The 70,000-nt window shown below is 36.1% G+C and overlaps 4 protein-coding genes across 11 annotated transcripts in view; 3 read left to right on the forward strand and 1 right to left on the reverse strand.

Annotated features, from left to right (window-relative positions):
- The window catches only part of tnca (tenascin Ca), a 61,075-nt gene extending 51,595 nt beyond the window's left edge, over window positions 1-9,480 (forward strand). For all 6 annotated transcript variants that reach the window (XM_082171036.1, XM_082171039.1, XM_082171040.1 and 3 more), the window contains 8 exons: window positions 1-126; window positions 952-1,082; window positions 1,717-1,849; window positions 4,144-4,295; window positions 5,552-5,648; window positions 5,738-5,899; window positions 6,356-6,519; window positions 8,696-9,480. The exon at window positions 1-126 is cut by the window's left edge and continues 18 nt beyond it. In XM_082171036.1, the coding sequence (XP_082027162.1) occupies window positions 1-126; window positions 952-1,082; window positions 1,717-1,849; window positions 4,144-4,295; window positions 5,552-5,648; window positions 5,738-5,899; window positions 6,356-6,519; window positions 8,696-8,806 (1,076 nt within the window). In that variant the 3' untranslated portion in view covers window positions 8,807-9,480. The remainder of the gene's footprint in view (window positions 127-951; window positions 1,083-1,716; window positions 1,850-4,143; window positions 4,296-5,551; window positions 5,649-5,737; window positions 5,900-6,355; window positions 6,520-8,695) is intronic.
- Window positions 9,481-11,133: 1,653 nt separating this feature from the next.
- On the reverse strand, window positions 11,134-22,062 carry LOC309498970 (TNF receptor-associated factor 2). The gene is made up of 11 exons (XM_082169968.1): window positions 21,894-22,062; window positions 20,330-20,540; window positions 19,471-19,549; window positions 19,268-19,366; window positions 18,984-19,145; window positions 18,827-18,901; window positions 18,640-18,714; window positions 16,725-17,246; window positions 15,485-15,662; window positions 15,192-15,340; window positions 11,134-13,343 (listed from the first exon to the last, which is right to left on the reverse strand). The coding sequence occupies exons 2-11, from the start codon at window positions 20,515-20,517 to the stop codon at window positions 13,125-13,127; spliced, it is 1,746 nt and encodes a 581-aa protein (XP_082026094.1). The 5' UTR covers window positions 20,518-20,540; window positions 21,894-22,062; the 3' UTR covers window positions 11,134-13,124.
- Window positions 22,063-23,072: 1,010 nt separating this feature from the next.
- Window positions 23,073-57,766, forward strand: rabl6a (RAB, member RAS oncogene family-like 6a). 3 transcript variants are annotated; one of them, XM_082171088.1, is made up of 16 exons: window positions 23,073-23,229; window positions 24,634-25,076; window positions 27,091-27,225; window positions 27,428-27,475; window positions 31,314-31,366; window positions 31,968-32,059; window positions 33,458-33,598; window positions 36,363-36,468; window positions 39,547-39,650; window positions 41,752-42,119; window positions 46,768-46,930; window positions 47,615-47,818; window positions 48,685-48,895; window positions 49,436-49,622; window positions 52,980-53,038; window positions 54,649-57,766. In XM_082171088.1, exons 2-16 carry the CDS (start codon window positions 24,947-24,949, stop codon window positions 54,859-54,861), a joined length of 2,214 nt encoding a protein of 737 aa, XP_082027214.1. In that variant the 5' UTR covers window positions 23,073-23,229; window positions 24,634-24,946; the 3' UTR covers window positions 54,862-57,766. The 3 variants fall into 3 exon arrangements, with proteins under 3 accessions (XP_082027214.1, XP_082027212.1, XP_082027213.1); XM_082171086.1 differs by having other exon boundaries at window positions 27,428-27,474; window positions 31,310-31,366; XM_082171087.1 differs by lacking the exon at window positions 23,073-23,229 and adding an exon at window positions 23,253-23,571 and having other exon boundaries at window positions 27,428-27,474; window positions 31,310-31,366.
- Window positions 57,767-65,217: 7,451 nt separating this feature from the next.
- The window catches only part of ajm1 (apical junction component 1 homolog), a 37,116-nt gene continuing 32,333 nt past the window's right edge, over window positions 65,218-70,000 (forward strand). Inside the window, exons 1-2 of the mRNA XM_082171061.1 lie at window positions 65,218-65,454; window positions 65,659-65,793. The gene's annotated coding sequence lies outside the window, so the exon portion shown is untranslated. The remainder of the gene's footprint in view (window positions 65,455-65,658; window positions 65,794-70,000) is intronic.

The following is a 70,000-nucleotide window of genomic DNA, read 5'->3' on the forward strand; positions in this document are numbered from 1 at the left end:
AGGTTTCTGGCAACACGGTGGAGTTTGAGATGACTTCACTGGCTCCAACAACTGAATACACAGTCAATGTTTATGCCATAAGAAACCAAGAGAAAAGTGCTCCAGCGACCACAGACTTCACAACAGGTGAGATGCAGTCACAGTCAACCATTACTAGTGCTGTAGCGCCCCCTATAGGCCACACGAGATACAGCTTCACTGCTTTACTGAAGAGTTAAAATGGGAAATTCCCATAAAACAATGAGGATTTACATATAAAATCATAGTGAAATTCTGTTATGCATGTGCAGTGTTTTGCATATATATATATATATATATATGCAAAACACATCATTATTAATATTAAATATTTAAGATTAAAATATAAAAATATTATGAGCCCTGATCGAAAAAGTAAACCATTTAATGTATCACAAAAATAATTATTTACAAAATTACAATTATTTTAATAATAATAGTAGTACTATTAAAAAGCAGCTTTAACACAACTTCTTTTTTTTTAAGAAATGTCCTATACATTTCTCATACGTGTTCTGATTGAGAATAATAAACATTTAATGTATCACAAAAAATAATTTACAAAATAATAATAATAAATATTAAAAGCAGCTATAAAATAGCTTTTAAGAAATTAAGAAAGATTTGTTACAAAATAAAACAATAAAAATAATAATAATAATGGAAAAAAACAATTTGTTTTGTTTTTTACAGATTGTGTGTTTTGCCTAGCATTTGGTAATCAATACAAAAAGTACCTAATGTACCTACATGGATAATATTCTGAAAAATTGTTCACTTCCAACAAAATAACTCACTTCAACACTTTTTGTTCTGTTTTGTCAAAACAACAATTCTGTATATAAAAATGTATTCTCCCATAATGCATCAGTGATAGAAGTTTTGGAATTTTACTGTCATTTTATTTCTCTGTTCTGGTTGTGTGTTATGTAGATATGGATGCTTCGCGTGATCTGGTTGCCAGTAATATTCAGACAGACAGCGCTGTGCTCTCCTGGAAGCCCCCCCGAGCAGCCATCAGCGGCTACATACTGACCTTTCAAACGTCTGACGGGGATGTCAGGGTCAGGCATTTCTCACATACTAGAAACTTTCAAAGGCCAGATCACCTTATTTTACAAGCTACATTCTGTGAATGTGTGAGACTTCTGATTCATTAGCCACAATAACTAGAAGATTCACAAATGCAGTAAACGGTAAAACTATTTGATTTATGATCTGTTCATGATTATAATATTACATTAAGATAATCTAATATAAAGCAGCATACTGTCATAATGACTGTTTTTATACAGAAGTGAATTAAACCGGAAGCCTTGTATTTAAAATACTATATAGAATTTATGCAGCTTTTTTTGTCTAAATTATTAGTCAGTCCAGTATAAATAATATGTTGCATGCATTAGTAATTTATCTGGTGGCAGGCAACATTTTAAACATCTGGAGAGTGTTGTTTATTGTGCAGATTATAGAATTATATTTCTGGACATGATTAGACATCAGTAATAATTAATACATTTTATAACGCGCCTTTCTTATACTCAAAGCTGCTATTGCACATTACAAAAACAAGCGAAGTAATACATCAAATATGATGCATAATAGCAATAGTTATTCAATATTAAAAGGTTTTGCTAAAAATATGTGTTTTTTTTTTACTGATATTCAGAGTATAACTGATGTATGTTGTTAACACAGGAATTGAGACTAGACCCATCTGTCACCTCACACGATCTGTCGGAGCTGAGAAGCAGCACAGAATACACCGTCAGACTGCAGGCCGTCGCTGAGGACAAGAGGAGCAACGTGATCAGCACTGTCTTCACCAGTGGTCAGTCACTTTACCACACACACACACCGCTGGGTTTTATGTAGCACAAATTATATTAGCTATATTACTATTGCTCAAACTATAGGGCGTTTTCACACCTGTCTCACTGAACCTGGCATGTTTTATCACTTAGTTTAGTTACATCGGGCCACAGTCCAGATCAGAATTGAAAACGAACTCTGGACCCAACAAATCAAGCTGTCTCATAATTCATAAGTGGAAATGCGTTGCGTTAAAATCGTTGTCTGATTCTGTGGGTGAGCAGAGCACATTATTTATTGCATTTGGAAACTAAAGAGTGCCTCCTCATCTTAAAAAGCTAACTTGCCAATCCATCTTGATTGCATAAACACATTTTGGTATGCTTTGAAATGTTGCCGTGTGAAATCAAGCCAAACCTAACTTGGAACTTAGTTGGGTAAACTAGAACGTAGAATGGAAAATACAACAAATACTATATATACATATATATATAGCAATAGAAAAAATCCACAAGAGCATTTCTATGAATTTCCAGAAGAGGAAAAAATATTGAGAGATTGATTACAGTGTCAGAAGAGAGAAAATGTCAGATTTGGTGCCACTCCCTCTGATGTCTGACGACCATTTTCACAAAATGATGTTTTTATTAACAAAGTTCGGGAGGAGCACGTTCAGATAATTAACACAAGTGGACAGCACTCAGCAATCAATGGTAAGAGGTATATATACACTCAGCAGTCTCACCTCAATCCATTGACAGTTTTGCAGCATCCCTCCACCACCCCTTCTCCACACTTCTAGTCCTAACCACTTACATACGGGGGGAGTACTCTGGGTTCAGGCCGAACTCCGAGCTCGGAGCCCTCCCCCCGGACAGCCAAATACGCATTAAACTTTACCCCCTCTAATTGTATATAAGTGTGAACTCGTGAATTCAAGTTTTTGTAGTTTGTACAGAGACGATAAGGGTACTGTTTTCAAAAACGGCCAAAACGCATAAAAAGTTTTCAGTTTTTAGTTGAAAACGGTGTCGTGTAAACAGCCCCTCAGAAACACTCACACAGCAGCGTTAACTAGTTCTCTGTAATTTAAAGGGATAGTTCACTTTGAAATACATTTTTGGTATGTTTTAGCTTACCTCAAGGGCATCAAAGATGTAGGTGTCTTTTTTTCCGCAGTAGTTTCAATTGTGATATTTTTAGGTCAAACCGTTCTTGTCTGTCAGTCATATAATGCAGGTCTATGGTCACGGTCTCAAAGAGCATGCACAGAGTCCAAATTAAACAATTCTCCATCGTAAGTACACGTTGATGGCCTAAGACACGAAACGAGCGGTTTGTGTGAGAAAACGAACAGTATTTATATCGTTTTTACCTCTTGAACACAGCCATGTCTAAGTGATCTGATTTGACGTGTACGCAGACTGGTGCATAGATATATACACTAGATGTCGCCTTAAAGACATTCGTTCCAATGAACTGCCGTAGACAAGGCGACATCTAGTGTGTATATATCTATGCACCAGTCTGCGTACACGTCAGATCAGATCACTCGGACATGTCTGCGTATAAGAGGTAAAAACGATATAAATACTGTTCGTTTTCTCACACAAACCGCTCGTTTCGTGTCTTAGGCCATCAATGTGTACTTACGATGGGGAATTGTTTAATTTAGACTCTGTGCATGCTCTTTGAGACCGTGACCATAGACCTGCATTATATGACTGACTGACAAGAACGGTTTGACCTAAAAATATCAAAATTGAAACTACTGCGGAAAAAAAGACACCTACATCTTGGATGCCCTTGAGGTAAGCTAAAACATACCAAAAATGTATTTCAAAGTGAACTATCCCTTTAATGCCAAGATACTATATCAAAGTATAGTGTTATAAATCTACTTAACATTTTTCTTTTATGAAAATATAAAAAACTAATGTTAATAACTGTAGGAACGTGTCATCACAGTCTGTGAAAACAATTGCAATTTCTGTTTCATGCCATCCTTAAGCCTTAGTATGAGCAATTTTATTAGTGAGACTTACCTTAGCAAACACAAAATGATTGCAGTCAGGTGTCATTTTTATGCATAAAGTTCTTTAAAAATAAATCCATGTTTTCCTTGTGGCTTATATCAAACAGTCTTGACTGAGGGAAAATGCAAACCTTCATCTACAAACCTTTATAAAAGATGTCAGTGATTTTGCATTGTTCTGTTTTTAAGGTGTTGACGCACAGCATTCTGCAGTTTTTGTGATCTATGTTCATTATTAGTGTCTGATTCTTGAATCAAACCTTGTTTTGTGTGTGCAGCTGGTGTGCTCTACAGTAAAGCCAAGGACTGCTCAGAAGCTCTGCTGAACGGAGAGACGTCCTCCGGCCCGTACACGATCTACATAACCGGAGATGAGAAACAACCGGTCCAGGTGTACTGTGACATGACCACCGACGGCGGCGGCTGGATGGTGAGTCAAGATGAGCCTAGTTTTGAGTATGCAACTTACCAACTATGAATTTAAAGCTGCCGTCGGCAAGATTTTTTTGATCATAGTCACTGAAACCGACACCATCCTCCGACAGAACAACATAAATCAGCCGGTTTTAGAAAAAAACCCACACTTCTACCTCCACCTGGAGCCTGTTATGACGGAATGTGAATCAATCAAATTAACTTAAATAACTTTATTCAAGAACTGCTATAAAGCCCAAACAATCTGTTACTTTTAAACTATCCTTGTATCTCTGTAAAGCCGCTTTGAAACAATCTACATTGTTAAAAGCGCTATATAAATGAAGATGACTTGACTTGTTATTTCTTTAGCTTCTGGTCCAACAGCTATGGATAACCTAAACATTTACGGATGCCTCAGACCAGGAGTAACATTGGAATAAAACAGCAGATTGATTAATTTCATCAATAAACTTTTTTTTTTTACCTGACAGACTTCAGTCCTTTAGACATAGAGTATATGGAAATGTTGACACTTATAAAAGAGAGCATTTAGCGGCTCTTCAACATAAACCAGACATAAACAGCGCGTCTTGTGCGGTCTGTGTCGAACATTTATTAATAAATAAATGTAATTTCTTATCTTTTTTTTATCAGTATTTATTTATTAATTCTTATTAACTTCAAATACAGTTTCTGAATGTTATTTACATGTACAAATCCCTTATCCATGATAAAGTAGTATCTAATTTAAATGGAAACATACTTTTACCATTAGTTTCGTAAGGCAAAAGAAGTTAGAATCAAGGATAAACTGAAATTCACTAATTTCAACACAACTTCTGTTCATGTATTTGAAGGCTGCTATTGGATTTTTGAGGGTAAACGTAATTTTATGTGACTAAGCTTTACTTTGTTTATTAGTTACATTCTGCATTAAAGGGATAGTTCACCCAAAAATGATTCCATAATAATTTACTCTCAAGTCATCCTAGGTGTTTATGACTTTCCTCTTTCAGCCAAACACAATCGGAGTTATATAATCCTGGCTCTTTCCAAGCTTTATAATGGGAGTGAATGGTACTTTAGATTTTGAAGCCTAAAAAAGTGCATCCATCCATCATAAAAGTAATCCATACGGCTCAAGGGGGTTAATAAGGGCCTTCTGAAACGATGCGGTTTTGTATGAAAAATATCCATATTTATAACTTCATAAACTATAATCACTGGCTGTAAAAAAAAAAAAAACTGTAACATCTCCATTATCCACAGGTGTTCCTACGGCGTCAGAGCGGCAAGGTCGATTTCTACAGGAACTGGAGGAATTACTCTGCAGGATTCGGTGACACGAACGATGAGTTTTGGCTCGGTGGGACTCCGTTTGACAGGCCAATGTCATTATAACATTAAAATCTACTCTACATTCACTGACAAAGATTGTGCATCGTTGTCTTTCAGGACTGTTGAATCTTCACAAAATCACAACAGCTGGTCAGTATGAGATGCGTGTGGACCTGCGTGATGGACCAGAGACTGTGTTTGCCGTTTACGATAAATTTTACATCTCAGACCGTAGTTCTCGCTACAAGATCCAGATTGGAGCATACAGTGGTACCGCAGGTGAATTAGATTTAACATTTACACTTATATTTATGCATTTGGAAGACGCTTTTATCCAAAGCGACGCAATTTTGCATCCCACTGTGCTGTTTACCATTGATCTTCAGTGTAACTTGCTGGACGTCTTTGACTTGCTTCTTCTGCTTGACGTGACATTCTTCAAATAAGTTCAAATAAGTGCAACTTTAAAAAAAAAGTCTCTAGACCTGTAATGTGTCTTGCATTTTTAATGCAAAACATGTCTTGTGTGAAGGGCCCCTTAAAGTGTATTCAAGGTATTACTTGTACATATTATCATGCAAATATGAAGATCATAATAAAGATAATTTCACCCTTGAATACATGCATACTTAATGTTACTACTTTCTTAGGTGATTTCTAATATTTCATACCCAATGATTGCAAAGGTTTTGTAATATTAAGCTTGTAATGTTGTGTCTTTGTGTCTCTCTTAAGGCGATTCCTTGTCATATCACCAGAACAGACCCTTCTCCACGTATGACAATGACAATGACATTGCCGTCACCAACTGCGCCCTCTCCTACAAGGGAGCGTTTTGGTATAAAAACTGCCATCGAGTGAATCTGATGGGGAAATATGGAGACAACAGTCACAGCAAAGTAAGGAACACATTGAGTAATATTCTCCACTCATAGACAAAAGTAAAGAATGGTTTTGGCCAATTACATTTTACATCGAAATTATTTTTACTGGCTGTTTTAAATAAAAGTTAAGTAACAGAAACATGATCCGAATTATCTCAGTGAAATGGCGCAAAATATATTAGTAACACTTTACAGCAAGATCCTGTTAATTAAAGGAGTAGTTCACTTCCTAGGTGTATCTGACTTTCTTCTTTCAGACGAATACAATCGAAGTTATATAAAAAAATGTCATGGCTCTTCCAAGTTTTATAATGGGAGTGAATGGTACTTTAGATTTTGATGCCTAAAAAAGTGCATCCATCCACCATAAACGAACTCCAAACTGCTTTGGGGGGTTAATAAAGTCCTTCTGAAGCAAAACCACGAGTTTGTGTAAGAAAAATATCCATATTTAATATGTTACAAGGTTAAATTCTAGCTTCCGGTCAAACGGCCATACGCAGTCTACTTGCCCCTAATGAGCAACTTACAAAATTGATGACGTCGGAAGTAGCATAGTGCGTCATGGTGTAGTGTAAATATCAGCAGTACGTTGCATTACTCGCATAAGTTGCGCTTTACACTTAAGTGGAATCCGTATGTTTGTTTGGCCAGACGCTAGTTATTAAAATTTGAATATTTTTCTTACACAAACTCATCGTTTTGCTTGTGAAGGCCTTTATTAACCCCCTGGAGCCGTGTGGAGTTCATTTACGATGGATGGATGCACGTTTTTTGAGCTTCAATTTGTTGGTTGCAATCCACTGCCATTATAAAACTTGGAAGAACCAGGACATTTTTTAATATAACTCTGATTGTATTGTCTGAAAGAAGAAAGTCATATACACCTAGGCTGGCTTGAGGGTGTGTAAATCATGGGCTAATTTTCATTTGAAGGTGAACTACTCCTTTAATGCATTAAAGGTCTAGTTCTGTCATGAGTATTAGTAGGGGCGAGTCCATTCTTGCTCTGCAGGAGCAGCGTAACAGATCTAGTCTGCCAAGGCCAAATACATTAACATTGACATATTCAATTACATGCTAAAATTATTCCAAGAGTTGTCATGATTGACTTACAACAGTGAGCGATAGATTTGTTACAGTATTTAATTATCTTTGTTTTTATTAGTTAATAAAAATACAACTGTTCATTGTTGGGTCATGTTTGCTCAGGTCCATTATTTCAATAATTTATTAGTACATTTTGAAATCAACTAAGAATAATAAATGCTTTAGAAATATTTTTCATTGTTTTTCCATGTTAACTAATGTAGTTACCTATAATAAATGGAACCTTATTGTGAGGTGTTACCTATTAATTGGGGGCTCGTCCGGGTGCTTGAACTCGAGGCGCAAACCTTACGTGGTCAACCAGTTCCTATACCACCTTCCTCTACTGATCCTCGATGAGTCTAAATCTGACTTCAATATAGGCAAGTACGTCAAGTTGGTACCACCTTTTTGTGAAGCAGAAGGAGACTCTTATTTTATTGCTTTAGAGCGTGTCGCCTTTAAATTGAATTGGCCAAAGGACATGTGGACTTAAGTGTAACATGGTTGGGAAAGCACAGGTGTGTGTGGCTTTGCCAATTGAGGAGTCATTGGACTATGACACTGTGAGAACAGCAGTTTAAGAGCATACAAATTGGTGCCAGAGGCGTATCGTCAAAAATTCTGAGTGTGTTCAAAGCAAGCCAAACAAACTTATGTCGAGTTCGCCAGAGAAAAAAAAAACGCTTTTTTGCCAGTAAGACTACCACTTATGAGGAGTTGCAAGAGTCAGTCTTGCTGGAAGATTTAAACATTTGCATGCTGGAAAGTGTTGTAGTTTATTTAAATGAACAAAAAGTGTTAAATGTGGCGGTAGGCTACTTGCAGACGAACTTGCACTTCCCCACCGAACCGTCTTTCCCTGAAGTCGTCAAACAAAAACCCCTTAGCTACAGAGTCTATGGTTTGAGGAGGATAGATATGCATCCCGATGACTAGTGGTCTGAATAACTTTGTAATTTGTAAAAATTGGGTATTTTTTAACTGAAATATTCCATTAGTTAAAAGTATAACCCCACCCACACTTAGTGCTTAACACCCCTACATATTAAACTTTAAAATGTTTTGTAATTACATTTATTTCACCTATTTTAATTCACAGGGTATCAACTGGTTCCACTGGAAAGGCCACGAGCATTCGATTCCATTTGCGGAGATGAAGATCCGGCCAGTAAATTTCAGAAACTTGGAAGGCAGACGGAAAAGATCATAAGACTTCAAATGTCCCTCTTTCTCTTTTCTCCAAAAACCCACACAGTCAAAAGCACGATACAACCCCTGATACAAACTTTGTCTTTCGCCTCAACGTTATTTGGATGCCACAGAATAATGTTTCGTCAATCCTTTTTATATGTTATAAAAGGCTGCATGATTATTGGGGAGTTTTACATGAACTTGACACGTGATATTTGAAAGTGACACCTTCACTGTACAAAATCTTCCTATAACAAATCTAAAACAGATATATAAGAATGCTACTATGAGATTAAGTCTCCACTATTATAATGATTAATGGAGTTAGCTTTATTAGCTCAGTTTTCAAGACCAGCAATGTCATTCCCTCGACTGAATCATTACCACTCAGGTCTGACATAGCCAGGATGGTGCAAATAAGTGTGTTCATTTTTTAAAACTAAATAAAAGTAAGCAAATATTAATGTGATTTTTTTTTTTTTGACAAGTTTGTATAAGCCAGTTTGCTTTTTGATTGATTATTGATGATTTGTTTTGTTTTAAATTTATTTTTATAATGTATTTCCCCCCATAGAGTCCTAAATGTCTATAATCCCTCAATGCAGAACTGTCGATTCAACTGTATCTCTTCTCCTTGAATGTCTAAAATTGATCTTCACCAAAATAGGAAATAAAAATATAATTTGTAAGGTTGGAATTGATATGTTGTCAATTTTCCTATAACTATCCCAAAGATACATTACCCCCAAAAAGTAGATCCTTCAAGACAAGTCCTGTAGGTTGCAAGGTGGATCAAACTTGTTAGTCCAGCACATCTCACAGATGCTCAATCAGATTGAGATCTGGGGAATTTGGAGGCCGGGGTAACATCACCATGTTGAACCCTTCATCATGTTCCTCAAACCATTCCATGCATTATCCTGCTAAAAGAGGCCACTTCCACCAGGAAGCACCATTGTCATGAAGGGGTGTACCTGGTTTGCAGTGTTTAGGTCAGTGGCACGTGTCAAATTTACGTGCACATGAATGGGTTTCCCAGTAGAACATTTTCCAGAGCATCACACTCCCTCCACTGGCTTGTAATCATCCCACAGTGATCCTGGCACCATCACTTCCCCAGGTAAACGGCACACATGTCCACGGCCGTCCATGTGATGTAAAAGAAAACAGGACTCATTGGACCAGGCGACCTTCTTCCAGTGCTCCAAGTTCCAGTTCTGACGCTCGCATGCCTATTGTAGGCGCTTTCAATGGTGGACAAGGGTCATCATAGGCACTATGCAGCCCCATACGCAAGAGAGTGGGATGCATTATGTGTTTTGACACATTCCTCCCATATCCAACAACATTTTCTGTGAAGTGTGGAAGTGTGTTACTGGGCAGAGGGCTGGTGCCGAAGTGCCACTGTAGACCTTTAGTCGGTTCGGACCAGACGGGATAGCCTTTGTTGCCCTCGTGCATCAATGTCACCGGTTTGTGGTTTGTTCCTCCTCGGACACTGTTGGTGAATTTTCACCACTGCTGACCGGGATCAACCCACAAGCCTTGTCGTTTCAGAGATTCTCTGACCCAGTCGCCTTGCCATAATTTGGTCCTTGACCAACCATATTCCTGCCCATTTCTCCTGCAACCAACCTGTTGATTATGAGAACTGAGTGTCCCTTTGCCATCTAAAGCTGCATTTCCACCGAAATTACCAGGAACAATTTGTCCCAGGAACTTTTTTTCCCCAGACCTGTTGCTTTCTGCGCTTCCACCGTGGTCTAAAGTACCGTGAAGATTAGGCAAATTAATCCGGTGATGTAGTACTGCACGCACCGCAACAGATTTTTTAAAATGGAGGTTGAAATGAGTCAAACCATCAAAATGCGGCATGAACTGAACCAATCAGCATGTTCAGCGCCCAAGTCCGACCCCTGAAAGTTCTTGAACCTTGAAAAAGTACTACCTCGTGAGCAGGGACTTTCTGAGGGGGAAATTTTAACCCGAAACTTCATGGTTCCTGCGGTCGAAACACACCGAGTACCACCCCAAAGTCGCTAGTTTCATGGGGAAAGTTGCTGTAAACACTGTAAAAGTGCTGGAAACACAGCTTAATCTACCCAGACCTTAATATGTGGCCTTGATAGGAGATGATCAACGATATTCACTTCACCTAAGACTGGTCAAAATGTTTAGGCACATATATATTGTTAATCATTTTGAATGCATTTCTAAGACAGCCAGTAATGCTGCTAATTATGCATAATGACCACATGTATGCATTTGTGACTGAGCGTAATACCATGTGACTAAGCAGACCATGATGTTTGGGACTTTAAAATATCAACAACAGCCACAATCAAGGTTTGTGAAATGTGAATGTTTTATGACAGTTTTTGCATCATACATAGAAACATACTAGGATAAAATTAAAAAAGAAATGGGTACAGGAAAAACGTCTTTCGACTCTCTAACAAGTAAATTATTGTGAGCTGTCAGGATGTGGCATTAATTATTGTGGCTAAATTTTTGGTATGCGCAACATTTTCTAAACTTTTTACCTTTAATCTAGCATTTTACAAATTTGGGGGGACATCATTAGCATTGTAATATAGTACAAAAAAAATTGCTAGAAATTTCACTTGTCACAAATTTCAATTTAAAAGGGAAAGGGAAAATAATACAGTTTACATTAAGTTTTTGTTTTTATAAAATTGCACATTTTGAGTTTGACATACATTCAATCAGTTTTCATTAAAGGACATATCATTATCTATTAACTCTAACAGCACTTCACTATGGATATTTGGCACAAATAATGTCACAGAAACACAGTATAACATATCTTTTTTTTTAATGTCTGGTCTTTAATGTCCATCTATTTTGTCCCTTTTAATAAATGCCCTAAAGTTGAGCTTTCTCAGTATTGCAGTTTATATCCTCAGCTTTCAGATATTTCTGTTTGAAGATTGTATCAAGTGATCGGATTCAAGTTATCACAAGGCATCGCATGTACAAATTAATTTGTATTTCTGACAATTTACTAAGAAGAAGTTAAAATTAGTTTTAAACCACCATGACTGCACATGTACAGCTATATAAATAATATGCATTAAATATAATAAAATAGATGTAAACTGTATATACATTTCCTGTATAAAGATCACTCGCTTTGAGAGTTTATGGTTATATATAAAGATACATATCGATTGCTTATATTGTATGAATATATAGATATCTGCTTGTATTTTTAAGAATAGAAGCAGTGTATCGTATAAAATAATCATTATGTTTAATATTTATTTCATTTATCTCTAAAGTATGTCTGCAGTGGTGTCGTCACTCACTGGATGAGAAAACTGTTTGTGATAAATATCATGTGCATTTGCAGATTGAGGCCTCCCATGCACAGAGAAGTTTCAATAGTTGTCATAACTGGTTTAAAATCAGTGGATTCTGGTTAACTCGTAGTCACACCCCCAGTGCCAAATATAAAAGACAATTGTATAGCAAAAGCTTGGTCCTGTGTAAACATCTCAAGAGCTTAAATTTAGCCTAGAAAATACAGAAACTGCCTCGTACGTCCTTTGGCAGTGAGAACAATTTAAAAGGAATAAAATACAAACTTGCACTCCATGAAGCCGGCAAACACTATAAACTCAAGCTCCGATGTACCAAGTAAACTGTATAAATATTCCTATTTACAAAAGTAATAACAAGACTCGTAGTTTCTTAAAAATATACAAAATGCAACGCAATAACTTCAATCTTCGTGTGCACAGGACTCCTGCTCAGGACCATTTCACAGACACCTACGCTAAGATTTAACCTTTAAACTTCAAACTATCTTCCACAGATGTAGCCAAACACCGATTAAATGAAATCCACGATCATGACCCTCACTATACTTATTGTATGACGATTAAAAACCCCTTCACCCTCAAAAACAGTTTAGCTACTTGCCAATGAAAAACAAAAAAGGTGCTGAACACATTTCATAGTCTTCATCATGCAAAATGCTAATCAGCCTGTTTGTTTATTAAATATATCCTCTAATGTGATGATGCATTCAACTACCATTAATAGTTCAATGCATTTTACCATGATGAAAAAAAGCCTGCGCTGTGCTGAAGAACTTAAGTTTTGAATTGTGATCTACACTACGCAACTGGACCGGACTTCACGTTCAATTCCAGTGTTTCACAACCCTTTTGTCCTGTTATAGAGCTCTACTGACCCTTTCTGGAACTACGCAGCAGTGCAACGCTTGTGACGGCTTAACACATGCAGGGAAACGTGTCCAAACAGACGTCATGGAGTAAAGCTCCTGCTGTGGTGAAGCAGCTCCTGAAAACCTAAAGGCCAGTGAGGTCCACGATGGCTTTGATGAAGATGGTGTCGTCCCGTATGTACGAGTTCTTGCCCTCCAGCTTGGACAGCGGACAGAAAAGCGGGCAGCCGCTGGCGATGTTCATCTCGCTTACGGGCCTCTGGAATGAGGAGGAAGTGATGTCGGGACGGAACGCATCAATGATGTGCTCTCTGTTGCTCTGGTCCAGCAGCATCAGTGTGACCTGGAAGAGTGCAGCCAGATTTAGCTCACAGAATACATAGTAATGCTTTTACAGGCACTGTAGTTCAGGCTGTGAAAATATTCATTCATTTTTCAATTTTGTTCATTTTATTTTCCACACCTGCACAGCCATGATTACATCACAGAAAAGAATGATATTAATACTATTTGTAATATTTAAATACATATCAAATAATATATAATACAGAAGACATACATGTGTGTCTTCTGTATTATATATTATTTGATATGTATTTAAATATTACAAATATAATTAACATCATTCTTTTATGTATATGTATATATATATATATATATATATATATATATATATATATAATATCTTATATATAGTCTTCTGTATTATATATACTATTTTATTATATACATATATATATATATATATAAATAGTGTGCATTATTAATATAAAGATAATTTATTATTTATATAATATTAATATTTAAATTCGAATTTATTCACAAAAAAACATTTCTATATTCACCTCAAGTTGTAAAAAAGCTAATATTTTAGTCATCCTTTAATTTTTTGTTATATAAACATACATTAACACACACACACACACACACACACACACACACACACACACACACACATATATATGAAGACTTCAGATGCAAAAGCCTCTAAGTGCCATCTGAAATTTTCTTCTAGAATGATCATTTTTATCTAGCTTGTATGTTTATGTTCAGTTATTTCACTTTAATGGCAATGAAAATGACCTATTAATTGTCATTAAAGTGAAATTACTGAACCTAAATATGCGAGCTTGATAAAAATGCTAATTTTAGAAGAAAATTCAGATGGCACTTAGAGGCTTGTGCATCTGAAGTCTTCATATATATATATATATATATATATATATATATATATATTACAGTTTATTTTTATTTTTATGAATTTTTGTTTATAAACAAAAAAAAAATTTGAAGTATTAACATATATTTCAAGCTTAATTTACCTTGTGTCACCATTATGTTCAGTTATATTCAGTTCATAGACTTTTAGTTTGTTTTCATTCCGCACATGTGTTTCCTTGTCTGTGTTTCCCGCCACTGATCTGTCACCATGGACACTAATCACATTCATCACAGCGGCTAGTGTTTATGTTAATCATCCCTGTGTATTTAAGTTCCTGCCTGTGTTCTGTCTAGTGTCCGGCACACTGTCTCGACTGTTGGTTGTGTTTTGAGTTACTTATTAAACAAACTTGTTACTTTTCAGTGATCTCTGTCTTCCTTGGATCTAATCGTGACACCTTGTTTAGCTGGCAATATGTAATTCTATTTTAAAAAGTATTCTAGGTTATGTTTAATTATATTTGTTATTATTGTTATTATCTTCTTTATTGTATTAAACTTTTATGCAATATTAACATACATTTAAAACCTAATTTCTTCGCAAAAATATATTTTGATAAAAATATTTGGTATTGTTAACATTAGTAATGTATTACTTAACATGAACTAACAATGAGCAATACATTTGTTACAATATTTATTAATCTTTGTTAATGTTAGTTAATAAAAATCCAGCTTTTCATTGTTTGTTTGTTCATGTTAGTTCACAGATCATGAACTAATGTTAACAAATACAACTTTTGATTTTAACAATGTATTGGTAATGTTGAAATTAATAAATGCTGTAGAAGTATTGTTAATTCTTAGTTCATCTTAACTAAAGTAGTTGACAAATGAAACCTTATTGTAAAGTGTTACCAAATATTTCTATGATCACTTTAAGTTTTAAATACCTTTCATGAAAAGTAACAGTATCAGTGGTGCCATAGCATTAGTCTGAAGACACGCAGTGAACAAACTGGTGATGTACCTTCTGGTTGAAGGGCCATTTGAGCAGCGCGTCGTTCATTCCTCTCATGACCACAAAAAACAGCGAGAGGTGAGTTCCACGACCCGTCCCGTCCCCGTTCAGGTAAATGCGCAGGCACATCTTATAGCCGTACTTGCTTGTGTAAAATGCTAAACAGGACAGAGGAGCATGTAAGTCAATATATATATATATATATATATATATATATATATATATATATATATATATATGAAACACTGACTCATTTCTGATGAAATTACTTTATCTATTCTGATTAATATGGGTTTTTTTACCAGGTGAAAACATGGCAGGCGCCCGTCCAGCAATGGCATCTTGTCTCTTCTTAGTAATATCTGATATCCGCCAGATGAAGACGCCATCAAACGTGGTTGCGGACATCTCCCGTAGTCTGCCCTCCATTTCAGCAACAGTCAGGTCTTTAACACCCACCTGCCGTTCCAGCTGACGAACCTATGAGGTGAACAGAGACGGAATGGAGAAATACAGAGGTTAGATGTGGAGCAAACATTTAGATCATTAATGATTCTCACATTGGCAAAGAAAGAGGCCTTTATACTGACAATATTAAGCCTAATGTGTCATATTTGAAATATGAATTATCAACATGATTAAACATTTGAGTTGCACGCAATCTACGTCATGCCTTCTGTTGTATGATTGATAGTTTATACGTTTTTAGCAAGTAAAATGCCTTTTAGTATAATTGTAAAAATGTCCATGTTGTGAAATCTTTACTGATTTAAGTAAACGTAAGAACATAAGAATAACATAAGAATAACTTTTATATTGTTAGAAATATATCAAGATGAACAATTACTCAAGCAACATTGGTTTACTTGATTATTCATACATCATTTATTAGATTTTTTAATTTTTTATGTGAATGTCAAATATGTATGGAATTCCAAAGCTGGCAAAAATAATAAATATATAAATAAATATACAAATAAATGTAAAATAACAAAAATAAATATTATACTTTTATTTCCTTTTTCATGTTTAATTGTATTTTTTCCACATTTATTTATTTCCAGATTTATTAATGTATATATTTATTTATGTCTGAGGTTAAACATGCCCCCCCCCCCCCCCCCATAACCATATAAATAAATATAGAAATAAATAAATGTAAATAAATAAATGTAGAAAAATACAATTATACATAAATAAGGAAATAAAAGTATACATTTTACATTTCTTCGTATATTTATAAATGTATGAATTTATTTATTTATTATTTTGGAAGCTTTGGAATACCATAAACATGATCCATCAGGCTTTTGAGGAACGTTTATTTGTTCATCTATCAATCATCATTGCATTATGTTTTTTCGCTCCCGAACAATTTCCATCTAGAGAGCTTTGATCATAAAACTAGGCATTTAAATATCATCTTATATTATTGGCATATTTAGAGTGACTACTAAGACCCAACTTTTCCATTTCAAAAACAAAAGATTATTATTTCATAAGTCAGGCTTTACAGGGTTAAAGTATTTTTAGGCAGCACACCTTGTTGCTGAGAGCCTCGATCTTGTCCTGATCGAGTCTGTGTTGTCGGTTGCTGGCCTCCATGGTGGTTGCGAAGCGCTCTACTTCTCGATTCAGCACACACACCACATCTTCAAACGTCCCCGCCTTCACCTCCAGGTCCTGGCAGCGGCGGCCCAGATCTGCCACCTTGGTCTTCTCGCTGTGGAGCTGTAGTTCCAGGGCGGCGCCGACCGAGCTGGGCAGAGGCGTGAAGGACGTGGGCAGAGGAGGTGGAGGAGCGACGGCACACGAGGAGGAGGACGAGGAGGAGGACGAAGAGGAGGGAACCCCCTGCACGGGGATGGCGCTCAGCTGACTCACTCTGGCTTCCAGGTCCCGGAGCGCCTGGTGAAGCTCGTGAGCTTTGTGACCCGCCAGCTCCAGGCTTTGTGGCTGCAGGCCCTCCAGACTGACCTTCATGCCCATGATGTAGTGCAGCAGCAGGTTTAGATGTTCGTGAGCACAGGCACGCTCGTGATCGTGGATCTTCTCCTTCTCCACCTCAAAGGGAAATCAACGGGGTTAAACTTCAGCGTCTAACATCCCGTTTATGCTACAGACATGAATTATTCCTCATCGGTTTGCAACGTGCGACTGCATTGTGTGGAGAGTTCTGCACAGCTCACATATTCTTTAGAAAATATAAAGGTTTCAACTTTTTTAGTACTTCAATGTTTTTAGTTGCCAACTTAATTTTTTTAAGTTGAAGCTTTTCATGCAATATTTTATTTTATTTGAGCTTTATTTTAATTAATGAACATTGTTAATAGTTTTAATAATATTATTTTAATTAATATTGATATTAACTTCTTGTTTATTTATCTGTTCTATAATATCAATATCACATTTGCAATATGTTTTCTGGGACAAAAAGCACTCTTGCTTGTGTCTTGTTGCTTCCCTATATCGCTATAAATATAGAAATCAGGAACTCATTATTGGGGCATTTTTACCCTTAACTTAATTTTGGGGAGCATTTTTTATTAATTTTGATGGTACAGCCCCTGGTGTGCGCCAATCAATATCCAAGAAGAATGAAATAATAGACTAATCCCGTTAACTATGCAAGATTAAAACAGTTTAATAAGAGAAAGGTTTGCAGTCCACTTACAATAAACAGTTAAATTCCTTACTGAAGGTTTTCTGATTTAAAATGTATAGATTTCTTTCCGCGCCCCTGATATGAACTCTCCTTCAGCGTTATTTTTAGTATTTATTAATAATTTAAATGACTTGTTATTTTTAGATTTTTAGATTTACGGTAGTTTTAATTTTAGTTAAATTTTTACAAGCTTGAGTCATTTTAATATTATTTTTTAATATTTCTATTTAATTTTAATTTATTTTTTATTTCAGTTTTAGTTCTAGTAATTTTAGTACTTCAACTTTAACTTATTTTATTTCAGTTAGCTGCCAAGACATTTAAGTTTGAAGTTGAAGTTTTTCATCTAATACTTTATTTTAATTAATTATTTATTTATTTTTTATTAATAATAGTCTATTCTCACACATAGCAGATTTAGTTATTACTATTCCATTGCTATTTTCTGAACATTGTATATTTTCTGTATATTTTTCAATAAATTCTGTATTTTTTGCACATATTACATTTTGTGTACATTGTATGTCCATTATGTTGTACAGTACATTGAGGTTTTGGGATAGAGAAAAAGAAAAGGACAGTTCATGACCGTCTTTTTGACTGCGATTGATGATGTTTAGTTTGGAAACTTGTTTTCAGAAGTGCTCTTGAACAAATGCTGAGCAAATGAAGTTACAGTACAAATTTGCAACATTCCCATGAAAAACAGACAGAAACAAAGGCATTGACTGCCATTTCATGAACTCAGTTCTTGGTCTGTTTGAATGCAACGATATCAAAAACTGTACTTACTGACATGTCACAGCCAACCACATGATATCTGCACGGAGTCCTGAATTTGCTGCAGAACTTGATGTGGTCAACATACTAAAAAAGACCGAAAAAGAGAATTGCAAAGAAATGATGTACCATCAAGAAGTCAATAATGAGTGTTACTGAAGAACAATGTGACTTGGATCAATGTTTTTGATCACTACACCTTTTCCCTGGGGATTTTCTTCTTCGCACATCCTTCACAAATCATAGGATATTTGGGGCAGATCTCATCATGGGCCTGTGAAAACATTATTTTGTAACATTGAAATCTTTTTTCACCTCTCAAACACATCACATCTTTTCTCAGACCACTCACTTACCTTGATGTTTTTGAAGTGAAATGGTTCTTTACAGTATTTGCAGTTGAGCGTTCTCTCAGGACACACGCGCTCATTATGACGTTCCTGTTCGTTAAATCTAATGAGCTCCTTGCACAAGGGACAGGACAGAATCATGAACTCACACTTCCCCTCATGGCTCAACTACAACAAAAACAGAGTTACGACAACAAGTTACCAAATGAGAAACTGTGTGCATTTATTTTGTTGTAAAGTGTTGAAAGACTTTGTTATTTAAATAAAGCTAATGTTAATGAACACACAACCTCATAATCTTTAATGCTGCCTTTCCAGGCGCAGCCCTCGTTGATGCACACAGCTGGAAGATTTTCAACTTCTCTTCTGGCAGCATTGTCGGGAAACGCCTGCAGGAAAACACAGGGAATGTGCAATAAATGTCTGGCAGTGAGTCATTTGAAAAATGTTCATAACTCTTGATATTTCACATTAAGCAAAGCATTGTGCTTACGCAGCCTTGTTTGAGAATTGACGTGGGCTCTTCGAAGATGTCCTCCTTGATACAGGCATTACATTTCTGTGGTCCAGATCTAAAACGGCAAAGCGAGACACATTTTGCTAATTTGACATCAGTATTTTTGGCATCGGTTAATTTCTATTTTCAAATATTGCTTGTGAATTCTGAGTAAAAATTGTGTTCAAATGCATTTATACAATTAAACGTATTAAGTCCACTAAATTACTTATCTCAGTTATTGTAATTAATTTCTATAGCTTATGTTGTGCTAAATATTGAACAATACATTCTGTAGATGCTGCTATTGGAAAAGCATATCAGTTAACCGGTAGTTAAACTAATTTAACTAACAACCTAGAGATAAAATAGTTATTAATTTAAATTCAAAGATCAAACTTTAGACAGCAGAAAAAAAAAAGTTTTTTCAAGGAATTTTTATTTTTATTTTTCCAGAAAGGACTCGTTAAATTGATCAAAAGTGACAGTAAACATATTTATAATGTTACAAAATATAAAAATTTTTTTTACTTTGTATTCATTAAAGAATCCATAAAACTAAAATGTCCCACGGTTTCCGCAAAAATATTAAGCTGCAAGTTTTCAACATTGATGTTAATCAGAAATGTTTCTTGAGCAGCAAATCAGCATATAATATAGCATATCTATAATTCCAAAATAAGTTTAAAAAGTCTTATCAAACTTTTGAACGGCGGTGTATTTTGTAGTTTTCACAAAGTGTCAGTATTCTTGTGATGAATGAAATGTAATGTCAATCGCCCCTATGATGTTAGATAGATTTATTTGTCAGAACTGGATTGATCAGCATCTGTTTTAGATCAGCAGGCTGGATTACCCAACAGTCCGGTTGAAGCAGTAAGAACAAAAGCGATGACCGCACTGGGCTTGGAACGGCCTTCTCAAAATGTTCTGACAGCAGTTGCATAAATGTTTGTCTTCAAGTTTGTTGGCCAGGATCTTCTTTGGGAACCCTGGCTTGTTGTTCTCCATGGAGGACGGGGGAGAGGGTTCTTGAGCAGCCATATCCCGCTCTAAACGTTCCTGGTCTAAACAAGAGAGAATCCATAAGGGCTGAAAACTACCTTCAAATATATATATATATATGACACAACAGTGACTTTCTATTCCGTCTCCGAAAAAAGATTAGGTACTGTAACACTTTATTTGTTACATTGTTACATTATGTTACTATAGTTATAATAACTATAAATTATGCATAAATTCACTCAACTAGCCATAAAACAAACCAAACCAAACCCTATAGTAAGTACATGTAGTTAGTTAATTTTACAATGTATTATTACAGTGTAACAAAGACATTAAAATAAAGAGGGTTACACTTTATTTTAAGGTGTCCTTGTTACAGTGTATGTTAATGTTTAATGTTAATGAACTAAATGCACTTGCTATAGGCTTACGGTTAGGAAAAGGGGTTGGCTGCATGTAATTATGCATCATTTATAGTTATTACTACAGTAACTATATGTAACGTGTAACAAAGACACTGTAAAATAAAGTGTTCCCATAAAGAGTAACCAACATTTATTACACAGCTCTCTGGAATGCTTGTATCATATCAACATAATCCAAAATTTTAAATCAATATTTTATGTCCGTGTATTTATTTATTTGGTGAGTAGCCGTGTAATCAGTGAGATAATAAACAATATCAGTTCAATATCATGAACTGTTGCAATGTTGTACATTATCATATTCCTAGCCATTTAGCAAGTAATCTTACTTTAAAGATTAATGAGCGCTGACATGCAAAATGTAGCATTCCTAAAACATATTGTGCCGCTTTTAGAGACATATTTAGACCCTTTTTGCTGTTTGCAAACATATTACGTACAAATTAATAAAAGATTATTTGTGCATTAGTGGGCGACAATTGAATGCGTTTGATAAGATTGTTATGCTTTACAGGGTGGAATGGAAAGACTCTCTCTAAAGTAATTAGATAAGCATTAATAAACCTAAGCATGCACAGCATGTCTCTTAATGTGAATCCCGATCTCTTTGTTTCTGTTTCAGTTTTGCTTGAATACGTGCGTGTTTCCTTACAGACATCCAGACCAACACAAATGATGTATAATAGTGTAGAGTGGTGTAAACATTCCCATAAAACACACACTAGAACCTTTCATGCATTTCTGAAAGCACTTTTATCAGATATCGACCATGCAGCCCGTCGATATACACATCATACAGTCAGCTGACAATTGCAAATCTCATCTTTTCCTCTGTTGCTAAGCAAATGCAACATCTTTCGAATGGTTGTTGCGTCCGTTCTGTACCGCCACGCCTCTTTTACATGTAGGGATATGTTGAGCCTGACAATAAACATGCATGCAATAAAATAAGAATCAGAGAATTGATTATGAGAGCGACGCACTTACCGCACCGCGATGAGATTTCGCTTTCATTTGCTCGGTTGTGCTCGCGCTTTGACGGATCGAGGCGCGCGGCGCGGCTGCTGTGTTTTGGTGGTCGACATTGTTGAGAAGAGCGCGTGCTCTTTCACAGGATTACGTCATAATGTGAGCGTGCACTGGGCTTTTGGATTTCTAAAGCAGTGTTCTCTTTTTTTCAGGAGGACTATCTATCATGGTAAAAAAAAAAAAAAAAAAAAAAAAAAAAAGGATCACTTGGTCCGTAATGTAAATACATAATATCCATTAAAATGTATACTATTCATTTTTTTTTTGTATCATTGTTTTTGTTTTCATAATGTAGTGAAATTGTGATGTATTCATAGTGATTGTTATTATAATAATACATACCAATATTATTAATATAAATATTTATAATAATAATACATTTATTTTTTTATAGCGCTTTTCTAGACACTCAAAGTCCATCCATCCATCCATCCATCCATCCATCCATCCATCCATCCATCTATCTATCTATCTATCTATCTATCTATCTATCTATCTATCTAATTATTTCATTTATTATATTTAACTTATTCATTTATTTAATTTGGATTTATTTGGGTTTATTTCATTTTGGTCGGTGTATAATATAAATACATATGCCTAATATTAATACAAATGTATAATATGCATTTTGATTCATATTGTACAGACTCTGGACAGCATCATAAAGGTAAATAAAAAATAGCAAAGAATTATACACACACACACACACACACATATATATATCATAACTTTCACACGATTATTAATTAGGGTTTCTTTTATTTTGTTTATTTCGTTTATTTTATTTTGGCCCCTGAAAATTACTTTTGGGAGGGGTACATTTTTAATTAAAATGTATTCGAAGATGCTCTTATTGTTGTTTAGATTACTGTTTATCTGGGAGGTGTTAATAATAGCAATATACTGTTCTCGGCCCGTTGTATGTTTTGATTAGATTTGGACATATACTGTACTGTACATACATAATAGATTCCACTCTACCACTAGAGGCGCTAAAGCGCTGCTGTTTCATAACACCACCACTAGAGGCGCTAAAGCGCTGCTGTTACACAACACCACCACTAGAGGCGTTCAGCACAACAGTGACGCTAAATTCATCATCCTACCGCTAGAGGAGCTGCAGCACAAGCGCGCACCCGACGCGCGCTCCTCACGGCATTCCACAGCTGATAGAGGGATGAGAGAGGGATGCTAAGGAAATGTTTTCCTTCAACACAGAAAATGGGCTATCGTGAACTTCAGCCGACAGCAGAATGCGACTGAAATACCGCAGGCGAAGACCGTGAGCCAGGTAATGAGTTCGTTAAAAGTAAAACGGCTCTGAATTACAATGAAACGTTGCCGTTGTGTTTGTGTTGTAATTGACACGTCGCTTTAGCTGTGAAGCTGATGGCCGTTAAAAACAGACGAGCGCAAATAATTCACCTCACTAAACACACACAGGTATCAATGAGAGCCTTTCATAGGGACACAGTATTCACACTTCCCTGTCAGAGCTTCAGCGGGATTTAACAGCTTACAGAGGGAATGTAAACCTCTGCTGACTGACTGCAAAAGAACATTTAACAGCTGGTCCATTCTGAGATAGTGGTAAAACTGACAGCTTTCTTACAGCGGTTTTATCCACTGACAGGTGAGAGAGATATTACATAGATTAGTACGACTGAATGCTTTTGGATGGTGCTTGTTTAGGTTTAGACTTTATAGTAGAATGTTGAGTATAAATTTTTTTTTTTTGTTACAAAATGTAAATATAATCTGATTACTTGTTTTTTGTTAGCGTAACTAGTTACCAGATTTTTGTATCCTGATTAACGTTACGTAACGCCGTTACATAATGTGATATGGATTTTGTGAGAATGTTTACTATGAATGCATATTGTTTTTGCTGCTGATAAACAACTAATAGAATCTATAGCAATGTTTACATGGACACTTTTTGTTGCAGTCGGAATTGAATCATGTGTCTGTCAGCTTCTGTCTTAATCTGAAGTTGTGATGATGTTTATGTTGCTTTTGATGTTATAATATGATGTAAATGTAAAATATGATGCCATAATACTTTGTTTTCTGCTTGTGTGTGTGTGTGTGTGTGTATATATATATATATATGCATACACACACACACACACACACACACATATATATAATGTATATATGGTATTTTAGTTATTAAATGCATTTGAAGTAAAACTAATAAAAAAAATATACCTATCAGTTATATCCGAAACATAAAATATTATTATGTAATGTCGTTTCTGTTGGTAAAAAGCAGTTTCTAATTCTTTTAGTAGGTTAGTTTGGCTCAAGTTTGTTCACCCAAAAGTCTATTATCATTTAACTTTTTGGAACTCAAAAGGAGATATTTTAAATGTTCACGCTGTAATATTTTTTGTAACATTTAAAATTTTAAATGTATTTTAAATCTTCAAGTTACTTTTTCCAACTTAAATTTTGGTTCAATTTTCACACAAACTTAATTTATGGCTATGGAAGACTTGGCGAATGAATCTAGACTACTTATATGTTGCTCTTTGTGTCCTTTTTGGTTTTGGTATGTTGAAAAGAACGATGTGAACATATGGCTAAACGTCTCCTTTTGTGCTCCTCGAAAGAAAGAAAATGTAAAAGACATGAATGTTATGAAATGTCAAATTTAGCTGATCTTGACCGAAATCTATGTTTTGCCCCACAGGTGATGCCAGTAGACCAGGATGGACCGATATCATCACAACAGTAACAGTAGCTAAAATGGCACATTTTAGGATTGTAAACTGTTGAAATAGAAAGTCACCATCAGCTGACTGGATTGGCACCATAATAACCTTCTTCAGGATCTCAATATATTGAAGACAGACTCCACTTTTGACCTTTAGACCACGTTATACCTGCCAGTCAGTATGTTTGCTTAAGAAAGTTTGAAGTCTTCGATCTTTGACGCTGCAGCGAGTGTTTCCCTGAAGACCCGTTTTTAGTATTCGTGGACTGTTGAAGAGCCTTTGCTCGAGATGTTTACCGCTCTGAAGAAGCTAGTGGGCTCTGAAGCAGGGCAGCTCAGGGATAGAAATATTCCTGCAGGCCTGCAATCCATGAACCAGAGTCTACAGAGACGCTTCGCCAAGGGTGTACAATATAACAGTAAGAGCTTCATGATTAATCTATTTTTTATTTTTTTAAGTTGAGTAGAGCCTTTCATAAATAGTTTTTGATTGTGTTAAAGACATCCATTGTTTTATTTTGGGCTTGTAGAGTGAGTTTTTCCCTTGTGGTCTGTCTGAAGTATTACACTGTTGAATTCTTTATTTCAGACACATAGGTTTATATCAAAAAGAAACAAAAACATAATTTACAAACAACAAACATTTCCTAAAACAGGAGAAATACCTTGTGTCACTTATTCTAAGATCATTTAAAACTATTATAATTGTATTTTTTTTTAATCAATTAATCGACACATGAAGTTATGCATATAATACCTTAACGGATCATGAAAATTGGGAACATTAGCCTATTAGATAGAAACATTTGACTCACTTATCCACTTTGAACACGGCAGTACTTGCTATGTTAAAGTTTGTTGACAAATTAAAAACAAATTGAAATTTGTGAGAAATGTTTAATTTGATATGCTTATGTTAGGGACAAAAAAAATGTGTCTGTCACATTTCACCCCCAAATCATTAAAAAAATTTTTAATAAATTAAAAAATATGAAATGTAAAAAGATTATGTATTAAAATATTTTAGTTTCAGAAAGCTTTTTTTGGACATATAAAAGTGTTTCAGTGTGACATTGTCATAACAATGAAACGCATCATCTGATGCATTATACCACAATGTAAAAAAAAAAAAAACATAATGTGAAAAATATATACATTATATTATTTAAATTGACGTAGTCATAGACTAGTTTTTCTGTACTGCTTCCAATTTATGCTGATTCTATTAAAATAAAATTTTACAGTAATGGAAATCCAAGGTAAAATGTCGTTCAGTGTATTTTTCTTTTTTTATTTGCATTTCAATTCTGTGAATTTGGATTTGAAAATGTTTAATTGTCAATGTCATGAAATACCGTTAATGCAAAAAATTGAAATAGGCTTTATTTTCTGTCACAGTTATTTAAATCATAATTAGCACAATTATTAAACACAAAGTGAAATTTGAGACGTCATAACAATATTGTCAATGTTGAAGATCAAGAGCCCACTCCGTCTTCAATGCACAGTATCCTTCGTACTGGTGTGATGCAGTTGTGTAGATGTTGTGTAGACGTGTTTTGACATGTGACGCTGCATCAGTGAGCCAGTCGACGGTTCTTCACTGATCTCGCTTTGAATACTCGTTGTGCTGTTTCCGCAGCTCTGTGTTAATAAAAAATGCATGAATGATACACGATCACCCACCTACTGGCCTATTTTTCCAGTCGCTTCTCCTTGGTAGAGGTATCTTTTTTTAGACACGCAGATATCCCAAGATACCAAGCATTTCAGCTGTGAAAAGGGTATTTTGGTAGATATGTGCTGTATCAGTACAAATCTAGCACATAGTAAGTGTGAAAGGTTCGTCTTGGTTCAGATCTTTCCATGTACGGTCAGTGCCCTGTGGTAGACAGAAGACAGAATATGCTAATCAATGACTAGACGATAACTAGGCTAATGTTGTCACTTCTTCTTGAGTCTCTCCATCTTTCTGACTTCGGTTTGAACATAAAAGGCTAAAGGTTTTAGACATTTCCAGTGCATGTCTGTAAAAGGACACAAGCTGTTGTAGCTCCGCCCCCTGTGCCGGGAGCAGCAACTCATTTGCATTTAAAGGGACAGACACACCCTCAAAAAGTGACAACTTTAACATGCTATATACAAATATCTGTGGGGTATTTGAGCTAAAACTTCATATACACACTCTGAGGACATCAAAGACATATTTTACATCTTGTGAAAAGGGCATTATACCACCCTTTTAATCAAATGTTGGTAGATATGTGCTGTATCAGTACAAATCTAGCACATAGTAAGTGTGAAAGGTTTGTCTTGGTTCAGATCTTTCCATGTACAGTCAGTGCTCTGTGGTAGTTCATTTGAAACTTGGACTGTTTAATTTGGGGTTTCTTTTATCATATGAGTGTTCTCCTATCTCCTTGTTTCTCTCAGTGAAAATAGTCATCCGTGGGGACAGGAACACTGGTAAAAGTGCACTTTGGCACCGACTTCAAGGAAAAAAGTTCCTGGAAGAGTACATCCCCACGCAGGAGATCCAGGTCACCAGCATTCACTGGAACTACAAAAGTAAGTATCAATGGTTACGTTCACACTGATTTTGTGGTCTTATAGGAAGGGAAGTGGGTTTTTTTCTAAGACCAAAAATTATTTAAATAGACTACCCTATCAGAAAGGTCATAGGTCAACTTTTGTAAAGTATCAGAAGCTGTTTACAATAGTCCTTGACTTTACATTTCTGACTGTGTTTTGTGTTTGCTTTTATTCACAGCGACAGATGATGTGGTGAAAGTTGAGGTCTGGGATGTGGTAGACAAAGGTGAGTGTTTAGAAAACACCCTGGAACGAGTGACGTAGAACTGAACTTTAGTTATTCATGTTATACAGCAATTCAGTTTAGCAGTGAGACTTTTGAAGCAACATTTTAATTTCCAGTGCAAACGCTTTAAAAAAAATTACAATCAAATCATTAAAATGAATGTGTGTAGAATTAAGTCACCTGAATTGTTTCTCTTACACAGCAGATATTAGCACTCATAAGTGCAAACCTAATGACATTGCTATTTTAGTATGTTTTCAGCTATCTTTGAAGGAAAAGGGAAGTAATGTTGTATTTTACTTATATTTTTGTGGTCTGCAAATACTTAAAGGACAAAAGCTTCCTCTTCCAGAAGGTGTAGGTGAGATCTAGTAGTCAAGTAGTTAAACATTTAAACATTGTGTGTGTTTGTGTGTGTGTGCTGTGGTCTTCACATCTCTTCTTTATAAAACTGTGCCCAGAATAGACATTGCCTTCAGTAGTCTGTGCTGTTCTTAGACTCTAGATTTTAATGTACTTGCATTAAAATCAGATGGCCACTTTTGACTTTTTCCCAGACTACATTTATTTTATTTTTTAAAGCTACACTGTGTAATTTTTTAAGTTGATTCTTAGCAAAAAACACTTTGTTCTTTCAAAATGACATGTGCTCATTAATGTGTAATTACTTCTACCAACTAATCAAGTATTCTCGTAAGCGTAGAATCTGCCATTTAGAATATATAGCAAGGCGCTCGAATGGCGGCAGCCATGTTGAAAATACATTAGCCAAAGAGGGACATACCTGGAAATTCAAGCTTCACCTTTCACGTTTTTACACTCAGTGGCACCGTGACGAATGCGAGGGGGAGATTACTCGCGACTGCCGGCGGCTTTTAAATAATACGGCCACCATAGGAGTTAAAACGCCCTCGGAATGGGAGGGGCTAGAAAGTAATATTCAGTTGGTAGTCATATACAATTTCACCACTAGATGGGAGAAAATCCTACACAGTATAGCTTTAATAATAGATTGCATTTTGTATTCATGTGTAAAAAGTTTACAGCTTTTAAAAATGTTTTTGTTAAAATGATCTTCTACCATGTCTTGTAACCTTTTTTTCTATAGCGCTTTGTACAATACAGATTGTTTCAAAGCAGCTTTACAGTGATAAACGGGAAAATAATGATCAATGATGGAAACAGAATTCAATTCTATTGTAAAGCAGCTCTAAAAAAAAACAATAGTGTCATTGTTCAGCTGAAGTCAGTTCAGTCTTGGTTCAGTTCAGTCCAATAACTGTAAAGTTAATCAAATATGAAATGAGTTCTATTCAGATATAAGCAGCTCTGCAGAAACACAGAGATGTCATCGTCCAGCTCAGTTCAGTTCTCATCCATAGTTTCAGTGCAGTCAAATTGATTTATATTGCTGAATATTAGGTGTAAATATTAGTATCATTATTGTAAACAGCCCTCTTTTAAAATTGCATGAAGTGGAAGTTCAATAGATTTTTCAGCTTGTGGTTTAAATTGTGATTGAACAACAATATTACTTTCAGATATGCCAGAGTTTTCTATTTACCCTCGTAGGGCCAGATTAACTAACAGCTTGCACCAGCGCAAACCCTCTTTTGGCGTTTAAAAGCTACTGTCAGGATTTACTAAAGACACGCAGTGAAAAGTTAGCGCTGAAATAGGGTCATTTTTGCGGCTGACCTTATTAAATATGCATTTATAGGAGTTTCCCTTTCAGATGCAAAATTCAGACGTAAAGTCTTCACGTAGTCAACAATTTTATCTTTTAAAACTAATCTCTGATCATCAAAAATGGCATATTTAAAACTTTTTTCCTTTGAGAAAAATTTATTTTTGCATTTAAATAGCTTGAATGTAACTCTACACCCTTACTTCATTTAGTATACACGGATTCATGAATATGCAAATGAGCCCCGCCTCCACTCACTCATACAGGCTCGTCTACAAGTCGATGTATCAGAATAGTAATGCGTTTTAAACTTTTCTGCATCACTCTCTACAACGTCGGACACATTATGGTAATTAATATGATTAGCCTTTTGCTTGACTACGTTATCAAACAGATAATAATGTGTTGCATATCCAATGTATAAAATATACCGGGATAACCTGGCTTCTCTTGAGACTCCCCTGCTTTGCAGCAGTTAATGATATGCTAAAGCCCGCCCACACGTTGATCTGATTGGTTACAAGGTAGTTTGTGACGTAAGAAACACTGGCAATTTCAAACCACGTTTTTGAGACTATTTTTCACTTAAGTTTTAAGGAGAAAATATGGTCAGCAATGGTGTTGACTTATGAATTTGCACATGGTTTGTCTTAAAGCATATTAAAAACACCATATAGACATATAAACAACATAAAAAACTTGCTTATCACAAAGGTGATTTACTAAGGTTTGCGCTAGACAAACCAGATGAAAATTTACGCTGCTCTTGGTAGATTGCGTTGTTCATTATGGAAATGATCCGGCTGTGTCTGTGTTCTTTCATTTGTGTGTCGTCAGTAGATCGCATGCGTTTAGTAAATCTGGCTCTTTGTGAATTAGTACAACCTTTTACCATGGTAACCATAGTTTTCATAAAAAATACCGTATAAGAATTGTTAAAAATTAGTTATAACTGTCATAAAAAAAATACTTAAAAATTGGGAAGAGATTTACACTGCTGGAAAGAGATCCCATCTGAGTTTATGAGGGTTTATAGCAGTAACAATATCTATATTAACTACAGGAGCAAACTATGGTTACCATGAAAATATTTGCACAAGGAGCTGCTGCTGTTGATCCAGGGCTGCTCTAATTATTTTCTATATGCTGTTGCCCTTTTCAGTTTATATATGTGTAAATATTGAAATAAGCTATTGAATAATGTGTCACTGGGGTTAATGTGAATAAAGTGGTTTCTGGGAAGGAGGAGTGAGACTTTCTACTAAATCATCAGATAAAAAATATCTAATATAATACTCTAATATCAAAAGTAATGCATCAAAATGCAATGTATTTATTGAGGTTTATATAAACAGCACATACTGTACATGTTCTGTTAAAAAATTAAAAGAGAAAAAAAATACATGATTAGTAGGAAACCAGTGACAATTTTAAAGTTAAAATGTATAGACATTTTAAGAAGGATATCAAGTACTCGTTGACAGTGTGTTGACTGTCTTGGGTAGTTGAGCTTCAGAAAATCAGTAATGAGATGGCTTTGAATGGATTCTTTGACAGTTACATATAAAATAAATTAAAAGGTGAGAATAAAGAACCCTAAACTCTAACACAAAGAAAGTTTTTTAGCTTAATTTTTATTTATTTTTTATTTATTTTTTTTAAGCATGAAATTGTTCTAAACTGTTACTATGTTTAAAGAACCTTTGAAAAACCATTGTTTTTTTTCTCATAGTATGTTTGAGTAATGTGTCATCAGTAGAGCCTGACAATAGCAACGCCAAGGTCATTGGTTTGATTCCCAGGGAATGCACGGACTGATAAAATATATACTTTGAATGCAATGCAGGTCGCTTTGGATAAAAGCATCTGCCAAATACATCAATGTAAATTAAAAATAACATCCCATTGTTTTTCTGAGTAATGCTTTACTTTTGATTTGCTGTGAGTGACTAGGTAAGATAGTCAGGTGTTCCCGGAGTCTTGTTAAAACATGTAAAGATTCAGAGCAACTTGCCTAAGAGGACACCATCATTTTAGTTTGTCTGCTTTTGTGGGTTCTTGATGAATATTTCTCTTTTCGTATCTCAGACTCACAGTTCCTGAAGTGCAGCCAGACTAATTGTAATAACTGTGTTTCTCCAACTACTGCAGGGAAAGGGAAAAGACGCGGGGAGAATCTGAAATTGGAAAACGAACCTCAGGAGGTATTCACTGCTGTTTCGTTAAACAACCATTAACAAGTTTGGGGTTGATAGTCTTTTCTGCTCACCAAGGCTGTATTTATTTGATCAAAAATACAATAAAATATTATGAACTATTATTACATTTTTAATTGACTCTTTTCTAATTGAATATATGTTAAAATGGAATTTATTCCTGTGATCAAAGCTGCATTTTCAGCATCATTACTCAGAAATCATTCTAATATGATGATTTGCTACTTAAACAGTTGTGCTGCTTAGTTCAAAAGAACTGCACAGAAATAGAAATAATTTGTAACATTGTAAATGTTTTACTGTCAATTTAATGCGTTCTTGCTGAATAAAACTATTAATGTCTTTTTAAAAATATGCAAACTTTTAAACTGTTTTGTAAGACAATTACCATGTGATTTAATACTTCAATGTTTTGTTTTGACTGAATTAAAAATGTATTGAGTAATAATACGTTTAATTTACTAATTAATCATTTGACATCTTCCAATATCTCATGATGGAATCTGTGAGCTATTTGCAAAGATAATTTTAATGTTCAGTCAGCCGGAAACAACATGGTAATCTTGGAGATGTTTTGTTCTCTGTGCAGTCTGAATCCGAGATGGCCCTCGACGCAGAGTTCCTGGATGTTTATAAGAACTGTAATGGCGTGATCATGATGTTTGACATCACCAAACAGTGGTAAGGAATCTGCCATCCCTTCCGTTTTTTTCCCCCCCCACATTCCACATTCACTCTCTCCAAACCCCACATTCATTCTCCATCACCCTCTCCTGTACCCTCCACCACTCCGTTCCCGCCCCTGCCGCCCCTCTTTTTGGTCTGACAGCTATCGGTGGTCAGGATCAGGTGGAGGAACTTGGGCGTTGGGTTGCAGTGGGTCATTGAGCGTCTCTTTCACAGTAGAGTCGAGGCCACTGTCAGGAACAAAGAACGCAATGAAACCAATACCTGCAGCTCAGTGTCTCTTAAAGGTTCTGACTCTGTTTATCTCTCTGCTCATTGGATCTGCCTTGCATTCTGACAATGGGTCTTTACATTTTTGACCCAAGCACAGCATCACAGGTGCCCGTTGTTTGGGCTCTGCTTTATTGATAGGGCTGAATTTTTTTGCTTAAACCATTGGGAATGTTGTGACCAGCAGGTGCTTTTTTGGTGTTTAGACCAACATTTAATCAGTGCCCCTTTCTTTGTGGATTGCATAACAAGATCTAACATATTAAAGATCTGATTCCTCGCTGTCTGATTCGGTCCTTCAAATATGCGTGATTGGAATAACTAATTGAGTTGTTGAGATAATTGTTCATTCTTGTGTTGATTGAAAAGAGCACTTTCTTTATTGTGACTATTTTCCACATTTTCAAATAATAATAGTGTTAAAATGTATTATATATGATATATATTGAAAATGTATTTAAATATAAGGTCACTAAATGAATGCATAGTGAACTGCATTTTATATTTTATAAAATGCAGGAACATTGCATTCATTTGGTGACCTTATATTTAAATGCATTTTCAATATATATCATAATTTCTGTTTTTTATATAAATATCGTGATTTTTATATATATGAAATCATATATATCATGATTTCTATTTTTTATACAAATGATTTCTATTTTTTATATATAGCTCACTAAATGAATGTTGGCTGTGATCATCTTGATTTTTCTTAAGCTTCTTGGTCCATGTTTAGTCCGAAACTCTTGCCAGGTAAACTGTCGAATAACCTTGATTATTTTTCAGCTTGGTATTTATGCTGCTGTGAGGCCGGTAAAGATGAACTCACAAGATGATGTATTAATTGCTTTGCTTTTCCATGCTGCTTGCTGATAAGATCCTGGCATTTCACTATGCTTTTTTCCCCCCAACATATATGTGGGTGGTATGAAGTCTGGGAGTGGTGGCCAATAATGCAAATAAGATAATTTGATGAATCGGTTCAAAAATACCTTAAACCGTGCTGAATGTTAAAACTCACATTTTTAGATTATGATGTATAAAATTGTGCAATACACAAGAAAATCACATCAATGTATGTTTCGTATGAATCACAGACTCTTGTCTTTACTGCAGGACGTTCAACTACATCCTTCGGGAGTTACCAAAAGTGCCAACACACGTCCCAGTGTGTGTCCTGGGTAACCAGCGGGACATGGGCGAGCACAGGGTCATCTTACCCGATGACATCAGAGATTTTATCAACAGTCTGAACCGGTGAGCAGATGAGATTAAAGTCGGCATGAAACGGAAGTTGTGATAGTCTTTTGTTTCCTATTGTGTCGTATATCCGAGTGAAACGGCTTCTCAAATAAGAAAAACTGTAGGGCAGGACTTCATTTTGTCCAATGGGATTGATCGGATGGTTGTGGTTTGCTATTGGTGGATCTCATGTGAGTGACAGGTTGTCCTATCCTCGTCTTTAGGAAAGAGAAGAGATGTCACTGCATGAGGGAGGGGAAGTTATTTTGATTAAAGGTGCAATCGGTCATCTGGGAAATGCTGACTTGATCAAAAAATAATCATGTGCATGGATAAATTATTTATAATAATTTCTTCCATAAAAAAAAAAGAATTATCCATTTTGATTTCATGGTGACTATAACCCTCAAAACCAGGGGCCGGATTCACAAAAATCTTCTTTAAAAAAAGAAGTTAGGAAAATTCTTAAGATATAATGCTAAAAAAACAATTGTAACAATGTTCCTAAGTGCAATTCTTGAAAAATTAAGTTCTCAAATATTTTCTTAAGAACATAATCTTATTTTTTTCTTAAGAAGAAAATGACAGGCTTTGGTGTTATTTGAAAGGCTGGTATTGCTGAATGAAAAACACCTCATAACTCTTTTTTTTTTGCCCTGCATAGATTACTGTAGATGACATAAGCGCTCAGACTATTTTTTAAATTTTTTAATGTGCTGTGTCAAGTTAAAATAGTTGTTTTAAAAGAGCCTGTCCCAAGAATTAGTGGTCTTTTCCATTTATTTGCGCTCTGTCTTTCCTGTGCTCTCTCTAGAGTGAATGCATCCCGTATCTGTGTGTTGCCGCGCTAGTTTTTAGCTAAAGTGAGCGCATCATATGCTCAAATGATCGGTATCACTTCAGAGTATTCGTCCACATTCCTGGTACTAGTAATATTTTACTAGTGTTATGTTGAAATTCATTAATCATCACCTTTAGGGATTTAAGACAGGTGGTGGTTTAGCCTAACTTTAATAAATTATTTACAATTATTTTTAAGAATATTCTTTCCAGGAATATGAATACTTCTTAAATGCTGTCTCAAGAACATTTTGGGAATATAAAATAATCTTACATTTTTTCTTAAAGGTATAGCGGAGGATGTTTTACTTCCTGGTGGGTAGTCTAAACTATTGGTCCTCCTAATTGTCAATCATTCTGGTGAATCAATCAAACTTTTCAAAAAGTGGAGAGGGCGGGTCTTATCTAAAATTTGGAAAGATCCTCCGCTATACCTTTAAGTAAGAGAATAATTTTATTCTGGGGCTTATAGACCCTCTTAGTCCAACTCCATGCTTAAAGTAGAGCCCTATATAATACATTTTTCAGCTTTCAATCTTTCAATCACTCAGCTGGAGAATACCCAGAATGCACTGTCAGAGTCGTGAACATTTTATTGGACGGTGGGTTCCCAGGAGCGAGGTTGAAGACCTGGGCCCGTATTCATAAAGATTCTAAGAATCCTCTAAGAAAACTCTTAATTTAGCTTAAAAACTTTTACGTAGGAGTCTTAGCTTAAAAGCGATTCGGGACCGATCTGAGAGCAACTCTGAGTAAGGAAAAGACAAAAACTTTCATCTTAGTGAGGAGGCGGGGTTGACCCCGTTGCTATGTATGACACAATCTTTTGAAGACTGTGATTGGTTGGTTGTCCAAGAAAAAAAAAAAAGAAGTGATTTTAAGAATAGGGTCTATTCTAAGCCTTCACTTTGAAATTACATGTACTTTTTCCTATTTGACCGTTCTCACACATTATATATGTGTATATAAATCCTTTTTTTTTTTTTTTTTTTTTACCATGCTGTTAATTTCCTATAAGGTATTTGCTTGGCTTAGAATGATAAAAATTGTTCCACTCTTTCCAATTACACTGATTGCTGGCATGTCTATTTAAGTGGTGGTTTGAATGTGGGTTTTAATGTATCAAACATGGAATTTTCCCAGTTGCCAAATATCATAATGTAGTAATTACTTTCATTTCTGGCGCTATGGCATTTCTGTGCTGTGTTGGAGATGTTAGCGTGTCTCTAATAAGATCAGTCACAAACACGATCCCTGCACGATCTAATCTATAGCGTCTTATTAACTCACTGTTATTCATTGTCTGCAACACATTTCTTCTCCCTCTTCGTCTTTCTGCCATTTTCTCCTCTGCTAAAGAAACTCTTAAGCCTCTTAAAAGTCCTCGTCCGTGCTCCTAACAATTTTGACCTTAAGACCTCTTTTAAGGGTTAAGATGCTTTCTGAATTACTTTTTTCTTTACTAGGATTTTTTCTTTCATTTTAAGAGTAAACGCCCACATTTCTAAGAATTTTCTTAGAATTTTGTCACTAGGAGCTACTCTTTGCATTAAGATTCTTTATGAATACGGGCCCTGGGGTTTAATTAAATCAAATGTCAAATTAATTGAATTCGTAAAACTTTTACAATTTAATAATAATTTATCAAAACAGTTGTAATCAAATAAAGGCATAAAACAGGAACAATTTAATTAATCTTTTAAATGAAAATTTAACAATTATTTTTATTTTTAAGTGCTGCATTTACGACAGTGAATATATGTCTTTTATGCCTTTTAACCTACATAAAAACTTACATACTGACAACAGTTTTTTTAATTATTATTTTAAAGTTAAAAGTGTCTCCAACTATACAATGCAAAGCAAAGCTCTTATGAATAATGTATGTGTCACTTATCAGCCAACTTTTCCCTAATCCCATAATCCTTTTTCATTTTAGACCTCCGGGCTCCTCCTACATCCACTATGCCGAGTCTTCCATGAAAAACGGCTTTGGTCTCAAATACCTCCATCGCTTCTTCAACATCCCATTCCTGCAGCTGCAGGTCAGAGGAAACTCTCAAAGTCATGTTTACTCTCAGGTCAACGTTTAGATCGTTTTAGCGTCATTTCAAGTGGAATCTCCACATATCTTACATGGGGATTTGAGTTCATCCGTATGTTTTGGTGATATAAGAGTTTGTGGATTACGGCAAGGGCTCTTGATGCTGATCCTGGAGATATGCCTTCCCGCTCTAACAGATCTTCTGTAGTTTTCAGGGCTGCGTCCTCATTTGCATTTATTCTAAAAAGTATGCAAGCAAAAAATAAGTGTGCTAAATCATGAAAATAGTTTGCTAAAGGTGCTATAGTGTATATATGCAAGGATGTACAGTACAGAAATGTACAGAGAAATATGAAATAGCTCAATTCATGAATTTGATTCTGAGCAAAATCACTTGGATGCACATGGCCAAGTCACTTCTGACAAAATCACTTCTGATTCACAGGAAACCTGGGAAAATCAGGCAATTCTATAGTGGAATTTTCCATTTGAAATATTTATTTTTTAGATATGGGTATTTCAGTAGCTAGAAATTAGTAAAATGTTTTTTTTTTTTAAATGATTTAATCAATTCAAGGGATTATAATGACTTTCGTTTTATTGATATATTATTTATTTGAACTAGTTTTGACATTTTATATTTTCAATTTTCATTTTATTATAAGTTTTAGTTATTTTATGTCATTTTTGTTAGTTTTAGGTTTTTTTTATATTTCTATTTTGCTTTTATTTTAATTTTAATTTTAGTACTTCAACTGAAACTTATTTTATTTCAGATAGTTTGCCAAGACAACATTTCTAAATGGGGTGGGGGTATTTTAAGGTTTTCATCTAATAAATAATATAAATATTTTATTTTATTTTATTTTATTTAAGCTCGCTTTCAATTTTTTTTTCAATTTTTGTTTAATAATTATAGTTTTAGTTAACAGTAACAACACTGATATTTAAAAAAAAAACATGGAAATGAATTGGTCAAAAGTTGTGGGAACCCTTTAGTAGGACCTTCTCTAGTGCACTCAGTAGGCAGCTGTAGATTTGAGTCCCCTGCTTTGTTGCCCAACAGATTTAGTCTTACAGTCATTAAAGGAACCGTATGTAAGAAATGTATTTCAATTAATCATAAAATGGCCCTGATATGTCACTAGACATTAAGAAATCATGTTCATTTCAAATACTTATATCACTGACAACAGTAGTCCGGCCAGGAGATTGTCATTTAAAAGTGAAGTTGCAGCCCTCAACTGATGTTGATGTTGTCATGTTGTGTTTTGGCCTGATGCTCCACCCTCCACCTATCTACCAATCACGAAGTCAGTAGTGTTTCGGCATCCGGGTTGCCAGATCTGCTCTAGTTACCACAGCTGCAGCTACAAACGTGTCGGATAAAAAATGTCTAACGTTACGAAACCTAAAAGACCTCGTTATGAATCCGAAATACGTCGTGACAAAGTCCGAAAAAAAACTTACTGTGTAGGACTCGTCACTTGCCATTGGAAGCTCCTTGTAGCAGCCTACGTTCCTGCTGGATCCTGCAGCCTAACTGGCAACCTCGAGTCAGGGGGGAGGGGGAGGGGGAGGGGATACACCACTCTACAGTAATTTGAAAGTGATTGCAGTACCAGTTTTGGCCACAATCTTACATACGGTTCCTTTAAGTTAGGACTAACATTAGCATTAGCATTAAAGGGTTCCTGTTATGCGTTTTTACATTTTCAACTTTCGTTAGTGTGTAATGTTGCTGTTTGAGAATGAAACGGTCTGCAAATTTACAAAGCACAAAGTCCATCCAGCGGGAGTTATTCTCTATATTAGTGCGCACAGTTTCTGAACTCCCTGAAACGCCTCCGTTGTAGTCTTGAGTTTCTTCTGGGAACAAACACATCACAATATTCCTCATATAAATAATTCCCGCCCAAGGCATACGCAAAATAAAGGGGCGGGGTCTGGTTGAGTTAGTTAGTAGTGTTCAAACTGGCGGTTATGGTGAGGGGCGGGACATTTCTCAAACACACTCTGAGCAGTTGGCAAATCGCAACACACTGCTCCAGCCGACCAATCAGAGCACACTGTGCTTTTCAGAAGGAGGGGCTTCATAGAAACAGGAGCTAAACAGAGCGTTACTGACAGACTGGGAAGAGAGGAGCTGCAACTGTTGAGAATATGGGGAAAATAATGTGTTTTTTTATCGTTAAAGCATGAAAACCTGTTCTAGTACAGCCCAAAAACAAAAGAAAGACTTTGTAAAAAGGCATTATAGATCCCCTTTAAAGTTGTTATATGTCTCTTGAGACTGGCTGAATGGCATTCATTAATTAGGAATGTAGAAATTAGCCTGGGGATCAATGGCGGCCGCTGTGTCTTATGTGTCAGCCTCTCTTCCTAAGGTTACTCCACAGTAAGTAGGTTGGCGGACTGGTTTCAGTTTAATGTATTTTATTGATCTTGTTAGAGAAATTAACTTCTGTTCAATTATCCAGCTCAGCATAGATTGATAATAAAACTCAAGAGATACGCAACATCATATTACAGATGAAACCACAGTAATTCATAAACGTTGTATCAGATTCTGTATATGGATTGGTTTCATGGGCTTCTGGTTCCTGCTCTGGTTACACAAGTCTGTTTGTAATTCTTTTGTCTGTCGGACACTGTTGACCTTCCCCTGTTATACACAAGTCTTTATTATCTGTGAATATTGCTGACAGTTGAACAACTGGTTTGCTGTAAAGGTGATGCAAATCCCGCCGCTCAGAATTAGTCCGTGTCAAACTCATTAAACTTTCAGTACTGTGCCCAGATCTGTTTTCCTCTCCTTGCTATCTTTTTCAGTCATAGTTTAAAGGCCACTTCTAACTTCCGTGACTTTGAACAAACTTCTAACCCCGAGTATCAGTTCGGTCAGAAACCGGTTATTGGTTAGTGCATGTTTTTCAGTTTGTGCTTCTCTCTACCCATTCATTTCCAGTCCTCCTCCTAATTTAGAAATATTAAATCAGGACAGTGCTCACTTGAGTGAGTCACTGCTGATGTCCTGAGAGATTACAGTGTGTTTGATGTGGTGTTTTTGTGTTTGAAGAGGGAGACTCTGTTACGACAACTGGAGACAAATCAGCTTGACATCGATGCCATGCTAGAAGAACTCAGTGTTCAGCAGGAGACGGAGGACCAGAACTATGACATGTGAGTGTGAACCTCAGGCACACACAGACACTGTGCATATATATATATATACAGTAGTCAACATTTGAAGTGGATCAAAAAAGTTCTTCAAAGTTGTCCTCAGACAAGAACGGGTATTGTTCAAAATTCATGTATAACTTTGATGAAAGGTTTTGATCCACTTCAAATGTCGACTACTGTAGTTAATGTGCAATTGGTAACGCACCGCGTGCTTGGTTAACTTTACACATTCGCATTATTTTTAACATCATTTAGTGAACAGATATGTACAGAGCCCCTAAGTGGACATGGTGGGGGGTGGGGAATAAATGAAATGGGAGGGAAAATATTAAGTCAATGTTTTTGTGTTCTCTTGCAAATGTTTTGAGTTCCCCCGCAAAACGTTTGTTTTCCTTGCGAACGAACGCTAAGTTTCTCAGGTCAATGCAAAACATTGGTGAGAGAATGCAATCCTCCCATCTCATTATTTATTTATTTTTCTACACCATGTCCTAAATTCCAAAGAAATGTTCAGTATTCCTCCAAAATAAATGTTTTGGCATGTCAAAATATGGAGGGATTGAATGTTTGAAAATGAAGAACTTAAGACTTATAAATATAAGTATTGTTACATGTATTCTTAAATAAAATTATCATAATTATCAAATATTATTATTTTTTATTTTACGCTACAATTGTAATTTACAACAGTAATATATTTCAGATTTAAAATAATAAGATAATAGAATTAATAATAATGGTAATAATAATAATAATAATTTTTATTATTATTAATTCTATTAAAACATGATAATAAATATTATTAATCACAGTGACTCAAAAATAATACCAATGATTTATATTATTATTGTTGTTGCGTTATCAATATTATAGTGTATATATAGTTATAATATAAATTATTATTACTCTGTAGGGCTGTCAAAATTGCTCAAAAATGACGTTCGAATATTCCCTCTAAAAAACACACGAATATTCGAACTATTCGAACATCTGGTTGCGCATTTTGTCAATGCGCAACCAGTTATTGACGTATTCGCATTACGTCAATAACAGGACAAATTAATACAAAGAGACATACATACATTTGTATAGGTAGTTAATTTAAGTTTAAACATATTTGACAATGTATTACCAACACAAAACCAAGTAAATAAACTAATGGCCAAGACCGCAGACCTCAGTCTCGCTCACTCGCAGGCACTCTTTCTCTCTCTCTCTCGCGCGCCCTCGCGCTCACGCTCTCTCTGCGCATAACGGTTTAAATTAACAACAATAAGCACACGTTGAGTGCTGATCAAGAGTTTTGTGCAAGCAATTTAAGGTCGCGACTCTTGTCCCAAATATAGCAGGCTTCATTCAGTGATTGAAACAAATTTATTAACATTAAAAGTTTTACAGTATAGAACCGACATTGAACGCTCCGAGCGAGCTGTGCTGTGGTAAACATGGAACATTTCTGTTTAACTTTAAATAAAATGAGGCACACAATTCCGAGAAATGTGACAACAAAGAACTTTTACCCTGAGCCTGAGGTTCATAAAAAATAAAGCGCTATTAAAAAAGAAAAAGGCTACTTACATTATTGGTGCTTGTATTAAAAAAAGGAAAAACTGACTGCAATTTATTCCATTGTCTTTTAGTGCACTGTCAACTTTCAGCAGTGACGCTGTGCTAGACAGTGCGACTCGTGTGACCTGTCCCTTAGGCAGCGCGCGCGCCCGCCCACTCGCAGAGCAGACAGCCGCGCCTCTGCTTCCGCGGGCGTGTTTTTCCATATTCGAAATTCACATTCGAATATTAATTTTAACGTTCGAATTTCTGTTTTTTAAAACTATTCGAATATATATTCGAATTTAGAATATTCGTTGACAGCCCTATTACTCTGTTGACAACTTATTGAAATATTAACTTGCATTATATTATAAAAAAAATTTAAATGTAAGTGGTTTGGCTGATAAAAAGTTTGGAAACCCCTGCTGTAGAGCATCATGAGATGTCAGAGTTTAGCAAAACAAAAGTCCCACTATGGCCAAGAGCCACCCACTAAGACAAGAATGCCACCTTACCAACATTTCTACAAAGTTCACTGCTGTTTTTGCAGATTTCTTGAGATGATGGAGGCACGCAAAGCTTATGGATCTCCAGCGCCCTCTAATGGCCAGAGCCCGTCCTCGGGGTCCCAGTCCCCTGTCGTGCTGCCCGGTGCCGCCTCTCCCAGTAACTCCAGCCCCAGTACACCACAGGCCCCTGTCCCTCTCCAGACCCAATCCGCCCCGCCACCACCTCCATCTATACCACACCCTCCTGTCCAGATCACAGCCGCCCATGCTCCCCAAACACCATCTCAAACCCTGGAGCCTTCGCCCGCAGCAACCGTACCCGCATCTACCCAACCCGCACCTCCTCATGCCCAGAAACGAGGCTTCATGTCACGCCTGTTTGGTTCGTCTGCTGCAGAGACTTCACCAGGTCAGTACAAAACGTCCGAGGAGTCTGTTGCCAGTTATGTCTCGACTCTGAAAGATCTCAAGATCCCACTTCTAAGAATGAGGCTTTTATGTAGCACAGATAAGCTCTGTTCTGCAAGCCATCTTGTCGCCTATTTCCTACATAAACACACACACACACACACACACACACAAATTAATCATGGCATAGTTTATTATTATTTGCTTATTTTTTTTCTTCAAATAATCATATTTTCTAAATATATTGATTAAAATTGCTTCGCATCAGAATAAGTCTGTTAGTTCAGTTTTAATCAGTTTAAAGGTCATAGAATTTAATTATGGCTAGTTCAAGCAAGATCCAATTATTAGTTTGTTAAACTAATGTGTGTTTTATATGCCCAAATCAATGAAGATTTGATCTAATTACGTAAATCTTAAATGTAGGCCTATATATTTTTTTGAGTGTAGGCAACATCCAAACTGAAGAAGAGCTTTGTTCGTGTCTGATCTGAAACGCTCTACATGTGCAACTCTGTGCATCACACAAATAAAAACACTTGATATGATATTCTCCAATATTGGGTACACTAGCTTTATTTTTACAGTAATTAATAAAATGCAAGTATATTAATCATCAGCATTTTTCTTAACTAAATTAAATGTTGATTAACGTTACGACCTACCATTTGCAACATCTTTCACATCAAAGACTGTAAAAAAAGATGGACGACGCCCTTTCGCTCTCTTCCATTGGTAAGAACTGAAGCCGCCAGTGTCCCGATATGGCGCTGACATCTTGGACCTTGAGTCTGCGCAGTAGCGATCTCGGGACCAGACCTGCGCAGTCGTGAGCAGGAAGTAAAGCCGTGAAATCAACACTCCGCCCTCACTCTCGCAGAACGCACTCTCCCTGAGTGCACTTTTTTTTTAAATTGATTGCAGTACGACAAGAGGCTTGTTAAAATAAAGTAAATACAATCTCCTCAGTCCTCCGAAGATCCCGAAGAAAATAACCGTTGATGCTTCAGTGACTACTTCGCTCAGAGAACCTGTCAATCACAGCTGTCAATCATGACGTCACACCACCGTTTTTATAGCATCACGTAACTAACTAAAAACCAACTTATTTTTGAAACAGACACTTGAACTTACATCAGCGTGATAAAAACGACAGCAAATGAAAGAAAACACCTTTGGAAAAAAAATATTTGAAGTGTAATTTAATTGTTTAGTTTGTCTCATGTCCCGTTGAATAACACGGGGAGGCGGGGCTTATGACCTATACTAGGACCAGTCACCGGGGGGGGGCGATCGAGACGCTTTGGCTTCACTTTTCAGGGCTTGTGCGGCACGCTTGCTTCACATCAGCAGTGTGTCTATAATGCCTCAAAATGCTGTCTTTTTAAAAGTTTTTTGAATAGATCTTTAGTCTTAAGTTAGAATATTTACCCTCACAGACTTATAAAATTTAATGCAAGTTGCAACTATTGAAAATGACCAAAATGCACATTCCCTGTAAGTCTCTTTGTATAAAAGGGTCTGTTTACATTCATTATGTACTTCAAAGGCCTTCACAACATTTAACTTACACGGTTTCCCTAGTGTGTTTTCAGATCTGAGAGCGTGTGTGTGTGTGTGTGTGTGTGTAGGTTTGCTAATGTGAATATATGAACTGTACTTAAGAGGGGCAGTCGTTCAGGGACTACATTCATTGCCTTATATTCTGAATACCAATGAGACATTATCAGGCAATGCTGGACCCGCCGCTGCACAGTCATTACGGAGAGCGCTGGACTGACAAACACACGCCGGCTCTGCACCAGTGCATCTGCTGCTGCATTGCAGATCCTGGGGGATGGGGCCCATCAACACACATACACACACACAAAGTGTGTCAAATGGCTCCATATAAATATCATTTGCAAATATTTTGATCTCTTAAGTTTGTGTTTTTGCTCATTTTCACACAAGTGCCCTTTTGTTCTGTGGAATGCTGGATCCAATTTGACAAATGTCTAAACTGGTATGAAAGGTCCAAGATATCGTAAATAATAATGTATCATTAGTTCACCATTCAAGATGATCCAGAATTCAGTTTTTAGTAATTTCTTCTGGACATTTTCCTCTTTTTTTTTTTTTTAAGGACCTTTAAAAGCTCCTTTATTCAACAACATGCGTGTTTTTGAAAGATGTTTCTTCTGCTCATCAAGCCTGCATTTATTTGATCAAAAATACAGAAAAAATTATTAATATTGTGATATATTATTACAATTTAAAATCAATTTGTTATACTTTAAATTATCATTTATTTCTGTGATGCAAAGCTGAATTTTCAGGATCATTACTCCAGTCTTCAGTGTCACATGTGACATCCAGTATCACATGATCCTTTAGAAATCATTCTAATATTCTGATTTATTATGAGTGTTGGAAACAGTTCTGCTGCCTAATATATTTGATGAATAAAAGGTTAAAAAGAACTGCATTTATTCAAAATAAAAAAATATTTTCTAATAATATAAATCTTCTTTACTATCACTTTTTTTTTAATCAATTTAACACATCCTTGCTGAATAAAAGTATTGATTTATTTCAAAAAAAAAATTTACTGACCAGTCGTGTATATTGTTGTTACAAAAGATTTCTATTTTTAAAACATTTGCTTCTTTTTTTTTTATTTTTTTTTTTTTATCAAAGTATCCTAAAAAAGTATCACAGGTTATGAAAAAATATTAAGCAGCAGAACTGTTTCCAACTTTGATAATGAATCATCATATTAGAATGATTTCTAAAGGATCATGTGATAGACTGGAGTAATGATCCTGAAAATTCAGCTTTGCATCACAGAAATAAATGATAATTTAAAGTATAATAAATTGAAAACCAATTATTTTAAATTGTAATAATATATCACAATATTAAAAAAAAATTTTCTGTATTTTTGATCAAATAAATGCAGGCTTGATGAGCAGAAGAAACTTCTTTCAAAAACATTAAAAATAGTAATGTTTCCAAACTTTTGGCCTGTACTGTATTCATATATTAATTGCCTTTATACGTTTCATGCGTTTCAGTGAATCTCAAGCCTTTTTTATTTATTTATTTATTTTACTGTTTATTAATATTATCATGATTAAGCACATTTTCCACAAAAAAATCTCCTTAAGTTTATATTTTAATTTTTTTTTTGTTGGACTGCCTATTGTTTTTCTGATTTAAATTAATCATTGTGTCTGTATTTTCATTACTGTAATAAACTAATGAGATTTTTAATGAGAATTTTCGGGGGAAATTTCTGGAAGTAAAATAATGACAAATGATTTTGTAACAAAAAAAGCTTATTGAATTGCACTACTTGAAAAAATATGCATTGCATTAATAACCCTGCTTGCATTTTAATGCATTGTATTTTTAGGGCTTGCATTTTTATGGGCTGAAATTCAACATGATTGTATATTTAAGCTGTGAATCAAAACAATTCAGTTCAAAACATTTCAGACACGTTTCCATTTTATTTCGCTTTACAAATTCACTTCCTCAAATTCAGTGGTTCAAATTCAACATTTGACATCCGGGAACGACAGGAATATCAGGAGATTGCCGATTGATAATCTCCATACTATAGCTGTTAGTCGGCCTCACCAGCAGGGGGTGCAAGCGGCTGTTGAAGAAGAAAACTATAGAGAAATGTGAGAAAAAATGGATGATGCAAAATATGTTGTTTTAAAAATGTCCTTTATTTTATGCAAATGTTTTTTTTTTTTTGATGCTTGATGTGTAATAACAGATTTACCTAATTTAATTTGTTCAGAATAATTATAATATAATAAATAATAATGAAAGTTTAATAGAATATCATAAGACAATTCTGTAATTCTATAAAAGTCAAATATATTTGTTTTAATTTTTGCAAATGCATTCTTGCATGTTATTAATGAGAATGAGATTTTTTTTTAATGAGAATAGGGGGGGAAGGGGTCTGATTATCATCAATGCAAAATATCTTAATCCCTAAAAAAGGTCAAGTCACATTTATGTAGCGATTTACAAAGACTTTTCTTCAAAGCAGATTAATATTAATAAAAAAAGAAAATGGAATCAAACCAAAATTCTAAAATGGTCAAATATGTTTCAGGTGTAAATATGGTATAAATATCTGACTTGTGATGCAGCCTGGATTCATAAACACACTATGTTGGTTTGTTTGGCCAGAGGAGAACCGGCCCCTCGACTGATCCTGGTTTCTCCCAAAGTTTTTTTCTCCATTTCTGTCACCTGATGGAGTTTGGGTTCTTTGCCACTGTCGCCTCTGTCTAGTTGGGAACACACAATATTCGGCAATATTATTGATCTGGCTGCACTGACACTATTGGATGAGAACTGAACTGAGCTGGACGATGACATCACTGTATAACAGAACTGAATCAACAACTGTACTGAACTGTCCTCAGCTAAACAATGCTGCTTTATTCCATAATTGAATTCTTTTTGCATCATTGAATCATTATTTTCACTGTAAAGCTGCTTTGAAACAATCTGTATTGTATAAAGCGCTATAGAAATAAAGCTGGCTTGACTTGCCTTGACTTCTTTGCAACTGTGATTCCAGATGTTGGAATTATTGCATACGTTAATTTTAACCCAATATGGTCTTTTATTTTCATCAGAAACCACAGGTTCTGAAGGCCCGAAGCCCTCTGGGAAGGTGCAGAGCGTGGATGAGTTTGTACCGGAGGTTGGATTGGACCGGACCTTTCTGGAAGACGGTGGAACAGCAGTTAAATCGAAGAAAAAAACTCCAACATCAGCTCCCATTCTGGACAGTGATAGGTGAGCTGTCATAACACGTCCTTTATTCTTTCTAAAAATAATAATAATAATTCCATACGCTTGTTTGAATATTACTGTTGTAATTTCAGCAGCTCATAAACATACTGGACAGGGTTTCATTTTCTCAGATCAACATGATTGTTCCATCTCAAAATAATTTGGTTGTGGTGGTAATGCTATTAAAAAAAACAAGTGATGTTTCAGAAATGAAGAAAGTTTGTGAATTTTGAGAAACAATGAAAATTAAGCATTGAAAATATTTATGCAGAGACATTGGTAACACTTTACAACACATTAGTCAATACTTTAACTAACATGAACAGTGAGCAGTATATTTTATTTACAACATTTATTATATATTTATAATATATTATATTTATTATTTATATATCTTTGTTAATGTTAGTTAATGCAAATATTATGTTGTTAGTTCACAATGCATTAACTCAGTAAATGTTCAAATTAACATTAACAACGATTAATAAATGCTGTAGAAGTGTTGATTCTTTGTTCATGTTAACTAATTTATTTAATGTTGGAAAATGAAATATTATTGTAAAGTTACACAACCATATTTATATTAAATAAGGACTGAGGCATTGATCGCAATAAGAGCAGAGGCGTTTGGGTATAATTGTAGTCGCATGTTAAACTCATGATGAGTTTTCCTTGTCTTTTCCTCAGTGATGGAGAGGGCCGGGGAAATCCTCTGGTCTCTGGCTTCCAGGATGATTTAGATCCGGATGACCGAGCGCTGAGCCAGCCTGCCCTTAAAGCGGTGGTCCCAAGCGTGGGCGTCACACTCACGAGTGACGAAGAGGAGGAAGATTCATCTCTACCCTCTGTTGCCCTGCACAAAGGCTTCAGCTCAGGAACAAACTCAAAGGGGTAAAAAAACCCGCATGCAGAAATGCATCTTACTTTTAATAGAAAGACATCAGTGGGATACAGACATGTTGAGACCTGACCAGAATTTCCAGAAGATTTGTTGTATGGTTTTAATTAATTTCCCTCACTGTTGATGAGCTTCCAAAATAGAAATTATTCCATTAGCAGAGAGACTTCTCTAATTTACTTTAATTAAAACACCCGTAATGAAGGCAAAACCAATTTTCATTTCTTGATAATATTATTTTTCAATTAATGTTACCTTGGCAGTGATTTCTATAGATAGATCGGTAGACTGACAGATAGACATGGATGGATGGATGAAAAATATGGATGATGGATGGATGAAAAATATGGATGATGGATGGATGAAATGCATGGATGGATGAAATACATGGATGGATGGATGAAATGCATGGATGGATGGATGGATGAATGAAATGCATGGATGGATGGATGAAATGGATGCATGAATGCATGGATGGATGGATGGATGGATGGATTGATGGATTGATTGAATGCATGGATGGATGGATGAAATACATGGATGGATGAAATGGATGGATGGATGGATGGATTGATTGAATGCATGGATGGATGGATGGATGGATTGATTGAATGCATGGATGGATGGATGAAATACATGGATGGATGAAATGCATGGATGGATGGATGGATTGATTGAATGCATGGATGGATGAAATACATGGATGCATGAAATGCATGGATGGATGGATGGATGGATTGATTGAATGCATGCATGGATGGATGGATGGATCAAATACATGGATGGATGGATGAAATACATGGATGGATTGGACGGACTGACTGACATTTCCTGTAGAAACTGACATTTATTTTCTCAGATCTTCAGTGAACTCCATCAAACATCTGCAAACCATGTCTAAACCAGCCGAGAGACCCCAAAGCCTGAAAACAACAGCAGGACCTGCAGGTCTAAAGACAGGGGGCGCTGTTGAGGTGCTCTCAGACTCAGACGCTCCGCAGATGCTGTCGTTTGCCATGGATGACCCTGATTTTGAGAGTGAAGAATTTGGCGTACACAAGATCAAGACGGTAGAGATTCTAGATTCTTGATTATTAATTAAATTTCAACCCATGGCCTGTTATTCCACACTGAAATCAGTGTTATTTGAATGTAATTGATATCCTATTGGTTTTTAATATTTTTAATTGGATTTTATTTTTATATTTTCTGTTTTCATTTTAAATTTGGTTTGTTTTTTGTCATTTTTATTATTTTGTTGTAAATACAGAATGTCTATATCATTTTTTATTACGTTTAATTTATTTAGTTTTAGTTATTTTAGTACTTAAATTTAAACTAAAAAAAAAGAGAAATATTGTCTTGGCAGCTAGCTGAATTTATTTATTATTATTATTATTTTAATTAAATTCTATTAAATTCTAAAAACTATTTTTATTGTTTTAGTTTTAACTATAATAACCCTGACCGAAATCAATCACAAGTGTTGTTCTCTAAGAAATGTAAATCGTCTAATGCATCTAAAGTCTAATAAATATAATTGATCTATTTTGCCACCACATAATTCCCATTTAGCCACTCATATTTTATGCTTTGTCTGTTTTTCTTAGAGGGCACTTTCTGCACTAGATGACTCATCTGACCGGTCGGATGATGGTTTTGTGTTAGCTGGACTCCAGGATCCCCCCAAACCTGTCGCCCCCTCATTCAAGACCCTCAATAGTGACATTGACCTCTTCGGCCTGGGATTTGAAGAGACGACACCTAAGAGTAAAGACAGCAGTGACGATCAGGAAGGTAACAATCAGTAAAGCACTGATCACAAATAAAGGGAATTCACATCCTTTCAGCCAAAGTGGGCTTTATGTATTCAAGATAAGTAAGGATTAACATTATTTACTACTTTTTTAATTTTAAAGTGCTCCATTATGCTATTTTAAAGCTTCCTAATTTAGTTTTGAGGTCTCCTACAATAGGTTTACATTCATCCAAGGTCAAAAAACACTTTAATTTTCTCATCATATACATTGCAGCGTCAGCTCTTTGCTCACTGTGTCAGAAACGGTTCAGTAAAGGATTCAATCTCTCTAAACCCCCCCGTATCAATTTGAGCCCGAGTCCTCATGAAAGCACAATGCAAAGTGGATTTGCTTTCACAGCACAGAGAAAAAGCGTCTTCTCAACCAATCTCTTCAGTTACAGCTAGAGTGTTTGAGGGCAGGTCAAAGTAGATAGAAGAACACAGGCTGGCATTATGCAAACTTGTTACAAACCTTCGAGCAGGAAGTTGCTGACGACTCGTTTCAGGCAGTCTAGAATCGGTTCTTGCTTTAAGGAGATGATAACTTTATTTGTCATGCACTTTGATCTTTGAAACTTTGCAGACCTTTTACATTCACAAACCGCTATAATACACATTACATGAAAGGTAATATCCAAAAAATCATAATGGGGCACTTTAATGTACTGTAAGTGATGATTTAATTGACACGTTATATAAAAACAGATCTTTAAAAACATTGATGCCCATTTCAAAGTTATATTAATGCTGGTAAAACTAAGAGTTTATGCTGTCAAAGAATGCTTCAAATCCATTGATTTCGAAGCGGACAGGCAATCGTGTAAATATAAGAATAAATATTCTTGCTTTTCAAACTAACCCATATAATCCCACACCCTTAAAAAGGATCTTGCATCCCTCAAATGCTTCGTAAGGGCTTTTCATTTTTTTTTTATGTCTGCAGTCTTAAACAACTGGGTTAACCCTCTGGGGTCTGAGCTGTTTTCTGGCCCTGGAGGTGTTCTGACATGCTCTGACATTTGTGCTTATTTCTGTTACTTGTGACATTGTCATGGCTAAAGTCTTATTACACTGTATTTAGCACAAACTCTGCTACAATAATATATCAGCAGCATGTGTGTAAAAGTTTGTAGTTTTGAGATAATGACATTTATGCGTGGTTTGTGAAAATACAAAAAAAAATTGTCACTGAAATAAGGCCATGAAACCCATACTGATTATTTCTTCACAAGACTTTTGAAAATTGTATCACGTAGCCTAGAATATTTGCTCCAAAACTATGTGAAAATCACCCTGACCGCTCATTCAGATAAGACAATATATTGATTTAAAATTTCTAAGACGTGTTTTGTGTGAAAAAGCCTTATGCGAAGAGGCGTGATCATCTCATTAATATGTAAGGCTTTAACACCTGAGAAAGACAAAGACACTCCCCTAACGGCCCTATTAGGAGCGATCAGGCCCTGTCATTCAGAGCAACCTTGCACAAAGAATGAGGAGATTTAAAAAATAATGGCTTTTAGATTGTTTGGATTTATTTACAACACAACATAATCCAAAGATACACAACAAATGACAAAAGAGCACATTGAAAACAATGATCCAAAGACAGAGACCTTTGTGCCATTCCTAAAAACATTGTACATACCTTTCATTTCCAAGGTGTTTGATTTTCACTTTACCATGTTCATGTACAGAGACTCATGTGAATGTTGAAGTCAGCAGGACTCAGTTGTATCTGGTCCCTGAAAGAAAAGAAAAAAAGTGAACATACTGGTATCAAGAGAAACTAGGCCTGCACGATTTTGGGAATAAATTTTAGATTTTTCTGGTTAAAATTGCTTTTTAAAATTCACAGAATACACACACACACACACAAATGTTTCCAACAATATATAATATAATGAACACCATGTTTGTTGTGCCTTGTAGGCACAAGCTATGTGCAGTACTGCATAAAATAATAATAACAATAACCTATAGCAGCCTATAAATCTTCCAAAAGATTTCAGTAACAATGCTAGAGAAAAATATATTGATTATCTTATGTTACTTCAAATGTTTCCATTCGTTATGATGATATGAAATGAGATAATAGTAAAAACATAAAGCCTAATGTTTGGTGCATTTTTCCTTTCAAACGCGATCGCGCTCCAAAATATGATACATTCAAACCCACAGCGTGCTCCAAAATATGATACATTCAAACGCGATCCCGCTCCAAAATATGATACATTCAAACCCACAGCATGCTCCAAAATATGATACATTCAAACGCGATCGCGCGCGCTCCAAAATATGATACATTCAAACGCGATCGCGCTCCAAAATATGATACATTCAAACGCGATGTACGCTCCAAATTATGATACATTCAAACGCGATCGCGCTCCAAAATATGATACATTCAAACCCACAGCGCGCTCCAAAATATGATACATTCAAACGCGATCGCGCTCCAAAATATGATACATTCAAACGCGATCACGCTCCAAAATATTAAACATTATGGTTATACATATCTATGTTTGAGCAGATATCCACAAACAGTATTTAACAGTAAACACGGGTCTAAATAGTATAATATTCACCATATGCAACAGTTCAACTGCAATGTGAAGTTTATGCAACAATACCATAAACTAATAAGTAAGAATTTCTTACCTTACATCTTTCTTGTCTTCAAATCGTGTTCTTCTTCTTCTGGGGGTAAATCCAATGTAAGCTCAGACGTGTCTTCCAAACTCGACGAAAAGCAGAGACTTGTGAAGTTTTTTGGTGTTTTGTGTTTGAGGTAACGAGGGCGTTCGCGTCCCATGTGGACGATTTGCATGTGAATCTCTTTTGCGCGAGTGGGCGTGGTCGAATTAAAAGTAATTAGCAAGCGTTTGAGATACTGGACATCCTGTTGGTTTTATACAAATTACTTAAACAGAGAATATTTGTTTTCAGTTTGAATCCGATCATTTAAAAGTACACACTTAAATGTGTATAAAGGTATATGGCTCATAAATGTGTGAGAAGTATTCGCTGAGTTTCGTTTCAGTTTATAGACGTGCTCAAGAAAAAAAAGTTCACCGCGACGGAGAGGCAGAACGCACACCCTGTGTGTTTTCTTTATTTTACAAAAGCACAATGTTTTGATTTGATTGTAAGTGGACACATACAAAAGTAGAAATATCACAGATGCTTTTTTATATTTCTTTTTTCTGTATGACCATAAATGACGGAGTAATTTAAGTTTATTGTGCTACAATGTGAAGAAAATCCAGCAAAACGCGGGGCGCGTTTGCCGACCTCAGAGGGTTAAAGGATGACTTTGTGCACATTTCCAATTCTGTTTTATCTTGCAGATAATGAAAGCAGACACTCCATAAAGGACAAGAAAAAGAAGAAAAAGAAAAGCAAAGAGGTAAGATATGAAAATCTTGACTATATTAGCGATAGATAAATATCAATTAGGGCAATTAAACTGACAATATTTTGCTATTTTGAGGTTGTGCGTCACTTCCAAAATCTACCAACAGCTTGACAATTGATAATGACAATGAGTAAATATTGTGTAAAGTGAATACAGTGTAAAGTGTATACAATACAGAGTGTTTCAAAGCAGCTTTAACGGTAATATACAGCCTAAAAACTGCATCAGTGTTGCAGTTAGGAAACAATTAATGTGACTATACAGCAAATTCATTTGCTGTATTTGGTCTGTGTTCTCATTCTGTAAATACTGCTAAATCCATTTATGGAGTTTAATTGTGCTTGATGTAAATATTAATTTAATGTTTATAGTTTTATAATTGAACAACATTATATTGGACATCAGTCGATATCAGCAATCAAAAAGCCTCCACTGGTCGATAACTCGCTCTTATTAATGCCTGGTTCAGATTACATGATTTTGGCACGATCAGTTTGACGTAGGGTGTCGTGGGGATTCGTAAACGACAGCAGGCGTCGGGACGCAAGATTCGATCATTTCATCTCGTATAGTGTGTGTCATCGTGGGCGACACCCGACATCGAGTCTACGATGCTTCACGACATCACGATAAAAAGACTAGCATGTTTAATTTTTTTTTGTGAGTGTGTGTGTCAGTCAGTGAGTGTGTGTCAGTGAGTGTGTGTCAGTCAGTGAGTGTGTGTCAGTCAGTGAGTGTGTGTCAGTCAGTGAGTGTGTGTCAGTCAGTGAGTCAGTGAGTGTGTCAGTCAGTGAGTGAGTGTGTGTGTGTGTCAGTGAGTGAGTGAGTGTGTCAGTCAGTGTGTCAGTCAGTGAGTGTGTCAGTCAGTGAGTGTGTCAGTCAGTGAGTGTGTCAGTCAGTGAGTGTGTCAGTCAGTGAGTGTGTGTGTGTTTGTGTGTCAGTGAGTGAGTGAGTGTGTGTGTGTGTGTGTGTGTGTGTGTGTGTGTGTGTGTGTGTGTGTGTGTGTCAGTGAGTGTGTGTGTCAGTGAGTGTGTGTGTGTGTGTGTGAGTGTGTGTCAGTCAGTGAGTGTGTGTCAGTCAGTGAGTGAGTGAGTGAGTGAGTGAGTGTCAGTCAGTGAGTGTGTCAGTCAGTGAGTGAGTGTGTGTGTGTGTGTGTGTGTGTGTGTGTGTGTGTGTGTGTGTGTGTGTGTGTGTGTGTGTGTGTGTGTGTGTGTGTGTGTGTGTGTGTGTGTGTGTGAGTGAGTGAGTGTGTCAGTGAGTGTGTGTCAGTGAGTGTGTGTCAGTGAGTGTGTGTCAGTGAGTGTGTCAGTGCGTGTATGTGAGTGAATGCGAGTGAATGTGTGTGTGTGTGTGTGTGTGAGACGGCACGCGATGACTGGTCGGAAAGCAACGTGTAGTCTGACATGTTTCTTGTCCACGACACGACAAGATTTTCGGAGTCAAAATCGTGTAATCTGACACAGTGACTATCGTAAAACACAAAACAATCGTGTAATCTGAACCAGGCATAAAACTTTCTCATGTGTCTGAGATTTTGTCGCTTGTGCATAAACTGGATGCATAAAATTTGTGAAATTGAAGAAAAAATCTTGTTGTTCTAGGAGGATGAGAAAAGCGGCAAAAAACGACACAAACACAAGAAAAAGGAAAAAGATGACGCGGGAATAGGAACAGGAACAGTAGACGAGAAAGAAAAGAAGAAGAAGAAATCATCAAGGCCCAAGAAAGCAGGAACTGTGGACGATCTTGAGGCCTTCCTGGCCGGTGGAGACGGACCAGGACACAGTGAGGGTGGAGATTATGAAGAACTCTAAGAGCTCCATCTAACCAATCAGGGTTTGACATCAACACCGTGTGACATCGCCAGGTCATTTTCCAATCCATTCCACCTGTTTTTCAGTGCCTAACCTTTTGAATGTTCACAGCGTTTTCGTTCTTCCAGCAGTGCAGCTTTACGTTGTGCTTTCTCAAATGGGTACATGGCACCGTTGTTCGCCTCATGCCGTTTTCCAAAGTGTATCAGTATTTTCAGACCTATAACTTTAGATGCATTTTTCGGGAAGGACAGAGGCAGATTTCACCTGCTTCTTCAATCGATCCAGAGTTTATTCCGTTATTCCAGCAAAATGATGACGTTCTACAAAAACTCTGTCACTTTTAGCTGTATTGGGTTTGTTTTTGTGTGTGTCTGTCAATGTGTGTGTGTGTGTATATATGTGTCCCTGAAAACTTTTGGCAACTCTGTGTGTGTGCTTGCATTTTAATTTAGCAAACTTATAGAGGGATTAATCCGACTCAATACACAAGCAACACTAATTTCTGTGTAAATCATTCGAAAAATTATTATTTTCTCAAGTCTCGAGTTGCATTTAATTGAATCGTTTTGGTCGCGTTTCATAAATGTTGCATAAATTGTCAATTCTATCCAACAATTAATAGTTTTCACAAAGAATGTGCACAGAAGCTCGTTCGGCTCATGCACATCATATATCAGATCCTCAAATAATCAGTTGGTTACTATTAATTAATAACAAAAGCTGCTTTTGCCATCAGTTTCTTTCATTACTGCCTTAAATTGTTTTACACTTAATATAATGAAAGCCTTTATAGAGCAATCGTTTAAAGTTAATTAATGGCTGAGGCTCTGACACACTGCTAACATAGACAGAATTACTGCCAGCTGGAGAGACACACTCTCTCCGCAAGCAAAATCATGTTTGCATTTAGATATAATCACATCAAGTCGGTCAGATCGTCTTTTGATTTTTCTTTACATTTATGCATTTACTAAACCAGTATTACTATTCTAATAATGCATTTTAAGATTCATAATCATAGTTTCTGATTCCGGTCAAACATCCGGTATTCTGATTTTTCCTTTGCTGAACATCTTTATTTTTGTTATGGCTTGTGTACTTGTTAGAAGTTGTGTGTAGACCTAGTGTTTGGCTGCCCGTGCATAGAAATTTGTACATTTTAGAAATGGCCCTGTTTAAATGATTCAAATGATATAAAATCTGAATCTGAACGAAACCGAACTGATCTAAAAAAAATTATCGAAATATTTTTCCCCTCATATTTTTGCATGACTAGGTGACTAAAAGCAGAGAAAATTACGTTTTAGTAAAAGATCTAGAAAAACGGGCCGTGTATGTAAATTTGTAAACTTCTTGAGCGTCTAATAGTGAAAGTAAAATCATATTTTGAATGCACACATTTATACTTTGTAATATCACCTAAAATATTTTGGCTTCAAATGATCCAATGATGTTATGAGAGTTGTATTGACCAACAATTGTTTACTCATAATGGGCATCATTCATGAAAACAGATTAGAATTGTTCTTACTTCAGTTGTTGCATCAGATTGTACGTAAAATGGCCACTTTTGTAAGAATGGTTTTATCAGTGATTCATTTCATGAATAATTTCCTAGTGTTTACTTGCAATGCCCCCCTTTTTCCTTTTATTTTCATCATGTGTTGATAAATGATAACCAAATAATTTCACCAGTTATAACTTCAATTATTTTTGCATGGTATTGAATGTAAAATGACCATTTTTGTAAGAATGGTTTTTACTAACGATTGATTCTGCTCGTGATTCATGAATGAAGCGCGATGTTTACTTGCAACGCCCTCTTTTTGCTTTTGTTTTCATCATGTATTGATAAATGATAACCTAATAATTTCAGGCGTGAATTTTATTCTAATGAACTAGACTGTTGTGGAATCTGATTGGCTCCAGCTTAAGTGGCAAAATGACATCATCCCTTCTAGTGCACCTCATCATTTCAAATGGTTTTCAATGGATTTTCTATTTTTCAATTCTTATTATTGGGACAAAATAACAACGTACTTTTCCGCCTTCCAAAGAGAAGGACTTTTTTTCGGCTTGACGTTCACTTTGGTTGTTTCGGCCCAAGATGTTGCATTCTACACACTGTCCCGCTACGGCTTTCCCTCAGGCACAGCGGTGCCGACAACTGAATGTTGATTCCTGCTCGTACAGATGTTTTTCCAGAATCCCCAAAGGAATTCTCAAAAGGGGAACGGAGATCATTGGGGCGACTAGCCATTAAATAACGGTACGTTTAAAGACCTGCAGAATCCCCGTGTGTCTCTTGCGACCATCGCCTGTGTCTCTTAGGTCGTTGCAAATCGAGCACGGCTGCCGGCTCCACATGCGCCACTGAGACCATGTGATGCATCACGCTGTCACCATGGAACTGCTAGCTTGGGAAAACTGTCTACACGCTCACTGTGATAAATAGTCTCACACTCCTGGATATACGAGTACACTGTTAATACTCTCAACCCCAAACCAGCGACTCGAACACATATCAACTTCTTCTTTACTCTGCCTCAAGTATGATTGACTCTGAAGGGCCCTTGATTTATTTGTTTATCTCTCTGTTTGGCATGCATATTTTTCCCACTGTTATGGGAAAAAGGAGATGGGAAATGAATGCATTGGTAGCTCTGGACTGATGCAGTTACCAACACTACGACTGCTTTTAAGGACTGGAAATGTTTGGGAACTCTAGTTTTAAATCCATTTGTTTATTCATCCAGCATATATGCATTCCAAAACCTTTATTTGGGACCATAAATGGTTGTGATTGCCTATTTATTTTTTTGTTACCCTGTTTCACTACCCACAGTGTTCATATTTTCTTTTATGTGTTTCAATTGTGTAATAAATGCAAGCGAAATTTGAACGCAAGCGAGTGAGTTATTTGTATCGTAATGATATACTTCAAAGTTGTGGTGTTAATCATACAGCTACGTTTAGTTTCAGTGCTTTCAATGCAGCGTTCATGCAACTTTTTTTGTTTTTCTAGCCATTTTGAGTGAATCTCATGAAGAAATACGAGAAATACCCAGGTTGTTTTCTACAGCCCTCAAACATTTAGCTAGTTTCTCCTTTTCGGGGTAATTTTAGCGCACTATTCGTTTGTTGCTTTGCCCGAACTGTTGTTTTTGTTCGGGAAATGTGATTCTAGATTAGTTTACAATCCCAATCCACATCATGGACATCTTGGTTGTGACACTTTATCGCCACTAGAGGGAGCAGTTTTTGATCAATTTATACAGTTAGAAGGTTCAAGTCACCATGTAAAGTTGAGTATGTGTGTTTGGATTGATTGACTGATTTATTTATTTTGATTTATCAGCAGTTAATTTGTTTTCTATTGTTAATACATTCATAGCATGGTGTTTCAGTATACAGTGCTGATAAGTGCAGTCGTTGGTGCCAACTTCAGTCATTGCCGTAAGTAGTAACTCTTATTTATACTACCTTCCTTGTCCTTCTCTTCCCCTTCTGTCTTACTGATCACATTAACTATGTGGCCCCAGTCCAGGAGAATGCAATATTCTAGGTTATTTTATCTTGATAATATCCACCACATCTGTGGCGCGCTGTCGATTACCATGGACTGTCATTTAGATATTTGGCAGATGCGTAAAAATCAAATCCAAAAGTGCTGACATTGCATTCAACCTATGTATTTTTATCTGTACATGCATTCCCTGGGAATCGATTCCAAGACCTTGGTGTTGCCAGCATCAAGGTGAATGGCAATGTGTTCACATTAATTCACATGTCCATACAAGAAAAGTGGTCACACCTTGAAAGACTGGATCAATGTGTTCTATTTTAAGTGTGTTACTTTTAACAGTTTCCTGTTAAATTTTATCTAATGTAAAATTAAATTGCAGTCAATATATTATTATCTGTGGTCATCAACAGCAGGCCAAAGACGTAAACTCTTCATATTCAATATTCACAGACTTTTTTTTTTTTTTTTTTGCAAAAACAAAAGTAATTATTTGCACAGAGACATTTTCAATCTCTCCCCAAACATATCCACAAACTTGCACTACTGAATGTCGCATGCAGAGACCATAATATCATAATACTTAGACCCGTATATGTTTCTGTGGTTTCATTTTGACTGACAGCAGAGACAGCCAATCACAGCTTACTGCATAACTGTCACTCAGTGATCGAGTAACCTTGTAAACACTTCAATGCTGCTCTCTGTTGAGATCAATAGAGACTTAGAAACTGTAACATACAGCTATGGATTACATGTTTTTGTTATTAACTTGTATTCCTTTTTAGATGTAGCATAATGATGCCATGCTATTGTCTACCGAACCAGAGAAAGTTGCATTATATACATCTTCATAATGTGCAACATTTTAACGGGCCGTTTTAATGAACATCCTAACATCTAGTATTATTTTGCAAGTCACATATAAAATATCCATTTACTTGAATAAATCATGTCCACTCGAAGAGAAAACAATCACCAATTTTGTTCAGATTGCTAAAATATGCAATTTGGTACAGTTGCTGATATGGCCTAAAATAAATTCTGATGCTTGTAATGTAAATCAATGAAATCTTAATTACTGTATAGCAGACTACTTGCATAAAATGCATATAAATATCAGTTGTCACTACTTTCTGCCAATAAGGTCTTATAAGATGATATTTAAATGCTTAGTTTTATGATCAAAGCTCTGTAGTTTTAAAACATATTATGCAATGAATACAATGATGATTGAGAGATGAACAAATAAACGTTCCTCCAAAGTCTGATGGATCATATTTGATATTCAAAAACTTTGATATTCAAAGTTGCTTCCTTCCAGTAAATAATTAATCTTGAAATATTGCTAACAATATAAAAGTTTACTTGATAAACTTACTTAATAAAAATCATTATAGATCTGTTGTGAAAGTCATGTCATGTGGGTTCTGTTCTAAAACCTATAAGCTGCCTATAGGCTTGCAACTGACTCCCTAATGTTCCCTAAATGTATAGGCAACATAATTATGCTGCCTTTTAAGAGACTGTACCTTTTTTGGCCAAAGTTGCATGTAACCCTTGACAGAAAAGACAATCCCACAATACATTTTTATGAGAAAGATGGCAAATGAAATAAGAAATGCTGATTATATAAATCTTTTTATTTTATTCAATATTGAAAATGACAATTTAAAGGGATGGTTCGGGGTAAAATCAACCTAGGGTCCCTTTGCACCATGACCTCGAGCCAAACACCCCCCCCAGAAGCCTTTTTCCCCTTGGTTTGAACATTATTAAAGTTAGAGCTTATTTAGAGATATCAGCCGAATGGTTTAGTGCAGGCGCTAATGGTCCAAGGTTGTATCTCGTAAATTACCCCACTAATAATGCCCAGAATGGCACCAAACTTCTACAGTAGTACAAATAGGTTCTGCACTCATAAAACGAGGCATTGGAAAGTTTGTAAGAACATCAGGAGTTTATTTAAATAACACTTGCCTGATGGCTCATGATACCGCTAACCCGGACGTCGACGTCACTTCCGTGATTTGGGAAAAGCACGTAAAAGTCCTGGCAGAAAGTGATGCATAAGGATGTAGTTTCACGACGAATTATTATTTTTTTCGAAGTGTTAACTAATAATTGTTAGAAACTGGTACTACCAACAAAATATTAGTGCATTCCTGGAACTGGGCGTCGTGAAACTACATCCTTATGCATCGCTTTCTGCCAGGACTTTTATGTGCTTTTCCCAAATCACTGAAGTGACGTCAACGTCCGGGTTAGCAGCGGTATCATGAGCCATCAGACAAGTGTTATTTAAATAAACTCCTGATGTACTTACAAACTTTCCAATGCCTCGTTTTATGAGTACAGAACCTATTTGTACTACTGTAGAAGTTTGGTGCCATTCTGGGCATTATTAGTGGGGTAATTTACGAGATACAACCTTGGAGCCATTAGCGCCGGCACTAAGCCATCCGGCTGATATCTCTAAATAAGCTCTAACTTTAATAATGTTCAACCAAGGGGGAAAAGGCTTCTGGGGGGATGTTTGGCTCGAGGTCATGGTGCAAAGGACCCTAGGTTGATTTTACTCCGAACCATCCCTTTAAAGCTTATCTGCTGCTTATCAACATGCTAACTTCAAATTATATTGTATTATATATACATTATACATGCTTAAAAGCGTGTATTTGAGTTGCTGTCGTGTATTGTGTTCTTATGCGTGCGCATATGAGGTTGCATCAGGGTGCCTAAGTAGGCAGCAGACAGCAAGTCAGCTCACTAGGTTTGAGAACAGAGCCTTATCGTCTCAGAGCCCAGTTTAATGAGCGCCTTTATTGACTGTCTAAAAATGTGAGTCACCAGAAGTCTCACACTCTCCGAGAGAACCACTAATGAGGATTTACACTGCAGAAATGTCATGGTTCAATCTCTGGGTTTTTCTATTGTAGCTGGGAGTTTTCCGTGCAACAATTTTTTAATTATCTCAGGCCGTAGAGGAGTCTCTGGAGTGGTGCTGATCACATAACCGCTGAGCAGCGTGCCTTGTGTTCACTCCAGAGTTAATGATGCATCACGACTGCAGGCAACACAGGCTGAAACATTTCACAAACGCCACAGATTAAAACTATAAGTCAACAGAGGCTGTTATGCTACAATAGTAGCAATGGCAAAATTAATTCTGGTTATTATTATAGTTCATATGTTGACGGCGTTTGCAGACCGTTTTACATTTGTAATGTGGCTTATTTCACAGAGACACAAAAATGTAGGACAGAACTTTATTTAATTTTATATTAAATATGTCACATGACAGCAACTCAATGCGTTTAGGCATGAAGACATCTGCTGAAATTCAAACTGATCATCATAATGAGGAATAAAGGTGATTTAAGTGACTTTGGACGTGTCATGGTTGTTGGTGGGTATTTCAGAAACTGCTGATCTACTGGGATTTTCACACACAATAATCTCTAGGGTTTACAGAGAATGATCTGAGAAAGAGAAATATCCAGTGAATATCCAATACCCAATCTCTGAACGCGCAACAATCTCTGAACGCACAACAATCTCTGAACGCACAACAATCTCTGAACACACAACAATCTCTGAACACACAACAATCTCTGAACACACAACAATCTCTGAACACACACAACAATCTCTGAACACACAACAATCTCTGAACACACAACAATCTCTGAACACACACAACAATCTCTGAACACACAACAATCTCTGAACTCTGAACGCACAACAATCTCTGAACGCACAACAATCTCTGAACACACAACAATCTCTGAATGCACAACAATCTCTGTACGCACAACAATCTCTGAACACTCAACAATCTCTGAATGCACAACAATCTCTGTACGCACAACAATCTCTGAACGCACAACAATCTCTGAACGCACAACAATCTCTGAACGCACAACAATCTCTGAACACTCAACAATCTCTGAACACTCAACAATCTCTGAACTCTGAACGCACAACAATCTCTGAACACTCAACAATCTCTGAACGCACAACAATCTCTGAACACTCAACAATCTCTGAACACTCAACAATCTCTGAACACTCAACAATCTCTGAACACTCAACAATCTCTGAACGCACAACAATCTCTGAACACTCAACAATCTCTGAACGCACAACAATCTCTGAACACACAACAATCTCTGAATGCACAACAATCTCTGAACACTCAACAATCTCTGAATGCACAACAATCTCTGAACACTCAACAATCTCTGAACGCACAACAATCTCTGAACACACACAACAATCTCTGAACACACAACAATCTCTGAACTCTGAACGCACAACAATCTCTGAACGCACAACAATCTCTGAACACACAACAATCTCTGAATGCACAACAATCTCTGTACGCACAACAATCTCTGAACACTCAACAATCTCTGAATGCACAACAATCTCTGTACGCACAACAATCTCTGAACGCACAACAATCTCTGAACGCACAACAATCTCTGAACGCACAACAATCTCTGAACACTCAACAATCTCTGAACACTCAACAATCTCTGAACTCTGAACGCACAACAATCTCTGAACACTCAACAATCTCTGAACGCACAACAATCTCTGAACGCACAACAATCTCTGAACACTCAACAATCTCTGAACACTCAACAATCTCTGAACACTCAACAATCTCTGAACACTCAACAATCTCTGAACGCACAACAATCTCTGAACACTCAACAATCTCTGAACGCACAACAATCTCTGAACACACAACAATCTCTGAATGCACAACAATCTCTGAACACTCAACAATCTCTGAATGCACAACAATCTCTGAACACTCAACAATCTCTGAACGCACAACAATCTCTGAACACTCAACAATCTCTGAACGCACAACAATCTCTGAACACACAACAATCTCTGAATGCACAACAATCTCTGAACACTCAACAATCTCTGAATGCACAACAATCTCTGAATGCACAACAATCTCTGAACGCACAACAATCTCTGAATGCACAACAATCTCTGAACGCACAACAATCTCTGAACACACAACAATCTCTGAACACTCAACAATCTCTGAACACTCAACAATCTCTGAATGCACAACAATCTCTGAACGCACAACAATCTCTGAACACTCAACAATCTCTGAACACTCAACAATCTCTGAACACTCAACAATCTCTGAATGCACAACAATCTCTGAACGCACAACAATCTCTGAACACTCAACAATCTCTGAACACTCAACAATCTCTGAACACTCAACAATCTCTGAACACTCAACAATCTCTGAACGCACAACAATCTCTGAACGCACAACAATCTCTGAACGCACAACAATCTCTGAACACACAACAATCTCTGAACGCACAACAATCTCTGAACACTCAACAATCTCTGAACACTCAACAATCTCTGAACACACAACAATCTCTGAACACACAACAATCTCTGAACACTCAACAATCTCTGAACGCACAACAATCTCTGAACGCAAAACAATCTCTGAACACACAACAATCTCTGAACACACAACAATCTCTGAACGCACAACAATCTCTGAACACTCAACAATCTCTGAACACACAACAATCTCTGAACGCACAACAATCTCTGAATGCACAACAATCTCTGAATGCACAACAATCTCTGAATGCACAACAATCTCTGAATGCACAACAATCTCTGAACGCACAACAATCTCTGAACACACAACAATCTCTGAACGCACAACAATCTCTGAACGCACAACAATCTCTGAACGCACAACAATCTCTGAACACTCAACAATCTCTGAACGCACAACAATCTCTGAACACTCAACAATCTCTGTACGCACAACAATCTCTGTACGCACAACAATCTCTGAACGCACAACAATCTCTGAACACTCAACAATCTCTGAACGCACAACAATCTCTGAACACTCAACAATCTCTGTACGCACAACAATCTCTGAACGCACAACAATCTCTGAACACTCAACAATCTCTGAACACACAACAATCTCTGAACGCACAACAATCTCTGAACGCACAACAATCTCTGAACGCACAACAATCTCTGAACGCACAACAATCTCTGAACGCACAACAATCTCTGAATGCACAACAATCTCTGAACACACAACAATCTCTGAACGCACAACAATCTCTGAATGCACAACAATCTCTGAACACACAACAATCTCTGAACGCACAACAATCTCTGAATACTCAACAATCTCTGAACACACAACAATCTCTGAACACGCACAACAATCTCTGAACGCACAACAATCTCTGAACACTCAATGTTTTCATGGCACACTTTGAGCCCCTTAATTGATCATTATTTAAACACCACAGTCTACCTGAGTATTGTTGCTGACCCTGTCCATCCCCTCATGACCACAGTGTTCTCCTCTTCTGATGGATACTTCCAAAGATCAAATCCTCTCAAACTGGTTTCTTGATCAAACGGCATCCACAGTCTCCAGATCTCAGTCCAGTAGAGCAGGTTTGGGATGTGGAGGAACGGGAGATTCACATCATGGATGTTCAGATCTGACAAATCTGCAGTAACTGTGATGCTGTCATGACTATACAGGTGAAACTCAAAAAATTTGAATATCGTGCAAAAGTTCATGTATTTCAGTAATTCAACTAAAAAGGTGAAACTAATGTATTATATAGACTCATTACATGCAAAGTGAGATATTTCAAGCCTTTATTTGTTATAATTTTGATGATTATGGCTTACAGCTTATGAACATTTTCAGATTTTGAATTTAGGGTTTGCATAAACTGCAAGTCATAATAATCAGAATTATAACAAATAAAGGCTTGAAATATCTCACTTTTCATGTAATGAGTCTATATAATATATTAGTTTCACCTTTTAAGTTGAATTACTGAAATGCATGAACTTTTGCACGATATACATTTTTTTCGAGTTCCACCTGTATGGACCAAAGTCTCTGAGGAATGTTTCCAGCACCTTGTTGAATCTGAGCCACGAAGATTTAAGGCAGTTCTGAAGGCAAAAGAGTCCAACCTGCTACTAGCAACTTGTACCTACTAAAGTGGCTGGTGAGTATGAGTAAATCCTAAAATATAAAAAAATAATATAAGCAAATGTTGATTTGTCTAGTGTCAGTGTAACTGTGTGTTTTGACGTTGGAGGACGTCCAACAAACCCAATCTGTAACTGGAAAAATGTTAAAGCATGGCATTAGATTTTGCGTGCCAGCCGTCAGCACAGATTTGTGTAATGGATGTGTCGTGATTTCACAGGTGTTCGTGAGAAACAGCAGATGGTTTGAACCACAAATCTGTTTCTTCAGGATGTGAACTGAAGGAACTCGGAGGAGACGAGCCAATGCTACCAATCTGAGACGTCACTGATCTTCCCCAGCTCTCGGTGTTCATGTGAGTATATGGGAAATCATTCAAGAAAGACGATGTGATTTTAGGGCGCTTTGTTAAAACTGTCCAAACTGGGAAGAGGACAGCAGAGCCCACGTTTACATGCATATGCATATTTCTATATTAATCAGAATTTGATTACATGAGCATCATTTGAGTATATGCTAATGAAGGAATATCCCGAATTGTTTTTGAATGGCTTTTTCCAGAATAAAGGGCTTAAAATAGTGCATTTTGTGCATGTAAACGTGGTCATGAGATGTTGAAAATGTCTAACATCAGCTGTTTCTGCACGGTTTGAGAGGCCGTGGTGAGATGCTCTCAGGGCTGACTGCTTCTGCCTCTGGAGACGTTTAGATTGAAAGCTTTTAGAGAGCCGTAGAGCACCGATTCTTCAGCTCACTGGGCACGATGATGACACATGCAGTGCTCTGAGTCTTAAACAGACTACAAGTCATTCACTTCATCTAGTAGGACTTGCACTTGTAAGAAGTGTGCATGTGTGTTGCCTGGGGATATTGAACTCTATACGGTAGCGTGCATAAATGTAACATCTGTGTTTAAACTTTATAGTCAACATGAAATGGCATTTACAACTGAATTTACTTCTGGAATGTGACGTATTTTGGATTGATATTTTCAATATTAATTTTAATTGTACACTGTAAAAAAAAAAAAGGTATGATCAATAAGTTATGACAACTTGTTTTTATATTGCCTGAACTCATCAAAATAATAATACATTTTTAATAAGTCAGTTTAATGTAGTTATTAGTTTAATGTAATTTAAGTTGAAATGACTTAAACATCCAAGTTCATTGTACTTAAATTAAGGCAGCAGCTTTTTTTACAGTGTATTTTAAGTCTTAGTAATTTTATTATTACATTTTTTTTCTTCTGTTTAGCTTTTTATTTCCTTTTTATTTTTAGTACTTCAAATTGAACTTATTTACAAGTATTCCCATTTTTTGTTATTTTAGTACTTCAAACTGAACTTATTTACAAGTATTTCCATTTTTTTTGTAATTTTAGTACCTCAAATTGAACTTATTTACAACTATTTCCATTTTTTTTTTAGTACCTCAAATTGAACTTTACAAGTATTTCCATTTTTTTTGTAATTTTAGTACCTCAAATTGAACTTATTTACAAGTATTTCCATTTTTTTGTACCTCAAATTGAACTTTACAAGTATTTCCTTTTTTTTGTACCTCAAACTGAACTTATTTACAAGTATTTCCATTTTTTTGTAATTTTAGTACCTCAAATTGAACTTATTTACAACTATTTCCATTTTTTTGTAATTTTAGTACCTCAAATTGAACTTTACAAGTATTTCCATTTTTTTGTAATTTTAGTACCTCAAATTGAACTTATTTACAACTATTTCCATTTTTTTGTGGTAATTTTAGTACCTCAAATTGAACTTGTTACAAGTATTTCCATTTTTTTGTCATTTTAGTACCTCAAATTGAACTTATTTACAACTATTTCCATTTTTTTTGTAATTTTAGTACCTCAAATTAAACTTATTTACAAGTATTTCCATTTTTTGTAATTTTAGTACCTCAAATTGAACTTATTTACAAGTATTTCAATTTTTTTTGTAATTTTAGTACTCCAAATTGAACTTATTTACAAGTATTTCCATTTTTTTTGTACTTCAATTTGAACTTATTTACAAAGTATTTCCATTTCTAATTTTCTTTTAAGTTTTTGTAAATTTAGGTTTTTCATCTGAAATGTAACGCTTCTTTTTACACTTCTAAATGTGTGTATTTCTTCTGTATTTTTTTTACGCTAATTGTCATTAAATTACTTATGTTAATTATTGACAATAATTTAAAAAGGCTGCATTATATGCAACACTAGCTTAAAACAGAGTCTGTCTGGACGTTTTTTTTAACATATAGAAGTACAGTCAAGTCACATTTATTTCTATAGCGCTTTATACAATTCAGATTGCTTCAAATCAGCTTCACCATAACAAACAGGAAAATGACAGTATTAATGTTGAAAAGTTCTTCAATTTTGAAATGAACCTAATTAGAGTTGAAGACAATATTGTAATTATTCAGCTTAATTTAAGAGTCAGATGGAGGGTGCAAAACTAGATTATGGCTGATTAACTAAAACTTTTAATTGTATCCCTTACTCATCTTTGATAATCCCTGTTAAAATAATGTCTCAGTGCCTTAAAATATGAATATAACTCTACACCCTTGCTTCATTTAGTATGCGGAACCAGGAATATGCAAATTAGTCTCCACCTCCCCTCAATCACACCAGCTGATCCACTCGCTCAACTTTACTGTAGTAAACACTACACAATGGCAAGTGGAAGTACTGGTTTAATTCAGCCATATGTGTTTGAAGCAGAAACCGATTAAAAAGCAGAAGAGGAAGAGTGAATTACACAGGGTCGTCTACAACTACAACTTTTTGTATCACTCTCTACAACGCTGGACACATAACGGTAACTGATATGATTAGCCTTTTGCGGGACTACGTTATCAAACAGCTAATAATGTGTTGCTAATGTTACACAAACCATGTTCCCGTTCCCGTTCCCGTTTTTTAAATTGATTTCATGTAATATTCTAATTTTCTGAGATTTTGAATTTGGGGTTTTCGTAAGCTGTAAGGCATAATCATCTAAATTATAAATTTTGCACAATATTCAAATTTTTCGAGTTTCACCTGTAGTTCATCATAACATCTTCATATACATAATTCACCCGCTAGATTGCTAAATGTACCCAATTTTTTTTTTCCAGTTCCTTCTTAAAGGTATTCTTGTGCGCAGTGTTTAAATGCCTAATTTCCTAATGATCGGAAAAGCCCCACATGTTGACTGTATTGGTTTAACGTTTGTGATGGTAGGAAACAGGTGGTTTCAAACCGCATCTTATGTAGAGATACTCCGCAGTGGTGTTGACTGGTGATTGTGCACAAAGCATATTAAAAACACCAACATTAAAAACTTAATTTTCACCACACAGGGTCTTTAAGTAGGTGTAAGAGTGTGGAACGTGGCCCCTTTAAATATGTAAATGTGTGTGAGGCTCCAGACAGGGCTTGGGTGTAGTGTGTGTGTGTGTGCAGATGGCTGTGTCACTTCTTTCTCTTCGCTCTGTCATGACTGGCGGGAGAAGCCGGAGCTGCCATATGTAACACACACACCTACCTGATCCCACAAACACACACACACACACAGCGTCTGATGACTCACTGTGACTCCATGACAACCACACCAGCCACTCACATCACATAGACAGTTCTGCAGCACAATGCCAGTCTCCTACACACAGTTCAACAGAGAGAATGTGCATTTTCACAGAATATTTTTACAGTGTAGAAATCTCCCACACATGCATTGCTGTGAAACATTATAGTCAAAATGAGGTTACACATATACAGTGGTGCAAAGGCAGTGAAATGGGTGAAAACAATCAGGTAACTCTTTACAAAAATATTCAATTTGTTAACATCAGTTATTCCATTAAAGGGGTCATGAACTGGATTCTTTTATTATTTTATAATGTTTCCTGGGGTGCCCTTATAATGTTAGTATGATTTTTACATTAAAAAACTGTCATAATTTAGAAATAAAAGGCATTTTTCCAAGCCTGATTAGAACGCTCTGTTTGAAGGGGTGTGTCTGCTGTGAGACTTCAGTGTAAACGCCCACTGCTGTGATTGGCTGCTGTGAGACTTCAGTGTAAACGCCCACTGCTGTGATTGGCTGCTGTGAGACTTCAGTGTAAACGCCCACTGCTGTGATTGGCTGCTGTGAGACTTCAGTGTAAACGCCCACTGCTGTGATTGGCTGCTGTGAGACTTCAGTGTAAACGCCCACTGCTGTGATTGGCTGACATGTTTGCATATGAAATAGCAAGTATTACATGTGGAACTCTCTCGAAAACCTTTACTACGTTTTTACTATTACAGCTATCGAGATTAACGAATCGTGAAAAGTATTGATCATATATGTCGATGTATTCCCATCACATGAAAGGTTGCAGTGATGAGCATTGAGCAGATGACGGACAGTCTGTTGATCGCGTGAATGAAGTGATCTCATCATTGCAATGCAATTTCTGCACTCTCACGAATGCTTTCACCAAATAACAATGCAAACACAATGTAAATACAGTAAGAGCTTCGTTGTGCCGTATAACAGCATCATTGATTTCATAATGAGTTTTGA

This window comes from Leuciscus leuciscus (genome assembly GCF_965113295.1).
Source record: "Leuciscus leuciscus genome assembly, chromosome: 5".
NCBI classification, from domain to species: Eukaryota; Metazoa; Chordata; class Actinopteri; order Cypriniformes; family Leuciscidae; genus Leuciscus; species Leuciscus leuciscus.

What these genes read in the sequence shown, in the direction of transcription:
- LOC309498970 (XM_082169968.1), bottom strand. Translation starts at nt 20,517, where the DNA reads ATGGCTGCTCAAGAACCCTCTCCCCCGTCCTCCATGGAGAACAACAAG. An exon ending in CAATTCTCAAACAAGGCTGC is followed by an intron (nt 19,367 to 19,470) that starts GTAAGCACAATG and finishes GTTTTCCTGCAG; the next exon opens with GCGTTTCCCGACAATGCTGC. An exon ending in TCGAGGCTCTCAGCAACAAG is followed by an intron (nt 15,663 to 16,724) that starts GTGTGCTGCCTA and finishes TTCACCTCATAG; the next exon opens with GTTCGTCAGCTGGAACGGCA.
- rabl6a (XM_082171086.1), top strand. Translation starts at nt 24,947, where the DNA reads ATGTTTACCGCTCTGAAGAAGCTAGTGGGCTCTGAAGCAGGGCAGCTC. An exon ending in CATTCACTGGAACTACAAAA is followed by an intron (nt 27,226 to 27,427) that starts GTAAGTATCAAT and finishes TTTTATTCACAG; the next exon opens with CGACAGATGATGTGGTGAAA. An exon ending in AGAAAAAGAAAAGCAAAGAG is followed by an intron (nt 53,039 to 54,648) that starts GTAAGATATGAA and finishes TTGTTGTTCTAG; the next exon opens with GAGGATGAGAAAAGCGGCAA.